Source organism: Malus domestica, chromosome 06, assembly GCF_042453785.1.
Source record: "Malus domestica chromosome 06, GDT2T_hap1".
NCBI classification, from domain to species: domain Eukaryota; kingdom Viridiplantae; phylum Streptophyta; class Magnoliopsida; order Rosales; family Rosaceae; genus Malus; species Malus domestica.
The window spans coordinates 22,845,047-22,916,421 of NC_091666.1; the positions used below are offsets into that span (position 1 = coordinate 22,845,047).

General features: G+C 38.9%; 6 protein-coding genes, 1 long non-coding RNA gene and 2 other non-coding genes across 9 annotated transcripts; 7 read left to right on the top strand and 2 right to left on the bottom strand.

Moving 5' to 3' along the window:
• The first annotated feature begins 394 nt into the window (after positions 1–394).
• LOC139197053 (uncharacterized) lies at positions 395–2,842 on the top strand. The gene is made up of 2 exons (XM_070823565.1): positions 395–654; positions 999–2,842. The coding sequence occupies exon 2, from the start codon at positions 1,022–1,024 to the stop codon at positions 2,840–2,842; it is 1,821 nt and encodes a 606-aa protein (XP_070679666.1). The 5' UTR covers positions 395–654; positions 999–1,021.
• A 4,850-nt stretch (positions 2,843–7,692) lies between these two features.
• LOC114825321 (uncharacterized) lies at positions 7,693–9,665 on the top strand. Its single transcript, XM_029103696.2, has 4 exons — positions 7,693–8,561; positions 8,658–8,718; positions 8,804–9,027; positions 9,359–9,665. The coding sequence occupies exons 2-4, from the start codon at positions 8,689–8,691 to the stop codon at positions 9,411–9,413; spliced, it is 309 nt and encodes a 102-aa protein (XP_028959529.2). The 5' UTR covers positions 7,693–8,561; positions 8,658–8,688; the 3' UTR covers positions 9,414–9,665.
• Positions 9,666–12,423: 2,758 nt separating this feature from the next.
• LOC103454620 (protein trichome birefringence-like 23) lies at positions 12,424–16,078 on the top strand. Its single transcript, XM_008394214.4, has 3 exons — positions 12,424–13,046; positions 13,420–13,694; positions 14,858–16,078. Exons 1-3 carry the CDS (start codon positions 12,716–12,718, stop codon positions 15,629–15,631), a joined length of 1,380 nt encoding a protein of 459 aa, XP_008392436.3. The 5' UTR covers positions 12,424–12,715; the 3' UTR covers positions 15,632–16,078.
• Positions 16,079–17,193: 1,115 nt separating this feature from the next.
• Positions 17,194–19,944, top strand: LOC103454621 (high mobility group B protein 6-like). The gene is made up of 7 exons (XM_008394215.4): positions 17,194–17,731; positions 18,182–18,289; positions 18,375–18,752; positions 18,830–19,066; positions 19,168–19,265; positions 19,469–19,553; positions 19,660–19,944. Exons 1-7 carry the CDS (start codon positions 17,258–17,260, stop codon positions 19,780–19,782), a joined length of 1,503 nt encoding a protein of 500 aa, XP_008392437.3. The 5' UTR covers positions 17,194–17,257; the 3' UTR covers positions 19,783–19,944.
• Positions 19,945–23,827: 3,883 nt separating this feature from the next.
• On the top strand, positions 23,828–24,902 carry LOC139196702 (uncharacterized). Its single transcript, XR_011581800.1, has 2 exons — positions 23,828–23,960; positions 24,837–24,902. It is a non-coding gene; the product is annotated as an uncharacterized lncRNA (long non-coding RNA).
• Positions 24,903–25,343: 441 nt separating this feature from the next.
• On the top strand, positions 25,344–30,375 carry LOC103454622 (probable GABA transporter 2). The gene is made up of 7 exons (XM_008394216.4): positions 25,344–25,753; positions 25,845–26,075; positions 26,528–26,625; positions 28,454–28,640; positions 29,129–29,259; positions 29,512–29,748; positions 29,851–30,375. The coding sequence occupies exons 1-7, from the start codon at positions 25,669–25,671 to the stop codon at positions 30,238–30,240; spliced, it is 1,359 nt and encodes a 452-aa protein (XP_008392438.3). The 5' UTR covers positions 25,344–25,668; the 3' UTR covers positions 30,241–30,375.
• On the bottom strand, positions 27,720–27,808 carry LOC114825711 (small nucleolar RNA Z102/R77). Its single transcript, XR_003774542.2, has one exon. It is a non-coding gene; the product is annotated as a small nucleolar RNA Z102/R77 (small nucleolar RNA).
• On the bottom strand, positions 27,952–28,037 carry LOC114825712 (small nucleolar RNA Z102/R77). Its single transcript, XR_003774543.1, has one exon. It is a non-coding gene; the product is annotated as a small nucleolar RNA Z102/R77 (small nucleolar RNA).
• A 26,202-nt stretch (positions 30,376–56,577) lies between the features above and the next one.
• On the top strand, positions 56,578–57,975 carry LOC103415066 (uncharacterized). Its single transcript, XM_008353427.4, has one exon. The coding sequence runs from the start codon at positions 56,849–56,851 to the stop codon at positions 57,800–57,802; it is 954 nt and encodes a 317-aa protein (XP_008351649.3). The 5' UTR covers positions 56,578–56,848; the 3' UTR covers positions 57,803–57,975.
• Positions 57,976–71,375: the final 13,400 nt, after the last annotated feature.

Here is a 71,375-nt window from a genome sequence, read left to right on the forward strand (position 1 = left end):
CTTTTTCAAGCCAGCTGTTTTTTTAACGCAAGAGTGACGTTCCCCGACTTTTCTCAAGTGTACGCTACAGTACTACTACTAAACGTACTCACACTGACTCAGTTTCCCGGAAAACCATCGGGAATCAGGGCCCAATTTTGCAAGTTTCGTATGTAGTCGTCCCTACCCTTTCAAACTGTTGCAGCATAAGGATGTTGCTGATGAAGATCAAAGGGATTGGATTGCATCACAGCGTAGTTCGAAAATGCATCAAAGTGATCTTAGTTTGAATGTTTGAAACTTATAAGCTATTTGTAATAAACGTGTAGTAGTGTGTCTGTTTGTCGGCTCTCTCACACGAGTGAGGCATGTGAACTTCCGACGGTTATTTCTTGTCCTATTCGATTCACAACGTACTCTCCAAGCTAACGCCACCGTTGTTCATCTGAGTGTTCTTCATTTTTCCAGAAAATTTATTACAAAACCTCTCAACTTACAGAAAACAACACAAACTATTATCTCCATTTTTTATTTTTTTCCGAGAAAATGTCAACTGTAATTATTTTTTGAAAAGCAGGAGGAAAATATTGTGCAAGTTTCAGAAGCCTCCGTGTTCTCTCGAGTCCCAACAGCCAAGTCCAAAGTCTTTGTTCATAGCTTTCGGGGTAAATTAAGGTTTGTGGATTCCGAAGCAAACCTGAATTGAGTTTTGTTGGTTTTCTGGTTTCTCGGTTTTCGTTTTCGATGCTTAATGATGTCTGAAAGGGCCTAAAGTTCAGTGCTTGACTCTTTTTTTATCCTTTCCATGTTGTTTGGTTGCTGAGAAAATAAAATGACAAGGAAAGAAAATACAATTGATTTTTGGAAATCTGAATTGTTTATTGCTGTTTCAGCTCTTACGTTGTTATGATTCCATGTTTTCATCTTTTTGTCTACTTCTTGTTGGGTATGTTTATGGTTTGTGGGAATTTTAAGGTACTAATTTTTTGTGGTTGTGGGATTTGAATTATTGTTTCCAGAGGCATTGGATTTGAGGAGAGTGATGGATTTGAAGGGAGGTAGAGGAAAAGAGAGAGTTTTCGGAGAAAGAAACGGTGAGTCGATTAGTGGTAGTTCATCAAGAACAGACAGCAAAAAGGTTATGGTTGATAATTATGGTAATAATGTTAGGGAAGGGGTTAAGGGTTTAAGATTTGAGCAAAGAGGTGCAGCTATAGAAACCGAGTTTGTTGAAAAACATACTCGAATTTCGCAGTTCCCGACTGATAATTGGATCTCTGGAGATGAGATTGAAATGAACGTGAGTAGGTGTACGTCTGTAGTTTCAAGTGTAGAAGATATTTCTGCCCACTTAAAGAATTTTGCTGGGTCGGTGAGATCAAGGGAAAGTATGGACCAGTTTCGAGGTGTAGAAAGAGATCGGTTTTATGGGTTTTACGCGAGCCCTACGGTCGGGGCTCGGCGTGGAAGAATGCCAACTTCTGCTTATCCTGACGAGGGGCCTTCAACCTACAAGGTAGACTCTTTTGATGGTACGAGTGAAGTTGAAAATTTAGAGCAGGATCGAGCGGAGCTTCTAAAGAAGTTGGATGAGCTGAAGGAGAAACTGAGCAGATATTATGATGTGGCAGATAAACCAAGGGAACCGGTTCCTACGGAGAGGAGTAGAACGCTGCCTGATCCTTATGGTAACCTGTTAACTTATACTCTTTCAATGCAGCCTTGCGCTGTGGACGAGCAGATGACAAGACCCCCTTACTTCAACCATAGCCATGGACCTGTAACTTTTACGGAGCATCATAATATGGTTATGCGGCAGAAGAACTTCGATCCTCCTCAAAGGCATCCATGGAATGCGATTCCAGAAAATGAGGATCCGTCTCAGCAACAAATGAAACGGAGGCCTCCCCATCATCCACTCCAATACCCAAGACCACCACTAAACGAAAAATTTATGGGACAGCGCATGGAATTCAATGCAAATCCACATGAAAAAGCTTCTCACTCACCCGCTTGCTCTTGTTCAGGCTGCTACAACCCAAATTGGGTAGTTCCACCCCAAGTCCCTCTTGATGATTTTGGAAATCAAAGGGTTCCAAAAGCTCCAATTAATTTGAATTCCAACCACCATGTCAATCCTGTTATATTTCTGCCACATGATTATAATCCACGACATGCTAGTCTTCCTCCGTTGCACACAAGGTGGCAAAGCGACTTTGATTCAGAACCAAGAACCGCTATGGCAATCAATAGGCGTGCACAAATCTTCCATCCTGTAGCAGGTGGTGCCCCATTCATCACATGCTTTAGGTGCTTTGAAATACTGAAACTTCCGAGAAAACTTGAGAATATGAATAAGAATCAGTCAAAACTGCAGTGTGGTTCCTGTTCAACTGTTATCTCACTTGAAATCCAGAACAAAAAGCTCTTTACTTCTAAAGATTCCAAGCGACAATCTTCTGAGTTTGGTCAAAGTTCTAATGAGGCATTAAAAGGCAGCGTTTTAAGTCCTCGTGGTAGTCCGAATGAAGGTGACACCAAATCCCCCCGTGATGATTTAGATCATTCTGATCATACCTTGCCATTCATTGACACCGAAGACAATTTACTGACAGAAGATCAGAAGCTGGACGTGGATGAATCTGAGAAGAGGCGAGGTCCTACTTCCATCCCTTCCAAGGAGGAGGAGGAGGAGGAGATATCAGATTGTGTGATCGCTCCTCTGGACATGGATGAATCTGTGAAGAGGCAAGGTCTTACTTCGACATCTTCCATCCCTTCCAAGGAGGAGGAGGAGATATCAGATTGTGTGATCGCAAATACAGATGTTTCTGGTGTTAGGAATGTCGGTACTACAAGATAGAGAATGCACAAGGTAAAGTAGAAAATGGACGCCAAGAATTTATGTGGTTCGGCAATTTATGCCTACGTCCACCAAACAAGGAATCTTCACTATATGAAAAAGATGAATACAACAAGAGTAGTCTTACCAAGCCAAAGACAAGGCTTGATGGATACAAGAAAGTATAACACACACTTTCTATCACTCTAAACTTCACTCACACAATGTGTAGTGGAACACTCTCACTCTCACTCTTGGAGTGGAACTCTAGCTTTGGACTTGATCCTTTGCTACTCACTCTTAGTTCTCTATTGGTTACATCACACCCATATTTATAGGTGAGGGCTTGGCATTCTACTAGTTTCTAGTTCCTTCTTCAAACCTCTAGTATAGAAAAATCTAGACTAGCCACATACTTGTAGCTTCTAGATCTTTCCATTTGCAACCAAGGAAGCTAGTACTCTCTAGCTTCTTCCATCAACTTAATAACATGCTAGAATTGTCTAGCAAACTCCAGCCTCATCTCTTGCTTACTAGAATAATCTAGAACATTGATCATGGGCTGGACCATATACCAACAATCTCCCCCTCCAGTCCATGAGGGAGGAATTCCGATCATGACTCCAAGTTACCTGAAGTTCATCCCAGCAGCTTTAATGCAGAATTCCAACTTTGATTTTGTGACTACCTTTGTCAACATGTCTGAAGAATTATTATCGGTATGAATCTTCTTCAGCTGCAGCAACTTGTTCTCGATAGCGTCTCTAATCCAGTGATAACGAATATCAATGTGCTTAGTGCGTGAATGATATGTAGTGTTCTTGCTCAAGTCCAGAGCACTCTGACTATCACAATAAATGCCATAATCACTTTGCTTCAAACCCAACTCTTGGAGAAACCGCTTCAGCCACAACAACTCCTTGCATGCTTCTGTAGCGGCTATGTATTCAGCCTCGGTTGTGGACAAAGCAATGCACTTTTGTAACTTGGATTGCCAAGACACGGCTCCCCCTGCAAAAGTAAACAAGTACCCAGACGTAGATTTTCTACCATCCAGGTCACCTCCCATGTCAGCATCTGTAAATCCTTCCAAGATTGGTTTGGAACCGCCAAAGCACAAGCACATCTTAGAAGTCCCCTTCAAATATCTGAGAATCCACTTAACGGCTTCCCAGTGGTCCTTCCCTGGATTAGAGAGAAACCTGCTCACCACACCTACTGCATGAGCAATATCTGGTCGTGTGCACACCATTGCATACATGATACTTCCTACTGCTGAAGAGTAGGGAACAACTGCCATTTTCTCCTTTTCTTCATATGTTTTTGGACACGACTCTTTGCTCAACTTGATATGATTGGCTAAAGGTGAGCTTACCGGTTTGGCTGCTTTCATGTTGAACCTTTCAAGCACCCGTTCAACATACTTTTCTTGTGACAGCCACAACTTCTTGGATTTTCTGTCACGAATTATCTCCATGCCCAAAATCTGCTTGGCTGGCCCTAAGTCCTTCATGTCAAAGGACTTAGATAACTCTTCTTTGAGCTTTTTAATCATAGAAGCATCTTGTCCGACAATCAACATGTCATCAACATAAAGCAATAAGATGATGAATGTACCTCCAGAAAATTGTTTGATATAGACACAAGAGTCAGCATGAGTTCTCTTGTACCCATTACTCACCATGAATGAGTTGAACTTCTTATTCCACTGTCTCGGAGCCTGCTTAAGACCATATAAACTTTTCTTGAGCTTGCACACCAAATTTTCTTTACCTTTGACTTCAAAGCCTTTGGGTTGCTCCATGTATATCTCCTCTTCTAAATTGCCGTGGAGAAATGCAGTTTTAACGTCTAACTGCTCGAGCTCAAGATCCATGCTTGCTGCCATACCAAGGATAACTCGAATGGAAGTCATCTTCACCACCGGTGAGAAAATCTCATCAAAGTCAACTCCTTTCTTTTGACCAAAACCTTTGACAACCAAACGAGCCTTGTACCTTGTCATGTTGTCGTCATTTTTCAATTTGAACACCCACTTGTTTTTCAATGCTTTTCTGCCCTTTGGAAGCTCCACCAGCTCATAGGTATTATTCTTTAATAAGGAATCCATCTCTGACTCCATTGCCTTCATCCATTTATCACTGTCGTTATGAGCTCTGGCCTCCTCATAAGTTTCGGGCTCTCCATAATTAGTCAACATGATATACTCTGATGAAGAATACTTGGTAGACGGTCTTCGACTTCTGCTGGATCTTCTGACCTGATCTTCATTCTCTTGCGGGGCTAGAGGCTCCCCCTGATTGGATTCTCCTTGAATCTGCTCTTCTTGACTAGGCTCCCCCTGATCAGCAATCTCATGGTCTGGCACATCTTGATCAGGCTCCTCTTGATCAGCATTATCTGATTCTGCAGGCACTTCATTGGCAGTTGCTTCAGGGATGTCATCGTGACTTTCTTCATCTGAAGCTAATGGATCAACTCCTCTGACTGCGCCATCTGGTTGTGCCTCTTTATCCGAATCCCCAATTGTTTGATCTTCATAAAAGACCACATCTCTACTTCGGATAAACTTCTTCTGGTATGGGTCCCATAATCTGTAACCAAAATCTTCACCGCCATAACCAAGAAAGATGCACGGTGTAGCTTTGTAGTCTAACTTCGATCTCTGCTCTTTGGGCACATGCACAAAAGCTTTGCAACCAAACATCTTCAGATGAGAGTAAGACACATCATTACCAGTCCATACTCTCTCTGGAACATCAAGACCTAATGGTACTGATGGAGATCGGTTGATCAAATAGCAGGCTGTCCTTACAGCTTCACCCCAGAACTGCTTAGATAACTTTGCAGTCCTCAACATACACCTGACTTTCTCCATGATGGTTCGGTTCATTCTTTCAGCAACACCGTTATGTTGTGGAGTTCCAGGAACTGTCTTCTCATGACGTATGCCATGTTTTACACAATACTCTCTAAACTGGTGAGATGTGTACTCGCCGCCGTTGTCGCTACGAAGGCACTTGAGAGGTTTCCCAATTTCCCTCTCCACCATGGCATGGAACTCCTGGAATGTCTGAAACACCTGGTCTTTGGATTTCAACAAATACACCCACACCCTTCGTGAAGCATCATCAATATAAGTAACAAAATATTTATTTCTTCCAAGTGACTCGACTTCCATGGGACCACACACATCTGAATAAACAAGATCTAACAAGTTTCCTTTCTTTGTAGATGGAACAGAAAAACTAACTCTTCTTTGTTTTCCGAATAAACAATGCTCACAAGAGTTTAACGACGTACCTTTGGCAAAGGGAATATGAGACTTCTTTGCCAAAACTTGTAGGCCTTTCTCGCTCATGTGGCCTAGCCTCTTATGCCACAAGTCTAGAGATGAGTCTTCCACAGCATTCAACTCACCTTTCAAAACCTTGGCATTTGACCGGTACAACGTACAACAAAGTCGTGCTCTTGCTACCACCATTAAGCCTTTAGTAAGCTTCAATTTTCCTTCGCCAATATGGTGATAATATCCTTGTCGATCAAGGGTACCGATGGATATCAGATTGAGACGTATATCAGGAATATGTCTCACATCTTTCAACATCAATTGGCAGCCGAGATTAGTTCTTAAGCAGATATCACCAATTCCAAGAATTTTGGAATAGCTTTCATTCCCCATCTTCACTATGCCAAAGTCACCTTCTTTGTATGTACTGAAGAACTCCCGTTTGGACGTAGCATGGAAGGAAGCTCCATTATCAAAGATCCATTCAATGTCTCTGTCAGAGTTGCCTATATGCAGACATTCACCAACAGACAATATTTCTGGTACATCACCACATATGACAGCGGTGGTATTGCCAGTATCATCTTTCTTCTGATTGTTTCCTTCCCTTTGCTCTCTCTTCCAAACTCGACAATTTTTCTTCATATGGCCTTCTTTGCCACAGTGGTGGCATGCACCCCTGAACCTTGACTTGGATCGGCTAGGACTCCTGCCATGACCTCTAGGCCCTCTACTCTTGCTTCTTCCGCGGTTCTCTGTGACAAATACTTGGCTGCTATCTGTGCCAGAAGTCTTTCTCCTTGTTTCTTCATTGAGCATGCTATTTTTAACATTATCAAGAGTAAGAACACCATTAGAAGCAGAGTTACTTATACTCACCACAAAGGTCTCCCAACTGTCTGGCAAGGATCCAAGTAACAAGAGCGCTTGTAGCTCGTCCTCGATCGTCATTTTCATAGTAGCCAACTGGTTGATGATATTCTGGAAATTGTTCAAGTGTTCTGCTACACTTAAACCATCCTTGTACTTCACATTGATGAGCTCTTTGATCAAGAAGGCTTTCTTGGCTGGGGTCTTCTTCTCGAACAAGGACTCAAGCTTCGTCCAAAACTCGCGAGCATTGGTTTCATTAGACACATGGTGAAAAACACTATCATCCACCCATTGTCTAATTGTGCCAATAGCCTTGCGATTCATCTTCTTCCACTCGGCATCGGACATGCTCTCGGGCTTAGCGGCATCTCCTTCAATTGGCTCATGCAAATCCTTGCAATAGAGAATGTCCTCCATCCTTGGCTTCCATGTTACCCAATTGGAGTTGGTGAGTTTGATCATAGTGCCACTTCCTTCCATCTCGTAGTACGAGCCAACCGGGCTCTGATACCACTTGTTAGGAATGTCGGTACTACAAGATAGAGAATGCACAAGGTAAAGTAGAAAATGGACGCCAAGAATTTATGTGGTTCGGCAATTTATGCCTACGTCCACCAAACAAGGAATCTTCACTATATGAAAAAGATGAATACAACAAGAGTAGTCTTACCAAGCCAAAGACAAGGCTTGATGGATACAAGAAAGTATAACACACACTTTCTATCACTCTAAACTTCACTCACACAATGTGTAGTGGAACACTCTCACTCTCACTCTTGGAGTGGAACTCTAGCTTTGGACTTGATCCTTTGCTACTCACTCTTAGTTCTCTATTGGTTACATCACACCCATATTTATAGGTGAGGGCTTGGCATTCTACTAGTTTCTAGTTCCTTCTTCAAACCTCTAGTATAGAAAAATCTAGACTAGCCACATACTTGTAGCTTCTAGATCTTTCCATTTGCAACCAAGGAAGCTAGTACTCTCTAGCTTCTTCCATCAACTTAATAACATGCTAGAATTGTCTAGCAAACTCCAGCCTCATCTCTTGCTTACTAGAATAATCTAGAACATTGATCATGGGCTGGACCATATACCAACATCTGGCTCTGCTGATTTGCCAACAAAAGAGTCCTTTTCTCCAAAGCGTCCAGGTTCGCCTCTTTTGGAGCAGTCTGATAGTTCTACACGTACAGTAAGCAGAGCCGAGAAGGGAAATGACAGTGACTGCAAGAACCAAGACAAGGCACTCTTTAGAAAGATCGCTTCTCGACAGAATTCTGTGAAAGATGGTTCAGTGGAAACCAATGTAGATGTTTCTTACAATGAATATCTCAATACCAACATTTCTCAAGACTCTGCAAAGGGAAGAAAAGAACAAGATCGCCCCAAAATCGGCAAGGGTGCACATTCCTTATTGGTGGGTCTCATAAAAAAGAGCTCTAGAGATATCTCAAAATCTAACCAAGCTGTGGAGAAAACAAGGCCTACTGTTTTTATTAACGGGCAACCTATTCCGGATCATGTTGTTAGGAAAGCTGAAAAGCTCGCTGGCCCGATTCGACCTGGAGATTATTGGTAAGTCTGCATGTCGCCTCCCAACTTTTAGTGTATGACATGTAAATTCCTCCTAGCTGAAAAAGTAACTTGTTTCATATCCGCATTTTTAACTAGGTATGATTTCAGAGCCGGATTCTGGGGTGTGATGGGCCAAGCTTGCCTCGGCATAATTCCTGTGAGAACAATAAACTTTTGATTTGTAAATATTCTTGCACACGGTTCATGTGGACTTATAATAAAGCATTCGTTTCGTTTTGCAGCCTTTTATTGAAGAATTCAATTACCCCATTCCAACAAATTGTGCTGCTGGCAATACCGGTGTCTATGTAAACGGGAGAGAGCTACATCCGAGAGATTTGGACCTGCTTGCAAGGAGAGGACTACCAACTACAAGAGAGAAATTTTATATCGTCGAAATGTCTGGGAGAGTGGTGGATGAGGACTCAGGGGAAGATTTAAAAAGCCTCGGCAAACTTGCCCCCACGTAAGTCCTTGTGCTTATATAAGTTTGATTACAGTGGCATGTTGATCACCGTCTTGTTGTGAAGATCCTACGTAAAGAAAATTGCTCGATCGATATCAAACAACTTAGCTTGATCCTTATTTGGCTATTGCCCTGTGTCTGCAAGCGTAAACTAAGATTACCGTCATTTTCTTGCTTTGCATTTGTTAATTTCTTTTCATTTATGATTATCACCATTTGGTAATATATCAACCTTCATAAATGTTTATGTATCAGCTTGTCTGATGGCTTATCATTTATTAATTTGTATTCGTATTGATTCATTCATGATCGTTGACGTTTTATTGGACAGAATTGAGAAGGCAAAGCTTGGATTTGGCATGAAGGTCCCCAGAATGGCTGTGTGAACATTCACTTTGCGATTTAAATCTTGTATGCTTCGAGTCTTTAAAGATGATAATAACGGGTCAATCACCATTTAAATTCTTGGCGTGTTCTTGGATCCTATGTGTTTGTTAGTTGTTCATACGTTTGCATCTCTGCGAGTGTAGGTGATATGTACATTGTATCACCCGGTTGTGTTCGAGGCTGGATAGATTTTATCATGTTGTATTTGTACAGTATAGTTCTTCTGTATTATCGACGTGCTTGTTCATACATTTGGATTTCGCTTTGTTGATCCTCGTTGTCCCGGCGAGATTCCTGCTACATCACACACTGCAAGGTACAGAACACATTGCACTGACGTGAACCAATGTTTGTCAAGCTTCTACCAAGTAGATTTCAAATTTTCATGTGTAAATAAGCCTCTGATATATGTACTGGTTTCTGATTCTGTAAAAGTAAGGGTGGCTTTTTAGTAAAAGTAAAAAAAATTAATAGGGAAATTTTGGATCAGATTGAAATGAAATCCTACCTTCTAGTGACTATTTGCAATCTGATACCTTGACATGCTAATACTCGCAAGATGTCGACAGAAAGCATGTCATTGACATGTTATAGACTGTTTTAGTTTCATTTTCTGTCGACAACAAGGCTGTCATGACATTCTTATCATCGTTATATATTCTCATATTATGTACGTACATATGTATTTTTTAAAAATATTTTCACTTTCTGGACACGTCGTCACAATTCATTAAATTGCACTTTTTGTACTTCAACGTATGATACACAAATTATAAATATATGCATATTTTTCATTTTTAATACACATTATTTAGTCATATTTTTAATAATACACATGAAATTCACTTATTTTATACGTATTTTTAACATATTATTGAAAAACAAAAATAAGTAAATATTAAAATTTAAGAAAAAGTTCTAATCGTTCAAAGTATCATTTTTACAAAGTTGCTAAATAATGCACGTACGTATTTTCACATAATATACCCGTTTCGTATTTTACTATGATTCTCATTAGCGTTTGTTTTATTCAAGTCAACCAAATATTAAACACATCTTAAAAATGCTATATTCTGTTGACTAAGCATGGGACATGACAGATCTTATAAGATGATCATAAGATAATCATAATAATAGTCATAAAAAGGGAAGTGGAATAATAATTGTTATTTAAACTTTTTTGAACAAATGATATTATCTACATTAAATGGATGAGCTTAACCTCATAATGAGCTAACATTAATACGGTTTAAATTCATCTGTGGTGAGAATTGAACCTAAAAGCTCTCACTTATACCATCTCCAACCCTTGGGAATAAAACTTAAAAATTTAAGCCACAAAATTTTAAGCAATAACCTAGAAACTGTTTTTCTCCTCCAATGGTTATGGCTTAAAATTTTAGTACGAGATTATTAAATAATGATTTTATCTTTTTTTTATAAATTTTTTGAAAAATAAAATTTATGTAGATTATTCTAATTGATTTTTATGAACATTTTAACTTAAAAATATTTAAATTCTAATAAATAATTAAAAATCATACAAATACATAGGTATTTATAAAGTTTTAAGTGGAATTTGATTTAAATCATTTTTTTAAAATTATTTTAGATGTTAGATTTAATTTTAGGCCCTTTTATTTTACTGTTAGATTTGATTTCATTTGATCATAGCAGTTGGATTATAAGTAAAAAAGCAAAAAATGGTTTTGAAATATGACAGTTTATGGGTACATAATAATTTAAGCCAAGCTTAATTTCTGGAGAGAATTTAGTCCAAAGATATATTTTTTCCCAAATGCTTATTTTAGCCCTATGGTTGGAGATGTTTGGAGGAGTTTTAAAGCTTATATTTTAAGCTTTATTCTATGGCTTGTAAATGGTCTTATAAGAGAAAAGAAAAACCATTAAATTGTAGTACTTAATGGCAATGCTACTTGAACTAGATATTCTATTTAAAAACCCTAAGTAATTGTGGGAAGCAAACATATCATATGCTGTTTTGTGGTCGAATCCAAATCGAAGTGGCATCACTCACGAGTACATGAATTTGACAAGAATCTTTATTCGGTTGGTAAGGTGAATATAAATAAAAAAATATATTAAGTTAGGTCGGTTGATTAAAACAATATACTCTTTTTTTATATTTAAGTTTTAATATCTTTAATAAAAATTGAAGCAATTTAAAAATCATCATATAAAATAAACTATAGTTCAAATTTAATATACATGACAATGCAATTTCAACCGTTCATCTTCTAAAATGTTTCTTTAATAAGAGCTTGTATTACCTAATTAGTTGATCAAGCAAGCCTTAAATAGGATCAAAGAGGTTGGTTGAGTGGTTCTTTCAAATACATGATATTAAACAACAATTCAGCATCAATATTATCAAAAAAGAAAACAACTATTAACACACACACATTCTCCTTTAGGAGAGATTTTTCACTATGTCGAGTGCACGACCTGATTAACAAGTGTAATACATAATTGGTTGGAAATTTGAAAAAAATAAATTCAATTAGGGTAAACATTTCAATATCAACATTTAACGAAAAATTTAACAGATTGACTAAGATTGTACAAAATTGATATGAAATAATGAGTAATGTATGAGCTTGAAATATTTTAAAGATTTTGTATGAGGTTGTAATTAACAACAAATCTGAGCATGCAAAATATAATTTACCCTACCAATTAATTGTATTATAACATTAATGTATCAAATCGTGTTCCTGACACATTGAAAAATTTCTGGTACTCTAAATCATCGGAATTGTAACTGGGACAGTTGTCGGTGAGTAACTCTCTGCTATTAATGTGTAAATTGCAAACTGACGATGGATCAGCTTTTTTCTATTGTGAAATATATTAAAGTGATTTATTCTTCAGTCTCTTCATAATTTTTAACTTCTTTTTAATGAAAATTAAACTTGTAATTACCAGCCAATTTTCTTGCCCTCCAATCATGAATCACTTTATTAAATTCATTAAAAATAATTAATTACTGGCTTTACTCACTTTATCTTCGCTCCCATAACTGCACTCTACAATAAACTTATGCATGATTAACAAATAACAGGCATCCACGGCAGCCAAAAGCCAAAAAACACACCAGGAGAAAACTCTCTTCGATCCAAAATCCAATCTAACATCTCAAAAGTTTTGATCTTTTTATATAATCCCAATCAAACAAGTAATTATTTTTCTGGGTTTTAATCCTTTTTGCTCAACATCCACTGCATTCAAAGATCTAGAGAGAGAGAGAAAGAGAGAGAGCAAGAAGCAAGCAGTGAAGGCAATGAAGCTGAATTGGATGCACTGGTTTTATCACAAGCACAAGCATTTGGTGGTGAAGTTTGGAGTTGCAATCCTTCTGATGGGTCTTGCTTTTCGTCTCTTTCTCTCCACCTCCAATGAGTTTTCGCCCAAAACAGAAGCCCCTTTTCCTGAGGAAACTGAGGATTTAGAACAGCCAATCTCTGTGGAATTTCCACAAAACGAAGATCAGGATGAGATGCCTTTTCCCGGAAAAGAAACCCATTTTCCCGAGAATACTGTGGATTCAGAGCAGCCAATTTCTAGGCTAGTTCCAGGAGATGGAGATCAGGACCAGATACCTCCACCAAATGGTATTACTTAATTCTCTTTAATGGCTGTTGTTGTTTTTCTATTTTTGTATTGTATGTATGAGAAATTTAGTTTGGAGTGAACTGCTGTCGTTGGAAAGTCTTGCTCTGTGATTGATAGTTTAGGTTACCAAGATCTGCAGTTGGGAAATTGGACTTTTGCTCCAATATGTTGGGAATTGTGGATGATTTTCGGTATAGTTTTTGGCTTTTCGTATCATTTCAATGTTTTGTTGTACTGCTAGTTATTCTGATACTATTAGTTGAAAGATCCTTTTACTCTTCCTGGAATCTCTCATTTCAGATAGTGAATTCGATTGCAATTGCATTAAGTGAGTTAGTTTTCAATGGAGATAAAGTTTGTGCGCTTGTGCAGGAAAGTGCGATCTTTTCTCTGGGGATTGGATTCCGAGTACTTCGGGTGCAGCTTACAATGAGAGCTGCCCCACAATTGAAAATCCTCAGAATTGCATAAGAAATGGGAGGCCTGATACAGGGTTTCTATACTGGAAGTGGAAGCCACGATATTGTGAAATGCCAAAATTTGATCCAGGGAGATTTCTTGAAATGATGAGGAACAAAGCATGGGCGTTGATTGGTGATTCGATATCTCGTAACCATGTCCAGTCGTTGCTGTGCATGCTCTCCACGGTATGCATTTGAATTCATAGCTCACATATAAATGTTGGCTTTGCACAAATGAACAGAATATTTAGTATTAAAACATAAAAAAGAAAATAATCCTTCATATGCTTCGGTTGGATAGATGCGTTGGAGTTGAGTTCCTTAGATACCTAATAACTAATTTTTTCATCGATGGATGAGAAGGTGTTTAAAAGAGGAAAGGTAAAAGTGCTTATGGGGCATCCTGCCTCCCGAGAAGGTTGAAGGGATAGAGAAGGAACCTTTCTTTTGAGGAATAGGTTGGAAATGCTCTACCACCCTGGCCAGAAACTAAGAAAGAGGTCGGTCAGAAAGGGCCCTTAGGTACTTGATATTTAGGATATCCTAATTGCTAAGGTCTCCATTTGTCCTAGAAACTTAACATGTTAGGATGTGGAGAATGTGTTTAATTCTCAGTCAGATACTTCCCTAGCTACCCTTCCTATTTTCGAGTAATACATTTTCATGGTTTGTCTGCCTCTTCTACTGAACTTGAATCAGTTATCATTTTGAACTGTAAAGTCAGTTAGTTTATCATTGATCAAGATAAAAAACTTTTGATGATAACAAACCTATTAGTTTCCAGTAATGTGATCCCCTTGAGAACTTTTTGGACTAATTCTAGAAAGTTTCAATAACTCGTGAATAACTTCTTTAAGCAATTTTGCTAGTGTTTGCTCTTGTCTGTTGTTCTTAGTTCACTAGAGCTTCCGTAATATTTTGGTTTTGCACCTTTCCCAGCTTACCCACTTTATAGCTGCACCAGTCATTACAACATGAAGCATAGAAGGAAATATAACTTTATACAGATATAGGGTCATAGTATACAAATATATGCCAGTGAAATTGTTCTATCTAGAAAAGTTAATTGAGGTGGTATAAAGTTGTTTCCCCACCGTCTATCCATGTATGTACGCGCACACCTGCACATACAAAGTTACCACTATAGCTGTAAAATGACAAGTGTAGATTTGTTTCTTACTTTTGTCTCTGGAATTTTGGTCCATGGTTCATCTTTTTACAGCATGCCATCTTTAATGTTTGAGATTCTGGGTTGATCGAAGAAATGGTTGATTATTAGATTGTTTAAGCCTAGAACTTAACTTCTTTGAAGAGGTTGTTTAAAATTTGATTGAAACATTGTCCTTCAGGTTGAACGAGCCGTTCAAGTGTACCATGACAAGGATTACAGGTCCAGAAGATGGCACTTCCCCTCTTACAATTTTAGCGTCTCAGTTATTTGGTCCCCATTCCTTGTCCAAGCTGCTATTTTTGAAGACTCTGATGGTGTGGCATCATCTGAAGTTGAACTGCATCTTGACAAGCTTGATAAGAAGTGGGTGGATCAGTACCACGGTTGGGACTACATGATAATTTCAACAGGGAAATGGTTTCTCAAAAGTGCTATCTACTACGAGGGCAATGAAGTTCTGGGATGCCATTACTGTCCTAAAAGGAATCTGACAGAGTTGGGGTTTGATTTCTCTTATCGCAAAGCCCTGAGATTTGTGATGAACTTTATAGTAAAGTCAGATTACAAGGGCACAATATTTTTCAGAACGTCCACACCTGATCATTTTGAGGGCGGGGAGTGGAATACTGGGGGAAACTGCAAGAAAACGGCCCCAGCTAAAGAAGGTGAGGTTGAAGTGAAGGAGGTAAATAAGATTCTGCGTGGCATTGAACTAGAAGAATTTCCGAAGGCAGCTGCTGAAGCTTCTAAACATGGGGTGAATCTCAAACTCCTTGACCTTTTCCAACTTTCTTTGTTGAGACCTGATGGACATCCAGGTCCATATAGGCAGTATCATCCATTTGAACAAGGCAGAAACGCGAAGGTTCAGACTGATTGTTTGCATTGGTGCTTACCGGGACCTATAGAATCTTGGAATGATATATTAATGGAGATGATAGTAAATGGATAAGAAACATCAGCCTACTTCGCTGCCGGAATTCTTATTTTTTTCCCCTTCTAGATCATGAGAGAGCATATAATGGATCCTGGTAAAGCTTCTTGCAGAAGTTTCTGATGAATCGTAAATTCCTTCTCTGCCTTGTCTGTACAACAAATTTTCGTTCTTCTCCGGATGAACCGGTTCATCTTTGCCAAGACTGAATCTTTACCGGCGTCTACTGGCCTGTGATTTAGATCCTCATCTGTAGTTACAAAGAAAAGAACACTGCAAAATGATCATGATGTTGTATTAACCGCACTCTCAACAAGAATTCGACTCTCGCGGCATCGCGCTCCCATCCATCGAGCAGAACTGCCTGCAACCTTGCTATAAACTTATAACTTTGTAATCTTGATTCAAAATCTGTTTTTTATTTTATTTTTTCCCGAATTTCATTTAATTTGTTATTCCCCCCCCCCCCCCCCAAAAAAAAAATCATGTTACTTTATGTGCTGTTTAAGTGTGAAAAACGAAACAATTTTTTTTTTATGCAAAGCCTGCATAATATCCAAATTGATTTGTTCCCATCCAAATACGTTCCTCATCGGGAACAATTACAAACATTGTTCAATAAGTAAGACCATCTCCTGTGGGGATGTCAAATTTTACGTGAATTTGATGGTAGGAAGAAGGCTCAATCTATATGCTAATTCTATGTGAATTGACATATGAATTTTTTGCGGTCAAATTTGACATGTGAAAACGGGCATTAAGGATTGGAGGAAGAGAAAATCTAAATATTGAAATTTTATTTTGGTTGATTTCTTTTTAAAAATGAGTCCTACATATAATTTTTTTTTTTTTTTTGTCAAAGAGATAAATAATGAGTCATACATATTTCATTTATAACAAAAAAAAACATATGGATTGGAGAAAGAGAAAATCTAATATTGTCATGTCAGTCATCAATTTAATATTTGTGCAGTATTATATGCCCTAATCTAAATTCTTTGTATGTGGCATTAAGGTGTAATGTTTTTTGTGAGATACTTGCATATTATATTAGTGGATTGTGAATTTGACACTGCTGCTTACATTAAAGCATAATCTTTTAAGATTGACATGTTGTTTAAATAATTTTATTCTAAAACTAAAACTAATACATTGAAGTATAATATTTTATATTTGATACTTGCATATTATTTATAGATAGTGAATTTGACACCGCATGGTACACAAATTCTTCTAACCAATAATTCGAATTGACATTTTGTTGTCCAAAGAATTTTACTGTGAAACTAAAACTAATATAATCACGAACGCATATGGTAGACTTATCCAAAAAAATCATTTGAAAACCTTATTGAAGAAGTAAATTTGAACAAAAACTATCCAAAATTGAAAAGTAATATCCATCTATGGTAAAGAAAACAAATTGTAATCTCTATATATGGTAAGGGCTTGTACCCATCTTCTACAAACGGTCAAGGCTTATTACCGGACGTCAAACAACAATTCAATCTCGAAAGTTAATTTGAATTTGAAAAAACTTACCGTTGGGCCGCCCCCTCCTTATATACAACCCCTCCCTCCCCCCAAACAACCACTCAATTTCAAATTCAAAATCCTCCGACCTCCTCTCTCTCTCTCTCTGCCATGGCTGACACTGCAATCGCCGAAATGCCCAACAGGAAGCCAAGGGCCAGCCGAAGGGCACTCAAGGACAAAAACCCATCTGGAAATTCAGCCAATATCCTCGCAGGAAAGGTCTCGGACGCCACTCCGAGCCCGATCCAAACACCATCGGACTCCAACCCAGCGAAGGAGAACCACGAGAGTCTCTCTCAGACTCGCACCTCCCCCAAGAAGTCGGCCAAAGCTGCGGCTTCTAAGAAACAGGCCAAGCAGAAGAAGACCCAACCGTCGTCATTTGAGAAAGAACTCGAAGAAATGCAAGAGAAGCTGCAAGCGATGAAGCTTGAGAAGGAGAAAACCGAGGAGCTCCTGAAGGAGAAGGATGAGATCTTGAAGACCAAGGAGGAAGATCTCGCAATGAAGGGCCGAGAGCAAGACAAGCTTCAGATGGAGTTAAAGAAGCTGCAGAAGATCAAGGAGTTCAAACCCACCATGGTTTGTTTTCTTGATTCCCTTTATTTTCTTCATTTGCGTCCTTATTTCTGCATGCGTTGTATTATCCTCTGTTTGGATGCTGAGAAAATATATTATGGATCTGAAGTTTGGTTGGGTGATTCTTAATTTTGGATTCTTAGATTTGTTTGGTTACTTGTTAATTGTAAAAAAAAAAGGAAAAAAAAAATCCCTGAGGGTTCTTGATTTATATGTTCTTAGGGTTTCTGTTCTCGATCCCCTTTCCTGGAATTTGTTTTGTTGCATTGGCTTGATGATTAGGGTTCACATGAAATTTGGTTGATGATTTGGGATTTTTATGCTTTTTGGTTACTGGTAAATTGCCCAAAAACGTGTTTAGGGTTCGTAATTTGTAATTTCTTGGGTGTTTGATCGAAGCGGTTCGATGATCTTGAAATGGGGTTGACATAATGGTTACTTATTTTTCATCAGGCATTCCCAATTGCTCAACCAGTGCAAGACAAGAAAAAGAAGGGTTGCCCTGAGAAGAAAAGGCCAGCTCCTGCTTACATCTTATGGTGCAAAGATCAATGGGCTGAGGTAAGTTATAGATTAGAACACTACGATTGTTCGCAGATGTATGTGAGAAACAATTTCTGACTCTGCTTTTGTGGTTTTGATGCAGATCAAGAAGGAGAACCCTGAAGCAGATTTTAAGGAAGTCTCAAACATTTTGGGGGCCAAGTGGAAGAACGTCAGTGCTGAAGAGAAGAAGCCTTACGAAGAGAGGTACCAGGCCGAGAAGGAAGCTTACCTGAAAGTGACTACAAAAGAGAAGCGTGAGGTGGAAGCAATGCATCTCTTGGAGGAGGAGAACAAGCAGAAGACAGCTATGGAGTTGCTTGAACAATACCTACAGTTCAAGCAAGAAGCCGAAATGGAGAACAAGAAAACCAAGAAGGAAAAGGATCCATTGAAACCCAAGCATCCAATGTCGGCATTTTTTCTGTTCACAAACGACAGGCGACCAGCTCTGGCTGCAGAGAACAAAACTGTCACTGAGGTATTTGAAAATCACCATCCCCACATGAAAAGCCTCATAGCATATTATAATTTGTCAATTTTGGGACTATTTTGTAGGTTGCAAAGATCACGGGTGAAGAATGGAAAAACATGACGGAGGTGCAAAAATTGCCGTATGAGGAGATGGCTAGGAAGAACAAGGAGAAGTATATGCAAGAGATGGAGGTTTACAAGCAGAATAAGGAAGAGGAAGCTTCCAATCTCAAAAAGGAAGAGGAAGAGCTGATGAAACTGCAAAAGCATGAAGCCTTGCAGCTTCTCAAGAAGAAGGAGAAGACTGAAAACATAATCAAGGTTTGCTTACTACTAAGCAAGCTGTGGTCTCCATTATTTTACTGATTTTGTTGCTATTGTATTATTAGTTGGCTGCTAATCGAATTGTAATGGATTAACAGAAAACGAAGGAGGAGCAGAAGAAGAAGAAGAAGGAAGACATGAAGAATGTTGACCCCAACAAGCCCAAGAAGCCTGCATCCTCTTACCTCTTGTTCAGGTAATGTTCCTCGTTAAATGCTGTAGTCCTGTAATGTCTTATACATGAAACCCTGTAAAGGGAAAAATCGTGGTCATGCGATGAGAGCGATAAAGAGAGTGTGTGTGTATATATATGTGTGTGTGTGTATCTTTGGTAACACAGTAGAATCTCCCGTAAAAGAGAAATAAAAACTGATTTCAGTTTTGTTTTGAATGATGCAGCAAGGAAGCAAGAAAGGCTCTGTTGGAGGAGAGACCAGGGACTAACAGCACCACCATTACTGCAATGATTTCACTGAAATGGAAGGTACGGGATTGCATTTGGGTTCGGAAGTTGCGTTTGGTAACATGTTCTCGACCCTAAATTAATTAAAACTGATCCTATTTTTTGTTTCACTTGTTGGGTTATATAGGAAATGAAGGAAGAAGAGAAAAAGGGTTGGAATGAGAAGGCAGCTGAAGCAATGGAAGCATACAAGAAGGAGGTAGAGGAATATAACAAAAGTGCTGCTGCTGCATCTACCTCTGTTAATTGATGATGATCAGACGGTGTTCAAATGTTGGTGAAACATTTGTAGGAGTTTCATGCCCATCACTTTGATGGCTAATTTGACCTTTTTCTTTCTTTAGTGTCAACTTTGATGTCAACCTTAGCATTTGCTAACTATGAATGAAAGATTTGAATGATTCAAATTCAAGAGTTGACCTGATCTGATTATTGAACAAATGTTTTTCTTAACTTCACAAAACTACATATAATCACTTCAAACAATGTCCTACAAATCAGCGGGATTGTGCACAACTTCATACAATCAATTCTCTGATGGCGGCAGAAATTGGTCACTATTTGCATAACCCCACCGCAGACGGAATCAGGGTTACATACATGGCTCTAAAACTTGATGGAATGGGGTTTTCTTCAGTGAATGATGGAAAAACTTGGCTTTGCCCAGGTTTGGATTTTAATTTGGTGATGTCATGTTGGTCTCCTATTCCTTTTAAATTAATGGTGCACTGACACGCCCTGATCCCGATGTTTGGGGGACATCGAGATTGCCATGTGCTGGCTGTCACTCGAGGATGATGCAATGAGTTAGCTTATGGGCAATGCGTCAATCTTCAAAAGAGTGGTTTTTTTTAGTCCCAATGTTCAGAGAGATTCAGGATCAGCTGGCTGCCTTCCTTCCTTGGAGTCTCTCGTGTTGACATTCAAGGCAAATATTTGGGATTTGGGGCTTCTACTAATCTTAGGTTGGAACAAAACTGCTCTGCCTTTTCTCATATAAAAGATAGGTCGTGGAAGAAACTCAAAGGTTGGAAGGATAAGCTCCTTAGTGCGGCCGGCAAGGAAATACTCATAAAAGTTGTCGATCAATCCTTGTTTATCTACACTATGAATTGCCATCTTCTTCCCCAAACACTTTGTGATGGTTTGCAACGCATATTGAGTTGGTTTTGGTGGGGTAGTAACAAAGCCAAAAGACGTATCCACTGGCTCTCCTGGGAAGCCATGTGCCCACCTAAAAATGAAGGGGGGTTGGGTTTCCGTTATTTATATTTCACCCTTGCTCTTCCTGCGGAACAAGGGTGGTGACTGTTGCAACTCCTGAATCACTAACGTCTAGGCTCTTAAAAGCGAAATACTTTCTGCATAAATCCTTCTGGGATGCCCCACTTGGCTCTTAAAAGCGAAATGCTAGAGGTATAGTTGCTGCTCGCCCGATCCTTGAACAGGGGACTCATTGGATTGTCGGTAATGGTTCATCCATTCGAATTTGGTCTGACAGATGATTTCCCTTGTTGGGTAATGACAAGAGACTAAGTTTGTAGATTTTTGTAAACCAAATAACATGGAAGTTGAAAATTGAACTATTAAGCGTCGATAAATTTGCTCATTCTTATTGGTGACACATTATTTAGTTTGAAAATTTTATCTACAAATTTAGTCTATCTGGCATTATCTTGCTTTATTTCTTATGAACCAGATAAAGGTAATTTATGATTAGTTGTCTCAACTAATAGGATCGAAGGGCATATTTGCCCTTGAATCTTAACAGAGATTTAATGGAAGGAAATTACAATTGAATCGTATTGCTAACAAAAATTACAATTGAATCGTATTGCTAACAGAAATTACAATTGAATCCATATTGCTAACAGGACCATAAGGTCATGAATAACCATTTTTTTCAACCACATGGACCAGATTAAAACTAGGGTCACACCACAGGGATAATGAAAATGATTTGGCCTTAATTTTTTGGCATAAAAGACTATTCTCTTTTAAATTGATTTGTTTCATAATTTATCTTTTTATCTACGTGGACAAATTTGATTGCCACATAGCAAAAATGTAGGTTGCATTTACCACGTCATCCTATAACGGGAAATTTAACGTATTTTTTAAATTGATATATGGCATTGGTATAAAATTTTGAGCCCTTGTATGAAATTGAAAAAATTAAAAGACACGTATGAATTTGAAATTAGACGAAAATTTGAGGGGGCAAAATGAAGTTTACCAAGATTTGGTCCTCGACTCCATCGTAAAATAATTGAAAAGACCAAAACACCCCTTAAGAGCATCCCCATGGAGGTTTTATATTTCATGAGGCTACTACATTTTAAGTCTTCTTGAGAAATTTCATCTCCAATGAGTAGGAAAATGGGGTACATCCACCACTTGGAATAGCGACTTCCTTTCTTGGGTAGCATAAAATTAGTCTACATCTAGCCCCCAAAAACAGTGGGTCTCATGAGAAAAGTAGCAACTCATGCGAGCTAAATTCTATCACTCTCATTCTACTTGCAATTACACTTATACTCTCATTTTATTCTTTTTTTTTTATTCTTTTTCCTTACATATTTTTGTTCCAAAGATCCTGTTACATTTTGTTTGTATGTTTAATGCTTAAGACATAAAATGATATAAGATATTCTACTAAAAAGACTCACTTTTTTTTATCTAAAAATTTAGATTTCCCCTTTAAAATTCATTTTTCTTTGCCTTTAACACACCATATATATTTTTTCTTGACTTAAACCCGTTTATTGGGTTTTAACAAAAAAAAAAAAAATCATTTATTTTGATTTATGACTCAAATTACAAAATTTTATCATCCTAAAATGCCCCTTATTATGTGATGAAACATTTGGTTGTGTTTGTAATTTATTATAATTGGGCCAATTAATGATTGATTTAAATTCTATGAGAATTAAAATTTCAAATTGATTTAACGTTCGTGGGCATTCCGTGTGTGAAATTTTTAAATAAGTTTTGTTTCTTTTCAAAATTGTAAGATATTAATTTACCAATTAGTGCTTGGTAAATTGTTGTGTTGCAAGTGAAAATCAGATTATTTCAGAGGGCAAAGTTGAGGTTTGCATCTTTCAACGGATGACAATGAGATAAGATAATATAATTCAACGAACGGTTCATAAGTGATAAAATTTAATTTTGTCAGAATTTGAACTTTTTTATGACACACCCCGTCCCGAAGGAGGGCATGCTGGCCGTCACGTGAGAGTGACGTAACCATTTGCACAGTACGGAAGCTTTAATTAAACAACTTCAAAGTTAATACACCCGAAGGTGAGTCCTAATTTTGTCCATTCTGTCAGAACACCGTCAAATTCCTCGTAGTCACCACACCTTTGTGATTCCTGAACCTGGAGGGGCGCAAAACAAAAATTGAGTGGGTCAGTAAAACAATTCTTTTCCAAATCCAAACATTTCTCAAAACGTTGTAACCCCTCTCCGTAAAACCTGTATACTTTCCCAGAAATGTAAAATATAAATATACATATATATTCTCAATACTTCAATTCATTAACTCAACATTTTTCAGTACAAATATGCCATGCCATATCGGAATTCAACAGTTAAGTATGAATGCATCAACAGTAATTATATCAGGTGCAAGAAGTAATCAACCGGAGGCCCTCTAATAGCCCTGTACGGTTGAACCTAGAGCTCAAAATCTATCACTCTCACTCTGCTGGAGTCACCTCTGTGACCTGTACGGCCTTCTGCACATAAGTTACGCTCTAGTGCTTCTCTCATCAATCATCTGTGCACATAATCTAAGATCACCCACCAGTCGAAATCTCACTAACACTCTTCGACTGGCCCGTCGCACCCACTCCGCGTGGACTGTGCGACCAGCATCTACTTGGATCCAAGGCGAGCGTGCGATGCGGTGAATACTATAAGCACTAAACTATGGTGCAGGATTTGAGCTCAATATACATCAACATCATCATAACAGTAATTAAATACTCACCTGATACTCACCTGTGCGTTCCCACTCATACACGTATTTTAGTAATCCTAGATGATAGTGGTAATCATAAATTTTTAGTGATGTTTCTTGAATGGTATTGGAGGCATGTTGATGCAAATGTTAGGGTGATTGCATACGTTTCACGATAAATGTTAACCGTCACTTAGTTTTGGAAATTGACGGAGATCCAACCGTTAGATGGTAATGAAATTTTAGGATGTTATCCTAGAGATATATTGTGGACCTCTGGAAGTTATGGATTTAAAATCTGAGTGGCAGATCTTCCGGATCGAACTACGTAGTGACGTATTTTATATAAGTTATATATTCTATCGATATGAATTCTGAGGTTGGATTTGATTACTATTCTAGGCGGCGATCGTCGTGACGCCTTGATGTGTGGTGCTAGGGAGTTGTTGGACGAACTCCAGGTGAGTGGGCAGTTTTGTTTTCCGTATATATATATATACTTGACGTTTTCCCAGAAATTGAATTAGAATGAAATTATGTTTTAAACGAAAGGTATATAGAATTATATGAAAACGTGAATTGAAAGGTCATGCATTAGAAGTATATGAAAAATATATATGGAAATGTAAATCGAATTGCCATGCATGAAATGATATGAAAAGCATGAATTGAGATATGATGCATATGAATGAATGGTGCGGCGGACGCACAGGTGAGTATCAGGTGAGTATTTAATTACTGTTATGATGATGTTGATGTATATTGAGCTCAAATCCTGCACCATAGTTTAGTGCTTATAGTATTCACCGCATCGCACGCTCGCCTTGGATCCAAGTAGATGCTGGTCGCACAGTCCACGCGGAGTGGGTGCGACGGGCCAATCGAAGAGTGTTAGTGAGATTTCGACTGGTGGGTGACCTTAGATTATGTGCACAGATGATTGATGAGAGAAGCACTAGAGCGTAACTTATGTGCAGAAGGCCGTACAGGTCACAGAGGTGACTCCGGCAGAGTGAGAGTGATAGATTTTGAGCTCTAGGTTCAACCGTACATGGCTATTAGAGGGCCTCCGGTTGATTACTTCTTGCACCTGATATAATTACTGTTGATGCATTCATACTTAACTGTTGAATTCCGATATGGCATGACATATTTGTACTGAAAAATGTTGAGTTAATGAATTGAAGTATTGAGAATATATATGTATATTTATATTTTACATTTCTGGGAAAGTATACAGGTTTTACGGAGAGGGGTTACAACGTTTTGAGAAATGTTTGGATTTGGAAAAGAATTGTTTTACTGACCCACTCAATTTTGGTTTTGCGCCCCTCCAGGTTCAGGAATCACAAAGGTGTGGTGACTACGAGGAATTTGACGGTGTTCTGACAGATTGGACAAAATTAGGACTCACCTTCGGGTGTATCAACTTATAAATTGTATAATTAAAGCTTCCGTACTGTGCAAATGGTTACGTCACTCTCACGTGACGGCCAGCATGCCCTCCTTCGGGACGGGGTGTGTCATTTTAGGTTTAGAGGTTCATAAAAAAAATTATCACGTAATTAAATTACTATATAAATAAATATATATAGCCTCATATAGAGCCTGAAAGAAATAACCCCTTATTGAGAGATATTTTTTTTTGAATAAACGATATTATCTACAATAAGGGAAAGGGGTGAGCTTAGCTTCACAATGGAGTAGCAATAATATGGTTCAAATTCGTCTTTAGCGAGAATCGAATCTAAGATATCTCACTTACAAGTGAAGAAAGAATATCAGAAAGATTCTTTTATAAAGCTCTATATCAACTACTTTCAGCCCCATATAAATCCTCTCATTGGAAATGCTCTAACAATACCTCAGCTGAAGGAGAAATAAGGGGCAATTCTGTAAAATAACCGGTGAGGGGGTTTCAGTTTGACTGTTTGAGAGTAACTGAATAAGTTAAAGACAGTGTCAAGGTTTCCCTCGGGTGGCAAAAGGTCTCCCCCGCGCATTTTAGCCTAGTAGACACCTGCAATCAGCTACTTCCAAGTTCCAACAACTCCACTAACCTACGCCGCCTCCTGCCCACATTAAATCGTCCCTTAACCTGCACACCCCCTGCTGCATCTCCTCCTCCTCCTCCTCCTCCTCCTCTCTCCGCGGTTCTCGAATCAAACGATGACGGGGCCTCCCGATTCCGAAACCCTCCTCGGAGCCCGCCGCGAAAGCGACGCCGGCGCTGTCTTCGTCCTCCAATCCAAAGGTCAAACACCGGCCCTCCCCACCGCCCGTTTAATCAACTGTATTTTTGAAATTCCGATTTGTATATTTACTTGGTGTGTATGCAAATACAGGGCAGTGGTGGCATGCCGGGTTCCATCTGACGACGTCGATAGTGGGACCCACAATACTGACGCTGCCGTACGCGTTCAGAGGACTGGGGTGGGGGCCGGGGTTTCTGTGCCTGACCATCATGGGCCTGGTCACCTTCTACTCTTACTACCTCATGTCGAAGGTGCTCGACCAGTGTGAGAAGGAGGGTCGCCGCCACATCCGATTCCGTGAACTCGCCGCCGACGTATTAGGTAACTACTCTACTTTTGCGTCAAGACGACGTCGTCGCTTGTTATTTACATTTTGCTTCCCTGATGAGGCACCAGGACCGTGTTCACGTCGCTGAGATCGTTTTTCGTGATTTGGGAATGTTAGCTTTGATTTTTGCATGCACGGGGCGTCTCAGACAAATAATACGGAAACTTACACATGGTTTGTTAGGGATGCCACAGTGACGATGTATCTATGGCATGTAGGTATTTGTTGGGTTTGCTAATTTTTAGTCCTAGTGCTAAACAAGTTGCATTTGATTAAGCATTGCTTTTGAGTCATATGATGCTTCTGGCACAAAAAAAAAATCCTTAATTGTTTATGAGTGTGATGCTCTGTTTCTGACCCGCTGAATAAGCACTTGTATATAAGGAATCTTGGATTATAAACTAATTAAGTGTGGGATTTTGGCTTTTTTCTTTTTTTCTTGTAGGGTCAGGATGGATGTATTATTTCGTCATATTCATTCAAACGGCTATAAACACTGGGGTTGGAATAGGAGCAATTTTGCTTTCTGGGGAATGCCTTAAGGTATATATTGCATCATCATTATCATCACTTCACATCAACGCATGCAATAATGTGTTGGTTTATCACCAAAAGATATTAGTTTGTCTATAAGAGAAGTGATTTCTGCACACTCGTTTTCTCCCTTTGCACAACTTTGGATCGAATAAATCAAAAGGGAATCAAGGGACAAAAATAAACTTGGTCTACAGAAGGAGAAAAAACGGTGTGTCGAAATCATTTCCCCGTCTTAAGGGGTAATTCTGTTTTTGTTTTTTTTTTGATTTTATGTTTAATGGGGTGTACGATGACTGATGAGTACGGCATGCACTTTTGCTCATGTATTAAAAAGAATGATATTAATAGGTGAATTACTCAACTTGAGACATTTGTTCAGTGGAAGCTATTAGCTTCCCACATGCTTCAGCTGCTTTTCGTTTGTAAAGAGTTGTGGCAGTTGCTTCACAAATTATAATTGGTAAAAATTATAGGCAACAAATTAGTCATCTCTTAATTCCCAAAATCTTATCTCTATGCTGACATTTCTTTTTATCGTTGAACATCCATATCTGCCTAGGAGATTAAGATTAGTAAACTCTTCAGCGACCAAGATTTTCATAATCTTCATTCTTCACCCACAGTTAGGAAGGTCTAAAAATGCATTCACAAAACCCACATTCAATTAGCTTCACAGCAATCAATTAGTCACATTCCTTAATATCTATGCACACCTAGCTGCATCGATCAAATCAGTACCTCGACCTTGATTTGAAATCGGGCGAAAATTTGTATTTAGATTCATTTGGATGTGCCCAGTTAAGAACATAGCTGAAGCATTTTTTGGATCATGACTTTGGTTACTTTTTTATTTTACTTGAGGGCGAGCCTTGGCGCAACAGAAAGGTTGCTCCTTTGTGACCGAAAGATCACAGGTTTGAATCATGGAAACAGTCCTTTGTGACCGAAAGATCACAGGTTTGAATCATGGAAACAGTCTCATTGCAAAGCAAGGGTAAGATTGCGTATGATAGACGTCCCCCTCCGATCCTCGAAAAGTAGGGAGCCTTGTTGGCTTGCGGTCATCCTTTACCTTTTGTTAACATGAATTTATGTTCAGAGAATGATCAGAAAGAGCTAGTGCATAGATATGCCATCACAATGGCTATCAAACCAATAGGGAAACATAATCCAAATCATCAACTTGTTCTCAATCCTATAGTTCTTTTCAATTCTCATACAGTTGGAAAGGAAAGTAGTTGGGTTTGAAGGAACAAAAGTATAAGGGTAATTGAAAATTTGGATAAAGCTTAATTTGATCAAGCAAATAGCACATTGTTGTGTTTGTCGGGAGAATGATCAGATAGAGCTAATACATAATTTTGCCATCTCACCACTTTCAAACCAATAGGGATACGAATCTAAGTCTCGTCTCAATCTCGCAGTTTCACATCAAAACCACACACAAACATAAAAACGAAAAACGATTAACAGAAAAGCACTTGCTTGTTTTAGCCTCAAGGAAGCTGAAGCAGTCTTCTGTAAGCTTGAAGCAAGTTGATCACATTTGCATGTTGAGCTGGTTCAGCACCAACAAACCAGTTACTACTGACATTTTCTAAATAAAAAAGAAAAGAACTTTCATAGTGAACTTCGATGGAACAATGTCATATGAATCAATGAATATTTTTGCATGCTTTCATTGTAAATGCTAATAAAAAACTTAAATTACGTTTTATTCAGAAACTGTTTTCTATGGTAGTTATGTTGGTTTTACTCTTTTTCAGCATTACAGTGCAGTAGTTAGATTCTATTAACCTTGCAATGTCTTATTGTCAACTTGTTTTATTGTAAGATTATGTATTCAGAGCTTTCTCCGAATGGATCTCTGAAATTGTACCACTTCATAGCCATGGTTACCGTGGTAATGATAGTCATCTCTCAGCTTCCAACTTTCCACTCCCTCAGGCACATCAACTTAGTTTCGCTGCTTCTCAGCTTGGGCTACTCATTCCTGGTGGTCGGTGCTTGTATTTATGCAGGTACTTCATCCTTCAACATCTCTTCAGCATACTCAATTATATTTTGCTTTCATGCATTACTTATACAAAGAAATTGTATACATGTATCTTTCTGGCCATCTTTCATGCAGCTTGTGCTTTTTCCCTAGTTCAAAATTATGTTCGCTAGGAAAAAAAAAAGGAGTTAATAACTTGATTCTTCCGGAGGAGTTAGAGCAACAATTTTTTTCTCTGCACCAAAACTTGCATTGGTCATTAACAATTCTCATCCCTCATGAGTCCTAATTAGGCATGCATTTTGGATTTGTATGACATGCATGTGCATAAGTGGACTTTTATTGTTAAAATGGAATTATAACAATCAAGATGTTTAATCTTCAGTAAGTAATGACAGATTTTTGTCAATAAGGGGCCACATAACCTATTCAGTTATTCGATCATGAAATTTGTTTGTCTATTATAGAAAAGAAAGTTCTAATTGTGCGGTAAACATCTCTTTTTTCCTCTAGGTACCTCTAAGAACGCCCCTGCAAGGGACTATTCCTTAGAATCTTCCACTTCAACAAGGCTCTTCAATGCCTTCACTTCCATCTCCATATTTGCTGCTATTTTCGGGAATGGAATACTACCTGAAATACAAGTAAATACTGCATCTTTAGATCTTTTTATCGGTTTTAGAATTCCAAGCTTCAAATGCTAGTTTGCACAACTGTGATGTCATCTGGTAGCCTCCTTGGAAACACGGATGTGAATTTCTAGTTTTGTTTTGCGAATATCAATTTCCATCTAACTTTAGTGTGAAAATGTGAACATAAATGACAATGCCAAACAATCTCTTGCTTGGGATATGCTTCTTCGTAAAATTTTATCATATGCCAATGGATCAATGCAGGCAACCCTGGCGCCGCCAGCTACTGGAAAGATGGTGAAGGGTCTCGTGATGTGTTACACAGTAATTTTCATTACTTTCTATTCGACTGCAGTGTCCGGATACTGGGTGTTTGGGAACAAATCTAGTTCAAATATTCTCAATAGCCTAATGCCCGATGAGGGACCTTCTCTCGCTCCTACTTGGGTTCTTGGACTTACTGTGATCTTTGTACTCCTTCAGCTTCTTGCCATTGGCCTGGTAAGCTCACAGCTTACTCTTGCCCTTTTAGGAAAATTGAGATTTTAATTTCTTAGGCTGTATAAATTTGTATTAAGGTTGTCTTTGTCTGATATGGTGCAGGTTTATTCTCAAGTTGCTTATGAGATCATGGAACAGAAATCAGCAGATGTCAAACAAGGAATGTTCTCAAAAAGGAATCTCATTCCCCGAATAATTCTTCGGTCGCTGTACATGGTACTCTGCGGATTTTTCGCAGCAATGCTTCCATTTTTCGGCGACATAAGCGGCGTGGTTGGAGCTGTCGGCTTCATCCCATTAGATTTCATCCTCCCAATGCTTCTCTACAACAAAACCTACAAGCCTGCAAAATCATCATTCACTTACTGGATGAACATATCCATAATCATCGTCTTCACAGGTGCAGGACTTTTGGGCACATTCTCCTCTGTAAGGAAACTGGTTCTTGATGCCAGCAAATTTAAGCTGTTTAGTGATGATGTGGTTGATTAAGCTCTCTAATCAAACCGCCATTGCCCGGCCCCGGCCCTGAAGAAGCTGTATCATTAGGGACCTTGTAATATTGTAATTACACATTACCGATTGATGTATTAAGTTAATGATTAGTTCTTACTCTGAACGATAGAATTATGATGGGCCCATCGTTTGAATATTTTTTTTTTTTTTTTTTAAATGCGACGAAAAAGAGACGACTTTATGTTTAAGGTACAGAAGTAAAATAGTGTTTGTTTTGTTTTCTTGATCCTTCCAGGTTGAGTCATTGACTTGAGGCTTTCAGTTTAGAAGAGGTTAATTACCTATGTGGCTTTGTGCTTAGGTGTAATGTGTCCCTTAATTTACGTGACTTTATGGACCAATGCATGGGAAATATATGTATACCGATATTAAAAAATGGGATATGATGCACAATGTGGTCACATTAGGCTTGATAATTCTTGACACGACCCGATAATCCGACACGACACGATACGAAATTAACACGTGTTCGGATCGACACGATAATGAATCGGATAACCCGATAAGCACCTGTTAAGATAACGGGTTGGTTCGGATATACACGTGGGTAACACGATATACGATAAGCAAAATATTAATTTAATAATTTTATAACCCTAAAAAAATACTATAATAAATATATATATTAATTTAACATTTTTATACCCCTAAAAACTATAATAATTATATGTATATATATATAATTAAATATTAAAAATTGGTGAGCATTGGATCGGCTTAAATATACATACCATTCAATTTCTTAAGTGTTATATGTACACAATAAATAAATTTAAATCTACTTAATAAATATATATATTACCATTGAACTTGATGGGATACAAATTCTACAAAACTAATTTCAACGATCCAACCGTCAAACTTGTTTGTATATGCTTCGAGATCGCATCACCAAAAAATCGCAAAAAAATAAACATTCAGAGATCAAGTAACTGGCCAAAACTTTTTGACGGTTATCAACAAAAAATCACGATTTAACAGTTATTTTAACTCCAATTTTGATGATTTTTTACAGCTACACTCCTTGACCCTATATGAATACAATGAATAAACTAGATCTTCAATTTAAAATATTTACACTAATGGATACTACAAAATCTTATATTATACTTAATGAAAGTATGAATAAACTCTTAAGTGTTAGTGAATCTATTGTTTTGATCGGATACGCATTCTATGAAACTAGTTTCAAAGATCCAACCGTCAAACATGTTTGTACATACTTCGAGATCGCATACGCCAAAAATTGCAAAAAACAAACATTCAGAGATAAAGTAACAGAACAAAACTTTTCGACAGTTATCAATGAAAAATCACGATTTAACTGTTATTTTAACTCTGATTTTGATGATTTTTTACAGCTACACTCCTTCTCTCTATATGAATACAATGAATGAACTCGATCTTCAATTTAAAATATTTACGCTAGTGAATACCACAAAATCTTATGTTATACTTAATGAAAGTATGAATAAACTCTTAAGTGTTAGTGAATCTATTGTTTTGATGGGATACACATTATATGAAACTAATTTCAACGATCCAACTGTCAAACTTGTTTGTATATGCCTCGAGATCGCATACGCTAAAAATTGCAAAAAACAAACATTCATAGATTAAGTAACGGGACACAACTTTTCGATGGTTATCAACGAAAAATCATGATTTTACGGTTATTTTAACTCCGATTTTGATAATTTTTTTTACAGCTACACTCCTTGACCCTATATGAATACAATGAATGAACTCAATCTTCAATTTAAAATATTTACACTAGTGGATAAATCTTATGTTACGCTTAATGAAAGTATGAATAAACTCTTAAGTGTTAGTGAATCTATTGTTTTGATCGAATACGCATTCTATGAAACTAATTCCAATGATCCAATCATCAACATATTTGTATATACTTCGAGATCGCATACGCCAAAAATTGCAAAAAACAAACATTCAGAGATCAAGTAACGGGACAAAACTTTTCGACGGTTATCAACGAAAAATCACAATTTAACGGTTATTTTAACTCCGATTTTGATGATTTTTTTACAGTTACACTCCTTGACCCTATATGAATACAATAAATGAATTCGATCTTCAATTTAAAATATTTACACTAGTGGATCTTAGTGAAAGTATAAACAAACTCTAAATGTTAGTGAATCTATCGTTTTGATAGGATACACATTCTACGAAACTAATTTCAACAATCCAACCGTCAAACTTGTTTGTATATGATTCAAGATTGCATACGACAAAAATCGCAAAAAACTAACATTCAGAGATCAAGTAACGGTACAAAACATTTTGATGGTTATCAACGAAAAATCATGATTTAACGGTTATTTGAACTCTGATTTTGATGATTTTTTATACAGCTACACTCCTTGACCCTATATGAATACAATGAATGAATTCGATCTTCAATTTAAAATATTTACACTAGTGGATACCACAAAATCTTATGTCATGATGATCGATAAAAATTGAGGATTTTGTAAAAGGAATAACATGCAAGCTTTGAGTTCTATTGGCAAGGTTTAAACTTTTGAGAAAGGCTTCACAACCTTGAAAATAAAAACTCTTCCATTTTGCATATCTTTGCACATTTAATAATTTGTAATAGACTAGTAGTGTATGAATGTTTGTTCATTAGGTTCTTATTTTCGAATGTAAATGTAGTACTTAAATGACAAATGTGTTTTAATGTTTTGAAGTAATATTTATGTGGCTATGTGTGGTATGTGCAATTTTTTTTTTAAAATATATTTTTCTTAATGGATCATAACGGGTTGGGTCACTTTACGCGTTGGGTAAAATGACCTGACCCGTTAAGGACCCGTTAAGATAATTGGTGTGACACAATACCATCCGTTAATATAACAGGTGTTACACAAAAACGACTTGAACATGACAGACAAGACCCGTTTGCCAGGCCTAGGTCACGTCATGGGTACATAATCTTCTTGCTATGATTTTGTTATTGGTCCGACTTTGTGCTTAATTCAAAAATAATAAAACGCATGAGCGTTCACACAAAAGTATTCATCCTTTTTTTAACCTAGCAAACAAATCATGTTTGTCGTGTTCGTTTCATATTTGTTATTTGAACAAATCGTATTGTATCAAATTTGTTATCTTAACGGATTCTTAACAGGTAACATTTTTTGATAAAAGACGATAAATTTCATTAAAAGCTCCAAGAAATTACAAAGGGATAACAATTACATTCCAGTTTCCTCAACTAATAAATCTGTAATGAGATCCAAAGTTATAATTGTTTCCCGAGAGAATAGCGGTATACGCTAGACAATGAGCAATGCCATTTGCTTGATGACGGACATGGATATAAGAAACTCAAATGACGTTGCCATTAATGCCTTTGTGTCTTCAATGATATTCCCAATCACAAACAGATTAGAAGAAGTGTCATGAAGAGCGGCTGGAGAGAATCGCTTTCAATAGTGAAGTTGTGAAGTCCCCTTTGCATTGCCAAAATTAAACCATCCCTGGCTACCATTGCCTCCGCTTAAAGAGGAGAAAAAAAATATGATCGTACCTTCTTATTGTTGCTGCCACAAAACCACCTCGATCATTCCTGATTATGATTCCAACTCCCCCCAATTTGAGATGATCATTCCACGCCCTGTCGATATTCACCTTCAGGAAAGATGCCTGAGGGCAAGTCCAGCGAATCGGCTGAGAAGAGGGAGCAGCAATCCACGACGGGAATGCTGACCTTCTGAATTCCGGCCACCAACCAAGGCAACAAGTCGTCACAATATCTGGAGACTCAGCTATTGAGAAATAATCTTTTTCATTAACCTTTGATAATAATACAACCTGTATATATACAAGTATATGGAAAACCATCTAACAAACTTAACTTTCTATCCAATATCTAAGTAGGATCTTTATTACCTACATTTACATTTATACCCTCAATATGCCCCTTCAAACTGACTGAGGGTGCCGAAGTGCAAGTTTGGACCGGAGAAACAGAAATCGGGATTTGGACAGAGCCTTGGTACAAATATCAGCTACCTGATCCTGGGAGCAAACAAAATGCAGAGAAAGGTCATTTGCCAAAACCTTTTCCCAGATGTAGTGATAGTCCAATTCAACATGCTTAGTGCGAGCATGGAAAATAGGATTCTTGGCAAGAGAGATAGCCGATATATTGTCACACCACAGCCGTGGTACACAGGGTAGTGGAAGACCAATATCACTAATAAGTTTGCATATCCAAGATAATTCGGCAGCAGTGTTAGCCAACGACCGATATTCAGCCTCTGTAGAGGACCGAGCCACGGTGGATTGCTTCTTAGCACTCCAACTAATGATAGAATACCCCAGAAAAATGCAGGAACCACCAGTTGAACGGCGATCTATGGAGCAGCCTGCCCAATCAGCATCGGAATAAGCAGTGATATAGGGTGGTGAAGAACTTTTAGAAAACCAAAGTCCACACTCAATGGATCCCTTGAGATAACGCAGAATGCGTTTCACAGCTTGAAGATGAGACATACGAGGACAGTGCATAAACTGGCAAACAAGATTCACTGCAAAAGAGAGCTCGGGCCGAGTCCATGTGAGATACTGAAGAGCACCAACAAGAGATCGATATTCAGTAGGATCATCCAAGAGAGGAGAAGAGTGATCAAGATTTGATGTACTCAGGGGAGTGACACAGGGTTTGGCACCATCCATTTTGGCCTTGTGTAACAGGTCCAGGATGTATTTCGACTGAGAGATGAAAATACCCTGAGAAGAACGCTTGACTTCAATGCCAAGAAAATAATGTAAAGAACCAAGATCTTTGATGGGAAAGAGAACACTGAGTTGATCAATAACATGCTTGCAGGCTAAAGAAGAAGGGCCTGTGACAAGGATGTCATCAACGTAGACAAGTAGAAACACCAAGTGAGGATCCTTCTTAACAAACAATGAATGATCCGATTGTGAGCCAACGAATCCCAAGGAGAGTAAGGCACCATGTAGTTTATCATACCAAGCTCGAGGAGCTTGTTTGAGGCCATACAACGGTTTATGAAGTCGGCAAACAGAGTCAGGTTGTGTAGAATCCTGAAATCCTGGAGGTTGTTGCATGAATACAGTTTCTGTAAGAGTACCATGCAGAAAAGCATTGCTGACATCAAGTTGGTTGAGAAACCAATCATATTGAGCAGCCAAAGTGAGTAAAAGACGAATGGTGACAGGTTTGGCAACAGGACTGAAAGTCTCTGTGTAGTCTAGCCCTTCCTGTTGATGAAAACCCTTTGCAACCAATCGGGCCTTATACCGATCTATAGATCCATCAGGCTTGCGTTTGATACGAAATACCCACTTGCAACCTACTCAATTTTGAGAAGGAGAATAGGGAACCAAGGACCAGGTACCATTATTGAGAAGAGCGTTGAACTCTTCTTGCATTGCCTGTCTCCAGTGGGAATATTTGGATGCCTGATGATAGGTAGTAGGAACAAAGTCAACACTAAGATGAGATGGCAGAGTATGTTTAGTTGCAAGCAAGGCTTTAGGTTTGAAGATGCCAGATTTGGAACGAGTTTGCATAGGATGAAAGTTGAGAGAAGAAGAGGTCAGTGGTATAGAAGGGATATGTGGGTGTTGGGATGAAATATGTGCAGAAGAGGAATTTGGTAAGGAAGGTGAATTTGGAGATATATGAAGGTTTTGGGATGGAAATGTAGATGGGGGATGAGATGAAAGTGGGAAAGGAGAGGTATGGGGTGATGATGACTGGGAAGTTTGAAAAGAATTGAATGTGAGATGAGATGGTATTGTATGTACTGGTGAGGAAGATATAGGCTGAGAGGATGCAACGGGTAAAGGATTATGGAAAGGGAAATTGTGCTCATAAAAAATGACATGCCGGGATATATAGATTCGGTGAGATAAAGGATCCAGGCATTTATACCCTCTGTGATTTAAACTGTACCCCAAGAAAACACAATGTTTGCTCTTTAGTTCTAGCTTAGAGGTAGTGTAAGGCTTCAGCCATGGAAAGCAACTACAACCAAAGACTTTGAGAGAAGCATACGCTGGAGCTTTCTTGAATAAAGATTCCCATGGAGATACAGTATGAGCAGTAGGCATCCGGTTGATGAGATAAACTGCTGTAGAAAATGCATGATCCCAATATCGATGTGGAACTTTAGATACTGTCAATAGAGTACGGGCAGTTTCAACAAGATGTCGGTGCTTGCGCTCAGCACACCCATTCTGCTCAGGGGTGTGAGGACAGCTGAGTTGGTGTGTAATACCATGGTCAAGTAAGAACTGTGAGAACTTGGAGCTTAAGAATTCTCCACCAGAATCCGAACGAATAGAGATAACTTTGACACCCAACTTATTTTCAATAAGAGACTTGAAGTGAACAAATGTAGAAAGAACATCAGATTTGAACTGCAAAGGATAAAGCCAAGAATACTTTGTATAGTCATCAACAATGATCACATATTATCGAAAACCATGTACAGAAGAAATAGGAGTTGGTCCCCAGACATCCATGTGAAGAAGCTCTAAAGGCTTGCTTGTAGTACAAGAACTAGAAACAAAAGGAAGCTTAGAGCTTTTGGTTACAGCACAATCTGAACAGAAAGTGTTATTCATAGTATGAGACATAGAAATACATGAAGTAGAAGCCAATTTATTTAAAATTTTTGTAGATGGATGGCCAAGTCTCTTGTGCCAAAGATCCTGAGAAGCCATTGTTGTAGCAGCAAACAAGTGTGGAGAACCAGGAGAAGGAGACGAAGGATGAAAAGGGTAGAATCCATCACGAACTGGTCCACTAAAAAGCATCTTCCCCGAAGAAATATCCTTCACAGTGAAGTGAAAAGGATAAAGATGCATGGAACACCAGTTGTCAAGAAGAAATTGATTCGTAGATAATAAATTTTGCTTTAAATCAGGCACATGAAGAACATTTTTCAACTGAAAACAATGGTGATCAGTATTTAAAGAAGAAGAACCAGAGTGATGAATGGGCAAACCTTTGCCATCAACAATGTAGACCTGCTCAGGACCACGATAAGGCTCAGGATTTTGCAGATTTGTGTAGTTATTTGTCATGTGAGAACTGGCGCCAGAATCAACGAGCCAAGTAGGAGCAGATGAAGTAGAATTAGTATGAGCAACCATAGCAGAGTGAGAAGAAGATCCAGTGTAGCTAGGATTCATGCGTTGGGGACAGTCAAAAGCTTCATGATCATATTGACGGCAGATTTGGCAAGAAGGACGTTTGCCAGAGAAGGACCGACCACCACGAGAAGAGCGCTGATTATTCGACCGGTAATAGGTGCGTTGAGGTTGCCTCTGAAATTGCCCCTGCCTTGGAAATTTCTAGGGTTTGAAGAACTGCCACGATTTTGAGAGTAAGTAGAAGAACGACCTTGAGAGAAAAGCTGTGAAGAATAAACCGGAGCAGTGAAAGCCTGAGGAGCCATAGGTGGTGTGGGAAGAATACCAGTAGAAGAATTAAACGCCTGGAAAGGAGCAGTGAGAGGCGATTTCTTGCGATTATTCAACTGAATTTCTTTACTCAGAAGAAGACCATGCAGTTCATCAATGGTAGTCGATCTGATACGAAATTGAACAGCATCAACAAAGGAGTCATACTCCGATGGTAGGCCATGAAGTGTGACAGAAATGAGCTCGGAATCGGCCACCGGAGCGCCAGCACTGGCAAGAGCATCTGCGATTTCCTCAATTTGTTGGAGAAATTGAGCAGCAGTAGATTCACCTTTTGTAATTGTGCGTAGACGCGATCGAAGATCATGAATGTGAGATTGAGAAGCAGCACCCAATCGTGACTCCAATTTTGCCCAAAGTTCGCGAGAAGAATTAACTCCAACAGTGTAAGGAATTAGGGTTTCAGACAATGTGGAATTGAGCCAGATGAGAATGTTTTGATCATTTTCATACCAAGAAACATAATCAGGATTGATGAGAGACGTGCGATTGCCAGAGTCATCCAATAGCATTTGAGACGGTGGAGGCGTTGAGCCATCAACAATGCCGGTGAGATTGTAGCGGCGAAAAATTGGAGCAAACAAAGCACTCCAGGTAAGGTAATTGGTAGTGGTAAGCTTAATTGGTACCATAGATCCAATATTTTGAATTGTGATGGAGGAAGTCACCGGAGGAGAGACCGTGACAGAGGACGGAGGTTGATGACCATGAGTAGTAGAGTCAGACGAAGAAGCAGGAACCGCCATTGATGCACAGAGTTAGGGTTTGGGAGATCAAGACGGCGATCGCAAGTAGAAGAAAGGAAGAAGAAAGGTCGCAAGGCGGTGAAGCGTGTTTGGATCAGGTCGTAAGACAGAAGGCGGTTGATACCATATTGAGAAATAATCTTTTTCATTAACCTTTGATAATAATACAACCTGTATATATACAAGTATATGGAAAACCATCTAACAAACTTAACTTTCTATCCAATATCTAAGTAGGATCTTTATTACCTACATTTACATTTATACCCTCAATATCAGCTGCATCGTTCCACAATCGGTTGTTCCTAGCTCCTCTGAAGCTCACAATCAGCGAGCTTTGGTGAGAACACGTGTAACAACCCGATTTTACGATTTTTTTAATTTTTAAATGTGTGAATTGTTCAAAATGCCTCTATAGGGGAGATCCTTGATTTTCATTGACCGTCATTTTGTGATGCGTATGAGCTATTATTTTATAGTATTCTTGAAGTACTCGACGATACGAATGCGTAGGCGCAAGCAGAATCGAATTCGGAGTTACGACGAAGATTTTGTAGAACTACGAATCCGAAAATACTTTTGTAAAAATTACTAATTATATATATATATTTATATATCATGATTATTATATTGTTATATTATTATTTTAATAATTTTTTGTGGATATTTTATTATTTTAATAATTTATATTTAGTCTGTGGGGCCCACACATCCCAAACTCTCCACTCTCTTCTTGCCACGTTTCCTCTCTTCCGCCACAATCTTGGACTCTTTCTAACTCTCCCAGCTCTCATTTCTCTCGCTCTCTGATCTGTCTCGTCCTCCCTCTGCAACACCGAGACCACCACCATTACCACAGTACATCGACAACTCCGACAAGTTGCATCTCCCAACCTAGACCTCCACCACCGTCTGACCCTTCGCATCTCGAACCAAGGCCAAGACTATGGAGTCCCGATATCTTGACAGTGGCTACACCACTGTTCATTTTCTTCCCTGATAAGTTCTTGGTGAACCCTCAAGATTTTCTGTGTAAGGTAAGCCTTGAAATGATGTAGGTTGACCTAGATCACAGTTTCATGTCGTTTTTGGCCTCATTATAACGTTTGACATAAAGAAACACCTTGGGAGCTTTTATCCAGTTTTCCGACGAAGGATCTGGCGGTTTTCGAGCCTTTTTAGGCCAATCCGGCCACGGCCGAGGAATCTAATGGTATATTTCGATTCCTCGTTTCTTGGGCTTTAATTTTATATATTGGATAACCAAGTTTAGTGAAGTTTTGTGGTTGATCAGAGCCAGGCTTTATTCCGGGTCAACTCGACTTGAGAGAGAAAGAGAGAGAAAAAAAAGCTAAGATCCGCGACCCGAATTCGACCTGGTTCCTTAATGGAATTAGAATATTCTTGAATTATTCCTTGTGTGGACTTTCGAAATTTTCTCGGAAACCTTCATAGGCTAATATCGACATCCCGAGTCCGTTGTTGACATCCATTTAGTGAAATTCCGAAGTTTTAACATAGTTGACTGTCGAGGCGGTTCGGTTGACTGTTGACTTTTTACGAAAAATTACTCGGGACCTTTCTTAGCGTATTTCGACTCCCTGATTCCAAATTCGCACTCTGTTTTCTCAAATTTAATTGTTTTAGTGGAATTTTACTAATGAGTTTCGATATTATGCTTAGGTGTGATTAATTACTATCGAAGACTCCGGCTTTCCTAGTTCGAATGGCTGCTTCCTCACAAGTATCAGTGAGTATTTGTTTGTTAGTATTTGTGAGTGTGTCTTTTCTTTTATTAATGAATTTTTTACGCGATTACCATAATTAAATTAATGTTTATAAGAAATGTCATATTGTTGAGAAATTATGAAATAATCCTACGGGATGCACATGTAAGCTTACTATAAGGAGATGCCTTAATTAAATTTACGGCTATGAGTAGTACTATGTTGATTAGAATTATCGAATTATCGATTTACCATTACATGATTTTAATTACATTATCTGATCATCGTGTGGTACACTGGTGTTATTACTCGCCCAGGCCAAGGCCAGGCTTCACGTGTATGTTCACATTGCATAGTATGCTCACTTTGGATCCATTGTAGGTGCCAATCCTGTCTTAGATTGCTATAGGCAATTATGACTCGTATGTGATGCACATAACACCAATCTTCATGTGATTGTAGTATTCGAGCGTAAATTATTATTACACCTAGTCATGTTCATGTCAGAATATCTCTACATGAACTTGTGTATCAACATATGTCGATGAGCACTCGATATGATATGTTTGTTTATGCAAGATTATGTGATATCAGTCGTTATGTGTTTATTTACGCAATATTACGACGTATGCCATTCTTGGAATATTGCAAGCTACGTTAAGTATTTTCATACTGTACATAGTATGTATATTTGGAAACTATACTTGTTTGATGGCGAGGGGTTATTACGTTTTTAAAAAGCTTTTTATTTTTAGGCCCACTTACCTTGTTTTTCACCCCTCCAGATTTTAATAGCAGAGCTTTTGTGTTGACGAGGATTCTTGGCAAAAGTTGGTATAGGTGAGTACCTTCGATGGTATAATTCTCATTCTAGTTTTTTTGTACTTTACTTATGTTCTGACATCACGTGGGAAATGAGTTCATTCCCGCTCACAAGCGCACTCTTACATTTAGACACTTTTATATTTAAATTTACTCACATTTCTACATAACTACACTTTATGGCTTTGTCACCGTTCTGGTGTCAACCAGCACAGCTCAATTTGGAGTCTAAATGGACATTCCGGGTTGTGGTGTTTTAACCTGAAGACGAGAGGGAATAGGAAGACACCGGTCTTCCCATATTTTCACACAATCGGCCCTACCAATTTGCCAACAGGATCCCCTGTTTATGATAGTCCTACCTCTATACACACTCTTCCAAAAAAAAAAGGAGTTCCCATCTTTTGTAACCACATCTAGTAAAGAACATTGGGGATGGTACTTGGCTTTTGGGACCCGTGCGACAATGGATGATAGCAACCTGACTTGTTTATGGTTTGATTTGAAATTTGTTATTTTCGTGTTGGGTTAATGGATCGCCTAATGTATAAACCTATCAAACAGGTCGTGCTCTCATCGTTTTATGTCAAATCCGTTATCTTAATGGGGTGACTCGATAATGATTCGACTCGTAACGGATTCTTAATAGGTGATTCGATAACGACCTGATGTGTTAATAGGTTAACCCAAAACCTATTACTTTCATATATTTTCTTGTCGAGTTAATAAGTCGTGCTAACAATTATTTGATATTATGTGCATATATATGTTGCATAAAATTAAATTACATATTTTTGTCATAAATATATGTCGTTTTGATTTTTGCCTTCTAAGGATCTTCCCCGTTAGGGTTTGTCATTTATGCTCTATTTCAGACATGATTTTTTATTTTATATTTTTTTTATTTTTTTGGAATCTTCGAATATGATTTATTTGTCAAGAAAACTAATAAAAAGAATTTCAAAACTTTAAATTTTAATAAAAAATCATCCATTAATTTTATTTAATAGTTAGGACAAACCCAACATAAAACCACCCCAATAAAATTGTCCAAGACCGAGTTTCCAATTTTACCCTGACACTGTGTTTATTTGTTTCGTTTCACTTCATACGAAAAGAGATAAAAGCTTTGTACATTTTCTACAGATCTCATATTTCTTTTCTCTATGCAATTTTCCCGTTTCATCACCCCAGTCGCCAATCTTTTTCTCCATTAAATCAATGAGATCTCACTTGATTCTATAGCTCTCTGATTGACCAGGTAATTTGCTCTTCAAACTAAATCAAGATCCAACTCTTCATTCGCCATGGAAGGAGTTTGGATCAAAACTTGAACTTTGGGCTTAAGAAAGAAGCTGGCCCAAAAGGAGGCCCGAAGGGAAAGACAGTCGAGGCCCCAGTCAAAGCCCAGAAGGCAGAAAGGGCCTTTTCTGACTTGGTGCAGCTCATGAAGACCCCTTGCTTACCTACCCAAAGGCCAAGTGGTATAGACTGACCAGCTACATAGCCCATAAAGTGCTTTATGATGGCAGTACATGTAAAAAAGCTGATAAGTCATCACCCTTCAAACCACATTCGGGCAAGGTTGCTGCTACAGGAGACCAAGCCAAGTTGTCTATATAAGAAGAAATAGAAACCAGGAATAAGGACACTCAATCAAACAAACAAATGCAAGCATAAACTCTGCTCAAAGCCAGATATGCCTTCAAAACAAAGCTGTAGTCAGCCGAAGCATTCATCCCTCTCGGGACAAGCCTTCATCCCTCACGGGATAAACCTTCACTCAAACCCTTGTAATAGCTCTGCTACATTGTTCAACCTTGCTGTAGTATCGATCCATTTTTTGTAAATCTCTCTCCCTCCCTGAAGCTTTCATACCCTTGATAAACCACAAAGATAGGAACCTGCAAGACGATCAAGCTTGCCCGACAAGGTTAAACCTTGCCCGACCTTCTTTGTTTTTGTCTTTTCATTCATTAGCCTAGCAATATGTTGTATACTTCCAGTTATATTCATGTAGTTATTTCTAGCAAAATGACTATTAAAAGGCTTTCTCAGTACTTGGATCCGATTTGAATATATCGTTAGTGTTCAAACCAGATCCAAGTCCTAAGCCCTCGGGCATGTAAATTTGATTAGTTAAAAGTCCTTGGCCTCAAGGCATAAAAAAGAACCTTATGTGGACTTAACCCATCCACGACAATCCTTGATAAACGAGAAGTCCGAAGTTACTTGGGGTGCAAGTAATCGACCTACCTCTTAGTCTTATTGCTATTACATTATAATTATCATAGAACGCTCAAGCATGGGAAGGATTCTGATAGGAAGCCTCAAGGCCTACACCTAAGGCCCCACGAAGGCACCTATTTGGATTCATCCCATTCTGCGGTCTAGAACGTGTGAGTATAAGAACGAACTCTAATGGGAAGCCTCAAGGCCTACACTTAAGGCCCCACAAAGGCACCTATTTGGGTTCATTCTACCTCTCAGACTCGGGTAATCAGAAGTGTAATAGTTATAAAGACTCATGCATTCACGAGAACAAATATGATGTGTTCGAGCACTGGTTTAGTTGTCGATAGGAAGCCTCAAGGCCTACACCTAAGGCCCCACAAAGGCACCTGTTATAACTAACATGGTTTCTCGGGTATATACATATACAACCAAAACTCGACATCTATTTCACATCTGCCATACTAAAGATGGCAGTGGCACGCCTGAGCACTTAAAAGTTAACCTTGATTGTGAGCCTCAAGGCCTACAACTAAGGCCCCACGAAGGCACCTTTCAAAGTTAACTCTGTCCTTCTCTTTCAGCCTTGCCCGACGAGTCTTGCCCGAAGAGTCTTGCCCGACGAGACTTGCCCGACAAAGCCCGACAGCGAAGCAGAAGCCCGACAGCAGCCCTCAACCGGCGCCAACCTCCCGGGGAGCTGTGTGCTCGTCGGCCAGGAAACATCCCCAACGGAAATTCCTGATGCGAACAGAAGGGAAGGCCAAGCTTCGGCCTCCTCCAACGCCTTCTCCTTCATGTCGAAAGGGTGGAGGGAAGTGAAGTACTCGGCCGACGCGGATCTTCTATTGATGAAGCACCAGCCAAACTAGTTCAAGAGACGTCGTTCGATCGCGAGCTCGAGAGCCTCTTCAAGTTCAACTTCCTGCCGTTGTTGGCGGGGATTCGATCATTGGCATTGCAGTCGACCGAGATAGCCTTCATAAAAAAGTTGCAGTCCCATGTCGAATCTTTCTTCCTATATTTTGTGAAAATGGGTTTTACTGTTTTCTTGTGGAATTTGAGTTCAATTTTGTGTTTTTGGAATGCCATTTTGGGTTTTAGGCTGATTTAAAATGGGTTTTCCAAAGTTGTATCAACGGGGAAAGGATTCGAGGTTTAAGAATATAAAAAAAGATGTGATGATGCTAATAGTTGCTTTTGCCACATTTTGTTATGAGCTTAAAAGTTTGAAATGAAGATGAAAGTGAATAATTTGATTATGATGACTTGTCAATGTCTTTGGATATTTTGTAGCATTGTCTAGTCTCAAAGGTCATACGCATATCCAGTGTTCTAACTTCTTATTTGAGTCACCTGTGCCTTATATTTTTATTATTTTGTCTCATGGGATAGCCCAGTTCCAGGATTGTAAATCTGATAATATTTTTATCATAGATTTGCTTGTCTCGACAACTTTAGATTATACTAATTTGGAAAGCTTGCAAAAAAGTCCCCGTTGGTAAAATATGGTATCTTTATTCTTGGCACATTGGGTGTTTTATGAGGGAAATTCCATATCAAAGGGCCGAAAGAGGTTAGTTGATTACTTACGGAGCTGCACTATTTCCGACATCTATTTGGTGTTTTATGAGAGAAATTCCAAAATTTATGACATTTCTCGAATAATAGTACCACATCTTAAGACACAAAAAACCATAAATCACTCTCCTCTTAGATCCTCTATAATAATGCATATTCATCTATCGGTTCAGTTTTAGAAATAGTACTTAATTTTTTGTTTGATTTCATAAATAGTGTCTATTTGTTCATCCAGTTTCATAAATAATGTTTACTTATTGGTCCAGTTTCATAAATAGTGTCTAGTTCTTGATTCAGTTTCATAAATAATGTTTAGTTCTTGGTTCAGTTTCATAAATAGTGTTTCTTTTTTTGTCTTGTTTCATAAATAATTTCCACCTATTGGTTTTGTTTTAGAAATAGTGCCTCATTTTTTATTTGGTTTCATAAACAGTGTCTATTTATTGGTCTAGTTTCATAAATAGTATCTTATTATTGGTCCAGTTTCATAAATAGTGTCTAGTTCTTGGTCCACTTTCATAAATAGTGTCTAGTTCTTGGTCCAGTTTCATAAATAGTGGCTTAGTTCTTGGTCCACTTTCATAATAGCAACTAAGTTCTTGGTCTAGTTTCATAAATAGTGTCTAGTTCTTGGTCATGTTTCATAAACAGTGCATAGCAATTGGTACAGTTTCATAAATAATATCTCTTTCTTTGTCTATTTTCATAAATAGTATCTTTTTCTTTGTCTAATTTCATAAATAGTTTCCACCTATTGGTTTAGTTTTAGAAATAATGTATCATTCTAGATTTGGTTTCATAAATAGTGTATACTTATTGGTCCAGTTTCATATATAATGTCTCCTTATTTTAAGGAGAATTAGAATGATATGCTCTAATAAAAAAAAATATATACGGTCAATAATGGTATCATTTGACAATTTGACAACATAAGCATCTAGACATCCTGCTAGTATACATATACCCCGGATTTTACTAAGTTCGTCCTTTTAAATATGGTTAAAATAACAAAAACTTGTAACTCAGTTGGTTAAAAGCATTTCACATTTACTCTCGAAATCTGGAGCTTGTCCCTCAATATCTATAATAGAAGAATGAACAAAAGATATGGTAAAAGTTATAATTCATACATGATTATGTTTACTATTTGCTATAATTACACAAGAGGTTTATGTCTTTGTAATTGTAAGATGCCGTTAGCTCTAACTCTCAAGATATTTTCCAAGGCAACAGAGTCTTTAGATGACATAAAACTTGAAGAGGTAACATGGACTCCATCCATGTTAATTTTCACAAACACACCCTTTCCATTGGTTTCAACTGGTTTACCATTAGGAGCTAATTAATTACATTGGGTGTTGATTTGTATCCTTAAGAAAATGTTTAACTTATTTTAAATTTTTATGTGATTGTTAGGCTTTAATGAGGCAATGGCATATTCATAAATAAATGCAAGTTTAATTCTAAATAATTCTAACATGTCTAACGGAAGCCAGGGGCATGGCTGGAAAAGAAAATTTTATTTTGCATGTGGGGTTTTATTGTTGGGCTGTTTTCGTTTAGTTTTTGTCATTTTTATTAAAATTTAAGTCTTTTTATTAAATAAAGTTAATAGATGGTTTTTGGTTAATAAAAAGTTTGAAGAAGCTCTTTTTATTAAAATTCCCTTATTTGGCCCTTTGTTCTGCAATGAAAATTGGTGTATATTGGAAAGGATATGATACTAAACTTCCATTTTTAAATTATACTAAATTCTTAAGAGTATCTCCAAGCTTTCTATCCCTTAATTTCCCCAATTATCTTTTTTTTTTCCGTCACTATATCATCTCCCTTTATTTTTTTTATTTCGATTCTCTCCTCCTTTCTCATTCTCTGTCTCTCTCCCTTTCAGGAGAATCTCATTGCTTCGTCACTTCACCCTTTTTTGTCCGGCAGTGTCAAAACATTTGGTAGATTTTTATGTAAAAGTGCTTTGATTGTGTATAATGGCAGACAAGATATGATACTAAACTTCCACTTTAAATTATATATGCTAAATTCTTAGAGCATCTCCAAACATTCTCTCTCTTCAATTCCCAAATTTTCTTTGTTTTTTTTCCGTCACTCTATCATCTTTCCCTTTTTTTTTCCATCCGATTCACTCATCCTTTCTCATTCTCTCTCTCTCTCTCTCTCTCTCTCTCTCTCTCTCTCTCAGAGTCGAGGGAATCTCTTGCTCCGTCACTTCACCCTTTTTTGGCTGCCACTCCGCCCTCCGTCGTTTGTCACTCTACCACTCCGCCCTTCACCATCTGCCACTTTGCTACTTTGCCGTTAGATCCACCACCACCGGTCCACCATGGTATCATATCGACTTTCACAAGTCCATTGTATATCATACAAAACCTACCATCATCGTTTCATCGTTGCAATCTACAGTAGATAAACAGTGGGACAATGTTTTCGAATAATGGATGAATGGTTAGAGCTGGCCGTGGTTGGGGGTTAGGTGTGGTCGCTAAAGTGTAGTAGGGGGTGGAGGATGGTTTCATTTGATACAGTAGACTAGTGGAGGCGGCGGGCATTAGACAATGTAGTAAGGGTAAAGATTGTCTTTTTATTTAAAAAAAAAATTGAGGGTATTATTGAATTTTAGAAAGTTGTATTAAAAGGTATATTATTCACTTTGCTTCTGATAAAAATCTGGGAGTTTTAACGAGGTCGCGGTACTGTTCACTTTAACGAAAAACTACATTTTTAACTAAAAAGTCAAACATTGTACTATTCACTTTACCCTTTATTTTGTCTTTATCGTTAAAACTCAAAGTTTTCAAGCCATTTTCATTAATTTTCCTTAAAAACATTGATTTGATAAGCGTGGTATACCTTGCTTATGCTTTTTTATTGATAACTAGTGATTGGCCCCGTAGGACAATGTCTTCGAATAATGGATGAATGGTTGGGGGTGGCCTTGGTGTGGTGGCTGGAGGTTACGTGTGGTCGCTAACGTGTTGTCAGGGGTGGAGGACGGTTGCGTTTGATATAGTGGACTAGTGGAGGTGGAGGACATTGGACAATGTAGTGACTGTTGTAAATTTTCCTAGTTTATATGTGATTGTGTAAATCCTAGATTATCTTTGATTCTAGTTATCTTTTCCTATTACAACTTCTATTCCTTGGGGATGAAGGAATTTCTTCTCTCACTTTACTACTATAAATAAAGGCACTATGTAGGAGGGATAACACACACATTCCCCTACAATTCTACAAACACATCTCAATCTCTCTACCCTTGTCGCCGACCCCCTTTAACCTTGTCAGATAAAATAGGCTATAACACGTTATCAGCATGCTTCTACTGTTGTGCTTAGGAATTTGACAAGGAGATTTTCTGCATCAAACCAGTTCATCCATATCATCACGCAATCAGGTTCTTTCAAAACAACGGTTTTTATCTCGATATTTTTACGGCCCTAATAGCATGAACATTCACCATAATACATGACCCAACTTTATGTCTTTCAAATTTTAGATTCTACATAAATTGTGTATGCATTATATTCATAATTGTTGAATTATGTGAATTTGATATTTGCCATGAATTGCATCAAATGTATGTACATGCATTAAAATTATTGAATTGCATATGCATTAAATTGAATTATATATGAATTGAATTGAAAAAAAAGAAAAAAAAGAAAAAAAAAAGAAATCAGAAATCACAATCTGGGTTTTTTGAACCCATGACCTCGCGCCTTGAACCAAGTCAGAAGCTTGGATGGCCGCACCGAGCCAAGCACCAAGTCCCCAAGCTGGAGCCGCGTGCTTCAGGTTGAAACCTAGAAACCCCGATGCCTTCCACGGCGTCTCCACCATTGCAGGTTGGCTTGCAGCCTATCCTCACACCATGGGTCACCATGTTTGATGGCCTGAAGCTCGTCCCCGACATTGATTGACTGAGATTTGATTAAATCTCATCAGATTTTTCTAAAAACCAGATTCGAATTTCTAGGGTTTTACGAAAATGTATTCTTTCAATCTCCATTCATCTTTGAGGTATTCGACGACCCATAGACTCGCCCCGAGCACCATTGTCTTAAAGCACGACCACCTGAAGCGGTGGTGTCGACTTTCTCCCTTGGTGAACGCACCCAGCTATAACTGGGGTGACTTTGGACCCAACCTAAGCCCTATTGGGCGCTATTACTTGGCCTGCTTTCTTTTCTTTTGGTTTGGCCCACACAAGACACCAGGCCGAGGGCTATGGTGTCCCCAAATGCTACGACCGACTGGATCACGTCTTCCCCTAGGCTTGGCTCATTTTTCTTTCAAGGTAGCCCGTTTGCTACCTTGGGCCTGAACCCCTATATGGGCCACTATCTCTTGGCCCTAGCTGTTTCCTTCGGCCCGTAAAAAAAAAAAAGCTTTTTTATTCTCCCCGTGGGCCTCCAACCTGCACTCGAGACACCCCAGCCTAATTTTTTGGGCCTGGGCTACACGGACCGAAATTGCTCAGCCCACCCATTGGCATTGGTCTATATTTTTGGGCCTCGAGCTTTGATTGTTTAATAACTTTTAAACAATTTGGGTTTTATATTTTTTCACCCACACTTTAAATTTGGCCCAAAGTCCAAATAATTAATTCAATTTTAATTATAGACCCAAAGTTCTATTTGCATACTTTCTTGTTGCATATTTATGTGTATATATTTGTGTTTGCATGCAGGAACATATGAACCTGAAGTTCATAAATTATTTTGAAACCTGAAGTTTCTTAAAAACATGACTTGTTTGAAAACCTGAAGTTTTCACTTAAAAACATCACCTATGAAAACCCGAAGTTTTTTTTATGCAAAATTAAACCAATACATGTCTATTAGAACCTGTATGTTCTACTCCTATGTGAATGGATTGATCTTTCTCCATTACGCTACCACATCTTGTTCATCTATTTTGTGATAGGAACATGTCGAATTTGAACAAACTTGACTTCACTGCTTTGGAAGTGTCTAGAAGGAACTATCTCAAGTGGGTTCAAGATGTGAAGCTCCACCTCATTGCAAAGAACTTGTGTCCCGCCATTGAAGAAGAGACGGACAACCCTGTTGGCGAGGCTGAAAAAGCCAACGCTATGATCTTTATCCGAAGACATATCCATGACACCTTGCAAACTGAATACCTTGCTCAAGAGGATCCACGTGCACTATGGGTCGCTTTGGCTGATCGTTTTGATCACCAAAATGACATATTCTTGCTTAAAGCAAGACATAACTGGTAGCATTTGCGCTTCCAAGACTTTAAGTCCGTGAATGAATATAATTTTGAAGTTTGTCAAGTCCGATCACTTCTCAAGTTTTGTAATGAAACTTTGATCGAAGAGGATCTCCTGGAGAAAACCTATTCGACCTTCTCTGCTTCTAATATTGTCTTGCAACAACAATATAGAGCTCGAAGTTCACTAAATTCTCAGATTTGATCTCTGTTTTACTTATTGCTGAAAAGCAGAACCAGCTGTTGATGAAGAATCATCAAGCTTGACCTACTACGACGACTGTTATGCCTGAAGCACATTATAGCACAAACCAAAGCCCAAAACACTAAAAAGGCATGGTAGGGGTGGCCAGAAGCCACCCTGCGAAGGTCAACAGAGTCAAAGGCCATCTAAGGGAGGAAACAAAGCCCAGAAACGCTCAAATCTTGCTCCTAGGGCCCCGAACTTCAAGAATAAGAACAAAGCACCTGAAACCATAGATGCGGACATGTGTTATCGCTGTGGTTCAAAGGACCATTGGTCCCGTGTTTATCGAGCTCCCCAGAAGGTTGTAGCTGAATATCATTCTCGTTGTAAAAAGTATGAATCAAACTTCGTGTAAGTGGACGAACTGGAGACTACAAGGATGGAGGTTTCTGATTTTCAAGAGGATACTACCCCTATAGAAGACTAGAATCTTAGACATAAACAATTTTAGTTAGTTAAAATTGCATAATGGGGCCAAATTCCACCTAGTGGCCAAACCCTCATTTGCTTTTGGTTGATTTTTGAACAATTTTTCTTTATGTTTGGATTATTTGTTGGTGATTTGTTTTTGGATATTAAGTTTTAATTAATTACCATCCTTGAATAAATGATATTATTTTGAATTGCTATTTGTTTTTATAACTTTTATGACCGATTCAAATTAATTTTTCATTCTAGGTATGACTAGTAGGGAAGTTAGTTGTCTAGTAGATAGTGCAACCACGCACACCGTATTGCATGAACGCATCTATTTCACTAACTTCATACCTAAGAATGCACCTCTGACAACCCTCTCAAGCCTATCAAACCTGATAGAAGGATACGGTAAGGCACTTATAATGTTGTCCAATGGTACAATATTGACCATTGTTGAGGCACTATATTCTTCACATTTTGGAAGAACGTTGTTAAGTTTCAAGGACATTAGAGATAACAATTACCACGCTGAAACCCGCGTAGAAAACAGAGTTGAATTTCTGTGCATAACTTCCTACGAATATGGCCAGAAGCGTATTTTAGAGAAGATGAAGCGTATCCCGATTGGTCTGTATACTATGGCCATATGCCCCTTAGAATGCCATTATGTGGCTGGCCCTACTACTGAGACTGCACATGAAATTACACTTTAGCATGATTATTTGGGAGATCCTGGATGAATAGTGATGCGCCGAATTGTCAAATCATCACACGAGCATCCACTAACCCGAAGTTTAGGTTTGATCCAAAGAATCGCATGTCAAACATGTTCCATGGGAAAGCTTATTACTCAGCCTTCTTATGACAAAATTCGTTCGAATTCTCCTATTTTTCTACAACGAATTCAGGGGGACATTTTTGGACCGATTCACCCTCCATGCAGACCATTTAGATACTTTATGGTTTTGGTTGACGCTTCCACAAATTGGTCACATGTGTGCTTGTTGTCCATAAGGAACGTTGCATTCTCCAAACTGTTGGCTTAGGTTATCAAACTCATGGCTCACCACCCTAATTATTCGATCAAATCTATTTGATCGGATAATGTTGGAGAATTTATATCTAAAACTTTTGATGACTATTGCATGTCGATTGGGGTTGAAGTTGAACATCCTATACCCCACGTTCAAACCCATAACGGCTTGGCAGAGGTTATCAACATTGCACGCAGCAAAGTTGGTCCGCCTAAGGCCTATTGCGACACAACCATTCATTGCCATTTAGTTGGTTACCGGATACGAACCTGACATATCCCATCTATGCATCTTTGGTTGTGCAATATATGTTGATCTCGCTGCCCTTACATATAAAAATGGGGCCTCAGCGAAGGATGGGAATCTATGTCGGATATGATTCTCCTTCGATTATTCGTTACTTAGAACCTTTGACAGGCGATCTGCTTACAGCTCATTTTGTGGATTGTCATTTCTATGAGATAGTCTTTCCATCGTTAAGGGGAGGTAAGAACGTCAACGTTCCTGAAGAACGACACGAATTATCTTGGATGACCCATATTTTGCCTTATTTAGATCCCCGCACCATTCAGACTGAAACTGAAGTGCAACACATATTAGATCTTCAAAGCATGCCAGATGCTTTCACCGATCTAGCACGTGTGCCAAGATCACATATTCCAACTACGAATGCGTTTGCAAAGATGGATGTACCAAATGTACGATGGACTTTCCTCCTGGAGGCTTGGGGTACTAATCTTGGTGATCCACATACATTAACGGCTAGCCGATCATCTGCCCTTATAAAAAAGCTTGGCAGACCCCTTAGTTCAAAGGAATCACACCCCCCGAAGAGGAAATCCACGACACAAAGTTCTGAAGAGCCTACCATGAATCCGACTATCGCTTACTCATTTTATCCAACTCATAAGGAAATTCTAGATTATGGAAATGTCCTTGAAGAGACGAATCCTCCTATCGAGAATTGTGAGATTTCGGTCTATTATGCTAGCTTAGATGATGTATGGCGTAGAAATGAGATGATTGTCGATGATGCATTAACATATGGAGTAGTAACTGGGATCATGTTGAGCAATGACATTGAACCGCATTTTATTGATGAATGTTGACGTAGAACTAATTGGTGAAACTGGAAACAAGCAATCCAAGTCGAACTCGATTTGCTTGCAAAACGTATGGTGTTTGGACCTGAAGCTTCTACTCCTCCACATGTGAAGCGTGTTGGCTACAAGTGGGTTTCGTTCGGAAGCGTAATGAGAAGAACGAAATTGTGAGTTACAAAGCTCGTCTTGTTGCACAAGGCTTCTCACAACGCCCCGGGATTGACTATGATGAAACTTATTCACCCATTATGGATGTGATTACTTTTCGTTACCTTATTCGTTTGGTAGTTTCTGAAAAACTGAGTATGCAGCTTACAGACGTAGTAATCGCGTATCTTTATAGGGATCTTGTTACAGAAATTTATATGAAAGTTCTCGAAGGACTTACATTGACTGGTCTAAATATTTCCAAACCTCGAAACACGTTCTTAATTCGGCTGAGACGTTTACTCTATGGTTTGAAACAATCTGGAAGAATATGGTATAACCGTCTGAATTAGTATTTGACTAGTTAGAGATATGTGAACAACGAACTATGCCTTTGTGTGTTCATTAAGAAGTCACATTCCGGATCAGTTTGTGTCGATGACATGAATCTCATCGGAACTTTTGAAGAGCTCGCAAGAACTACCGCGCACCTGAAGTCGGAAGTTAAGATGAAAGATCGAGGTAAGACTTGATACTGTCTCGGTCTCGAGATAGAGCATTGTTCGGATGGAATCCTAGTATATCAATCGAACTACACCCAAAAGGTGTTGTGCCGCTTTAATGAGGATATAGCAAAGCCTTCGAGTACTTCTATGGTCGTTTGATTGCTAGATGCAAAACGAGATTCTTTCTGTCCAAATGAGGATGATGAAAAGATTTTGGAACCTGAAGTTCCTTATCTAAGTGCAATAGGCACTTTATTGTATTAGCTCAATGCATTATACCTAACATCTCATTCGTTGTTAATCTTTTGGCAAGATATATTAATGCAACAACACGCAGACACTGGACTGGCGTGAAAGACATCTTTCGTTACCTCAAGCGTATTATGGATTTGAGCTTATTCTATCCTTATGGATCCTCGAGTGATGCCGTACCCCCTCTTTCTCGAGTCGATTCTCGCCTTGTTGGTTATGCCGACACAGGATACTTGTCTGATCCGCACAAGGCGCGTTCTCAAACAAGCTATGTCTTTACTATTGGAGGCACCACAATCTCTTGGAGGTAAACTAAATATACCTTAGTTGCCACTTCATCTAACCATGCTAAAATTCTCGCCTTACATGAAGCAAATCGGGAATGCTTTTGGTTAAGAGCATTTGTGGGCCATATTTGAAGCTCCTGTGATCTTTACCCCACCGTTGATGTCCCAACGACGATCTTTGAAAACAATGCAACATGCATCGAACAGCTCAAGAAGGGTTACATCAAAGGAAACAACACCAAGCACATTGCGCCGAAGTTCTTCTTTTCACATTAACAATAAGAGTATCAGAAGATTGAAGTCATGTAAATCTGTTCACAAGACAATCTGGTCGACATTTTCACCAAATCACTGCCGAAGACGACGTTTTAGAAGCTTGTTCATGGAATTGGTATGTGTAAACTTTCTAAGTTGTAACATTGCTATTTCTCTTTGGAATTGTGTCAAACTTAGGGGGAGTATCCTGAAGAATAATTGCTTGATCTTAATGTACTCTTTTTCCTTACGATTAGGAGCATTTTCCCATTGGGTTTTTGCTACCTAACTAGGTTTTAACGAGGCACTCACCTTGAGCTGGTCATATCCCTGATGACGTCCCGTAAATGTTTCTTTTGACTTTGCATTTCTCACACATTTTTCCTTAGACTATGCATTTTGTCCCTACTCGAGTTTTTGCCATAACCTTAGGGTTTTTTTTAGTGAGACTCACTTACTTATGCAAGTTCCAACCTTATTAAGGATAAACGTTGTTCCTTAGAATCAGTGCCGACGAGTCGACTTCCTCAACTTCTGCATGACGTTGAATCTACCTTGAGTATTTACACACTCAAGGGGGAGGTGTTGTAATCTTTCCTAGTTTATATGTGATGGTGTAAATCCTAGATTATATTTGATTCTAGTTATCATTTCTTATTACAACTTGTATTCCTTGGGGATAAAGGAATTTCTTCTCTCCTTTTACTACTATAAATAAAGGCACTATGTAGGAGGGATAACACGCATATTCCCCTACAATTTTACAAACACATCTCTCTCAATCTCTCTACCCTTGCCACCAGCCCCCTTTAACCTTGTCAGATAAAATAGGCTACACCAGTGAAGGTAAAAAAATGTTTTTTATTTAAAAAAAATGTGAGGGTATTATTGAATTTTAGAAAGTTTTATTAAATGATACTATTCATTCCGCCTTTTTGACAAAAAAAAAAAAACATTATTTTGAGAAGTATGGTATACTCTGCTTCTTATTTTCTACTATTAGAGGGAGCACAGTTTTTGAAAAAGAAAAAAAAAACAATCTTTTTGGGTGCCTAAATTAAATTTTTTTTATATAAAAATAATGTTATGCAAATTAAATTTGTAAACTAAATTTAATTTTGACAACTCCAAACTTGACCTTCCAGGAAATATCTATACTGATATTAAAAATGGGATATGATGCACAATCGATTAATTTAAGACTTTATGGATCAACTGTATGGGAAATATCTGTGCTGATATTAAAAATGGGATATGATGCACAATGTGGTCACGTCATGGGTACATATTCTTGCTGTAATTTTGTAGTTGGTCAAACTTCATGCTGTAATTAAAAAATATTAATTCGCATGAGTGTTTACACGCAAAAGTATTCATCTCGATGCTCCAAGCTTGATTTTTCCCTCGCTCACCATCACTTGTATCCAATACAGTATATTTTTTTTGTTTTTAACATATAACCCAATTTACCGACAACAAATATCCCTCTTTCTTATTTTTTTTAGAGTGGACAAACAGATCGTGTTCATGTCATAATCGTTATTTTAACGGATCATATCGTATCAAATCAATTATCTTATCGGGTTCTTAATAAGTAACCCAATAACGACCAGGCTCGTTAACATGTTGTCATGGAACCTGTTATTTGCGTGTAGAGTTAATGTGTCGTGCAAGAAATTGTCATGCATAATGTCTAGACCTGACAAACAGATTGTATTCGTGTCGTTCTTGTGTCATATTTGTGATTTTAACGGATGATTCTATAACAACTTGACTCGTTAATGAGTTTTTAATACGTGATTTGATAACGAACTAACTCATTTACAAGTTGATTCGAAGCCTATCATATATAGCCTCTCTATTTTGCCTGCTTTCTAAGAAACCTCCCCCGTTAAGGCTTGTGTTCTAATTGGTTTATATTGGAAATAAAAAAATAGCGGTACATGCATCGGCTTTTACTTTAAGCAAGTCGAAACAACTTTTTTTTATTTTTTTAATTTTATTTTTAAATTATCTTTAATTTCCCTTTGTTTTCTGTTTCTTGTTTCCCACATTTTGGTCATGAATGATAATTAATATAATCACGATCATAATACTAATGATATCACAAAGACTGCAATTACGAAATACAGAAAAGTCAAAGGCCAACTCAGTCTCTCCATTTCAATGATCCGAGGGCTTAATAAATTGGAAGCTTAATTGGAAAGGTTGCACACGGCAAAAGGCAGAAACTAAAAGTAATGGTCCCATGTGTTAAGGCCGTGAAGACTGCAATTTGCAAGCAGCTACCCTCCTCTCCCTCTTACTTACATGTCACCATAAAACTCACAACCAACGCGTTTGATCCTTCACCAACCATTTTCAAAACCCCAAATAATTACACATATATAAAACCTATCTCTCAAACCTTCTCCAACTTACCACCACCACCTCTTGCTTCTCTCTACTTTTCTCTCTAGATCTTTCTTTGTGATCGATTACGAAGTTATGGAGGTCGGCGCGTATAGCTCGAGCGGTAAAGAGCATTTATCATCAACCCCGCATCGAAAATCAGATCAAGAGTTCGGCTCTCGTTATGCCCTTCTAAAGAGAGCTGATGAAGAGCACAAAGTAATAACTCAATCTAAAGCAACGGAAGTTGGAGGAGCTTATGGCGTTAGTGCTAAACAGAATTTGTCCTCAAACCGGCACCGTCGCTCACAACAAGAGTTTGGCTCTCGTCCTGCCCCTCAACTGAATCAAAAGAGAGTTGATGATCAAGAGCATAAAGCAATAAACCAATCTAAAGTAATGGACGGAGGAGAAGCTTATAGTATTGGTGCTAAAGAGCACTTAAGCTCAAACCCACGTCGACGCTCACAGCAAGAGTTTGACTCTCGTCCTGCTCTTCATTTAAATCAGAAGAAAGTTCAAGACCCCAAAGCATATGAATCCAAAGTTGTAGCAGCGAATAAGCCTAAGCCTGTGTGGGATTGTGGCAGCTCACTGTACGACTCGTTCGAGCTCGACTCGTTCAAACGCCAACTCGACTCGGCCATATCATGCAGAACCATGTCAATGCCTCATTTGTCCGACCGCCGAGCTCCTCCTCCTCCGCCACAACCAGCCACCACAGCCTCCACCAAGAAACCCTCATCAAATAAGCTCTCTCGTTCGATTCAAAAGCTCCTGCGCTCTGTGTTCAAGCCTAATAATAAACCAAGTAATAATAACAATTCTGGTGTCGTTCTTAGAGCCCAAGATCATCAGCAAGCAAATATCAAGGATGGATTTTACGTTGTCTACGACACAACAGGTGCACTTACGACAATTCAAGAAGTGGTTCCTCACGAGTTTGATTTCGGTGGCCTCTCCCCCGAGATTGGGACGTTGGTCAGAAGAACTGGATCGGAGCGATTTACAGCTTCTAGTACTGCTAATATTGGTATTTCATGTGCTTAATTAATATTTTTATTAAATATAGCTGTAGAATATGAATAATACGAATTTTTACACACACACACACACACACACACTTATATATATCCTATGTTTGTGTCGGTATGTAATACGTCTTTACCTTTTTATGTACATAGTATGTTATAGATCATTTTTTAAATTATTTTTACCAATTATGTGATGTGTCATTAAGAAATAAGCACCTTAATTAATACGTAAATAATAATCCAATCATCAACAATTAAGTTATATGTTTGCAAAATTTGATCTAAATAATTGATCTCCCAAACATTACACTTTTTAATATAGTATAGTATTTTTTTTTTCATGGATATGTAGATATATAGTATATTGGTTCATTAGTTTGGTTCATTAATTTGGTTCTCATGTTAATATATAGTGTGCTAAGACCCATGCTATTATTTATCATATCGCTTAGGGGTTTAGCAACTTTGACGATTTCATTAATGGTTACCCTAATCTGGTCAATATGTGTGCCTTGGTCAATTAACTCTCTCAAACTTTTATTTGGGTGTTATAATCAGCCTGTTACGTGATAAAATTAAATGAAAGAAGATCATTTTCGGATCTATTTTGTGAGGATCTCCTAGCCGTTCATTGTACATCATGCATCTAGTTTTCATCAGGCATTATTTGTGTTTAATTTTAAATAAAAAAATCAAATAATTTCTGACCATATAATACATAATGAATGCCTAAGATGTAAGGATCCCTAGGATCCCTACAATTTGGATTCGGATGGAATCCAAATCCAAATTAATTTACATCTTATAATATATAAGAGTGACAACACGGTAGATATTACTGAAATAATATATATATATATATATATATATATATATATATATATGAATACATACACGTGAATTAGTTGGTGATACCACACAAATATTTGTTCAACTTCTAGATTTTTGTTCAACCTAAACCCTAAACTTTTAGGTTGCGCACTCTAAACTTTTGCTTTTGTACAATAGCTATTTTCTTAAATTGATGACACAACCTCGAATAATCCGGGTTTGGTCTGCCTGTTAATTTAGCAACGTTCATATTTTAACAATATAACATACTTTAGCTTGTTAATTTAGTCCGGCTTTGGTTTCTAAGATCCTGCAATGAAGCTGCTTAATTAGGATATTGCTTCTACATCTAGAAACTGAATGTGCCATTATTTTTGGGTCTAAAGGGCTGTACATTCTGGTTTAAAATAATGCTCATTATTGCTAAACTAGATTAGTACAATGGAGAATGAATTGTATAGAATGGGTTCACTATCATCATAACGTCTTGATCTAAGAATTAAATTATGTATAAATTTCTCTATGTGTAGCATTGCATTTTAGTCCAAGACGTCACAACACATAGAACTATTTCATGCAAGTTGCTTCCCACTTCCACGACACCACTAGGATGCATGGTTTAAAAAGGACAAAAATGGTATACGTACATAATCCATGAGATGTTACAGATAGGGCTAGGTATATTGGAAATTAACGATATAGAGATTAGAGATGGGCAATGCTTAAGGCGTGCAGGTAATTGCGGTTATTTACTCATAACCATTTAAACCCTTACCCACATAACCATTTACGCGTTTGGTAATTGCATAAACGGGTATGAGATAACCGTTTATAAATGGTTAACCGTACCCATAACCGCTTACTCATTTAATCGTAACCGCATAGCCATTTATTCATTTACCCGTTTTTAACCCGTTTACCCATTTTTTACCATTTACCCTTTTTTAACTGTTTACTCTTTTTTTAACATGTTGAATAAAAAATAAATTTGTCATAATTTTCCTTTTCTGATAGTTAAACACTGTTATAGAAACATTTAACATACATTTCTGTATTTCAATTTTTAAGTACTCATACCATTCCAAAAATTAAAATAATAATTTACGGAAGATAATTTTAGCTGTTATCAATGAAAGTAATATAATATAATATTTTCACCATGTCTAACAGACCCATCACCAGTTTCTTTTTCTTTGTCGTTAATAGAGGATATGTTCTAAAATGTGAACATAAAGATGAAGCACCAATATTGGAGCCAGATGCTAGCCTAGTTTTCCAATGGTTAGGGACAACTTTCACCTCCCCACAAAACTTTTTTTTTTTTTTTCCCTTCAAATGTGTTTTTCTCTTCCTACCACGGTCATCATCCAAGCTAGATTCACTTTGGTCCAAATCTAATCAAGATTAATGGTTCTCGCTTTGAGTCTCTATCTTTTTTTTCTTTTTTTCTTTTCTTGAACAAACGATATTATTATACTAAGGGGGGTGAGTTTAGCCTCACAATTGGTTAGTAATAATGTGGTTCAAATTCATCTTCGAGTCTCCATCTTACTTACTACAAACAACCACACATTAACCAAACGATATAAGCAAATCATATTTGGTCACAGTGTGTATTATGGGGAGGATTTCTGAAGAACCTTGTCCAACTGTTGGCTGATTTAAAACCTCGGTTTTTCAGATTTCCAGGTAAATCTGGAATTACAACTTAATTTTTGACTGCTGCTAAGCTTGAGCTTTTCACATGTAACTCTCGGTTGAAATATATGGAAGCTGAAATATGCAAGCCGGGTGAGGCCATGTTGCCCTCACAGTTTTTTATAAAAAATACTTGAACGAACATTAGGCTGCTTGTTTTATTACAAACAACACATATTTACAAGAGAGAGACCCACGGACAAAACAAACACAACCACAAAGTATGGACCTCCAAAGTACAACACAACCAAGCCAAATAGTAAAACAGAAAAAACCCGAAGAGCCTGGATCCTCTACCACTGCAACCTCTGCCATTGTTGCCATAAGAAGAACCACCAAACTCGAACCAGTGACCTGAAATCAAGCCAAATCGAGCCCCCCCCAAAAGGGATAAAAAGAAGACTGCAACAACCTCCAAAGAACACATCGAAGATCGGCACCACAAACTAAAGGAAGCTCGTGAGAAACAACCCACGAACGACAACGGCAACAAGGCCAAGTTGAGGCAAGAAGGTGGTGAGAACACCTGAGCATTGAGAAAATCCGAAGCTCTACATATCTTCCTCCTAAATGGAAATCGCGAAGATTCGCGTTCACAGTAGTGATTTGTGAAACCCAATCTAGGTGTGAGACCAATGGAGGAGAGAGCCAAGTGGAAAGGATAGGATGTGGAGGATCAGAAAGAAAGGAGGTGGAGAGAAAATGAAAGGAAGAAGGGGGAGCTGGTGAAATGAAATCATAGGCACCAGAGAGGAGAGGAGAAGGTGGAAACAACAAAAAGGTAGAGGAAAAAACAAGCAAGAAAAAAAGAAAAGAAAACGAGAACCAGAGGAGCAAGAGACTACCACCAACCCTAGCCATAGCTAGGAGCAGTGGCAGCAAGGAGAAGAATAGATAAGGGGGAAGGAGGAGAAAACAGAAGAAGAGGAAAAGTGGCAACCGACTCCAATAATTATTATTATTATTTTTTTGTATATTTACTTATTTTGTGACGGCGGGTAATACCCATATATAATCACCATTTATATTACGAGTAAACAGTTATACTCAGTTTATTTATTTAAACGGTTACGTATAATCGTAACTAGGAATTTTAAATGAGAGAGTAACTGTATTACCAATACCCCTAGGTTTTGTCATCACTAATAGAGATACACGGTCAAAATGCGTTTATCTAATGTCTCATTCAATCCAAAGCGGTTCGAATACAACACTTGTTTTGGGGACCTAATGAGATGCTGAATGGTTGTGATGACACTTCAAAAAAAAAAAAAATAATAAATAAATAAATAAATAAATATATATATATATAAAAGGCTGTAGGTACATTCATATTTAGAAGTATGTTACTGGAAATCATAATGTAATTATTATAAATAATGCACTAGAAATTGTGGTTGATGCCAAAATTTGAGTTCAGATCAGCTCAATCATTTGTAATTTGATAGTCTACTCATGTTGAGGAGCCAAAAATATTCAAGAAAATTATGGAGGCGACATGTGGATTTTTGGATTAAAAAGACAAAATTACCCTTGAGGCACACTGGGATTTCCTCGTGCCTTGCAATGGACAATAACGGCTCAATTGAGATCAAGGGTGATCAAAATGGTATTTATTCAAAACTCTCTCATCAATCCCCATCAAATCCTCACCCACAAGGTAACTCCCAATTATTCTTTTCAAATTAATTGATTAATTACCAACTTAATTGCAATATATTATTTGATATAATATCTTGCAATTAGGGTCAAAATTCTACCATAAGTGGTCGGTCCTTATTTCTCCAAATAGGGCCGGCCATACCCCTATATATAGCCCCTAATTTCTCAAAAAACCTAAGTCCAATTCTCTCCCAAAAATTCTCTAAACACTTTCTCTCAAATTCTAACTTTAGCATCGGAGATTCTTCGGCCAAAACCCTCCCCCCCCCCCCCAATTCATCGTCGGTGCGTGAGGCTCTTGGCCTTAATCTTAAGTGTTATTATTTTGTAGGTGCATTTTCCTCAAAGGAGAATAAGGGTAAATTTTGCATCCACAAATTGGTGCTTTCATTGAGAGTCTTGATTCACACACTCGAAAAAGACAAAGACTCTCGCATTTAAGGTTTCTCATTTTTTGTTCATTCGTAGATTTTTCGTACATTTTCATTTCTAGAATTTTTTATACAAAAATTCTTTGAATAAACGTAAAAGAAAAGTATAATGACAAGAAATTTGGAAACCATGGCGAATGGAACTTCCAATGTTCAAGAATTGGGACCACGGTGATCCACAAGGCTTAACGTGATAACAAGCGGAGCGGCACCACGACAGCAGCCACCGTGGTAACTCATGGTGAGATCCGAGCCCATGGTGGAAGCCTCACCTTGTAGCCACAAGACCAGGCCTATGCCACCTGGCAGCAATGAGCCCAAGCCTGCTCCATAAGGGAGTCTTGCTCAGCCCAGCGTAAGGATGCCCAAGTTGCAGTTCCAATTGCCAAGGCAATAACCTAGACCTTGTAGGTTCAAGGCCAGTGCGAGCCCAATGTGCCCTAAGGCCAACCCCAGGACGAGCTGGCCCGAGCCGTGGCCAGCATGAACCTAGCTAACATTTGAGCCGGGCCCAGGCCCAGCACCCACATGCACTGCACACAGGGTAGCCCATTTTCGTGGTTTCTGAAGCAACCCAAACTAGTCCAAGACCGGTTTAACCATCCCAGCTTCATATTTCTGAGCTAACAATTGAACTGGGGGCATTTTCACCCTATTTTTCGGTGGATTTGACATTTTCCAACTCAAATCTCGCTCCCGGAGTCCATTAGACTTCCGTTACTCAAGAAGATGCACTCTGTCCATGCTCTTCCAACCCAAATGGTGAACAACACTTGTCTCGACAAGTCATAGAGTTGACAAGCGCCTTCTCTTAGTAGACAACCTTGGTGGATCAGCTCATATAGCGCATCGAGATGCAACGTGCCCCAGATAAGGTGTTCCGAAGTAGAATAATGGCAGACGAAGAACCTTTCCAGTAGCGTCCTGGCAAGCAGCCGCTCGACCAACCGTCGACCTAGCGTTCCAGCAGTGTACTTGGACAAGATAGCTGTGCAACCTCATGAAAAAAGGAAAAGTTAACAGAAACTTGGACAAGATAGCTATGCAGCCTAGAAAGAACGCAAACATGGATGAAAAGCCACCAACTAAGATGATTCGGATTAATTGTATCTTCCCCGAATCTGAGCACTTAGGGGCCACCAACAATTCTAAAAATAGAAAAATCTAGCAGGGCCTAGTAGTCTCGCAAGTCCAGGCAGTCAACTCCCAAACCCAGACCTATTGTTGGTTTCCCCGAGCAGGATGTTGAATGCGTTGTTTTCCTACACGACTACACACTAGTGGTATCGGTCCAATTAGCCCATGTCATAGTCGACAGAATGGTGGTTGACAGTTGAAGTGCAGTCAATCTACTTCAGCTCTCAGTAATTAAGAATATGAGCCTCGAAAGCACAATAGTACGCCGAGCGGATGTACTCACCGGATTCAACGGATACACCTCGACTGCCATCGGCAACATCATACTTGAAGTGAGAACACTACCAGTTGTCTCAAAGCAGACGTTCATGATAGTAAGTGTCCCGTCTTCTTACAATGGGATTCTAGGGCGACCTTGGTTGATAAAGCTGGATGCCATTACCTCCGTCAAGTATAAAAAAATATGATTCCATATCCCTGGATGAGGAGTCGGAGAAATCAAGTCTGACCAGGCCACATCTCGATGATGCACTATGTAAGTACTAAAGGAATCAAGGAAGAAGACCTTTATCACCATAGTGGCTATCAAGGTTCAAAGGGACGACGAAGCTGCCAAATAATAATTAGAGTATACGGATAAAAAAGATGAGGTCCAAATCAACACGCTAACAGATGAGATAGGATGAAAACCCAAAGAGGACGCCGAACACGTCATTCTTGATCCTCAGCAACCGGAGAAGACTACTAGAATCAGCTCACGTTTGACCCCGAAGGAAAACGAGTAACTCACGGTTTTCCTTAGGGAAAATTATGACATCTTCGCATGGTCACCTTCCGACATGCATGGCATCGACCCTAAGATAACTTACCACAAGCTACACGTCAACCCCATTACGCTAACCGGTGATCCAAAAGAGAAGACATTTCGCACCTGAGTGAGTGGTGATCATCGAAGCGGAAATGGACAAGCTATTAGAAGCCAGATTCATAGAATAGGTAGCAAACTCAGCATAGTTCACCAACGTCATGCTAGTAATGAAGAAAGAGAAGGGCAAATTGAGGGTTTGCGTATACTACACCAACCTTAACAAAGCATGCCCGAAAGATGCTTACCTAATTCCATGAATTGATATACTAATAAATTCAACTTCTGGGAACTAGTTGCTTAGTTTCTTGGATGCATACTCCAACTACAACCAAATAGCCATGTACGAGCCTGATAAGGAGAAAACCGCATTTGTGATCGAGCTTGGCATCTACTGCTACAAGGTCATGCCTTTTAGCTTCAAGAATATGAGAGGCACTTACCAAAGATTGGTAAACATGATGTTTAAAAAGCAAATTAGAGTAACCATAGAGGTCTATGTCGACAACATCATGGTGAAGGGCAAGCAGCGATCAGACCACATCGACAACTTGGCGAAAACTTTCGACATCCTTAGAAAGTACAAGATAAAGCTCAATCTCTCCAAATTCATATTTGGAGTATCTTCAGGAAGATTCTTAGGGTACCGAGTAACCCAACAATGAATAGAAGCACATCCCAAGCAAATCCGAGCAATCCTAGAGATGAAATCTCCAACTACCTTAAAAGAGATCCAAAGCTTGATCGGACGAGCAGCCACCTTTAACCATTTTCTCTTGCGGTCCACTGATCGATGCAAGCTTTTCTCAAAGCAATAAAAAAGGTACAATGAGACAAATGGGATGATGAGTGCAAAAGAGCTTTCCAAGACCTGAAGAAGTATCTCACATCGCCTTCCTTACTATCCAAGCCAGAAGTAGAGGATAACTTATACATTTACTTGGCAGTCTTAGAAGTAGCAGTGAGCTTTGCCCTCATACAAGAAGAGATGAGGGCCCAACTACCGGTATTCTACACTTATAAAGCTCTTCTCGATGTGGAAACTAGATATCTGAAAATAAAGAAATTAATTTTGGCATTAGTTGTTGATTTCAAGCTCACATAGTCGTCGTCATGACTCAATATCCTCTACGATCAATCCTTTATGGTCTAGACGATTCTCAACGAGTGATGAAATGGACGTTGGAACTTGGCTAATGCAGTTTAGTTTTCCGACCTGCACGGCAATAAAGGCCTAAGCCTTGGCATATTTCATAGTATAATTCATGCCTAGCCTAGACAATGCAATAGAGGGGCCTAACGATGCCCCGGAGACAGCTGAGCCCTCCCTAGCCGTTCATGCTCATCCCAATGGAGACTTCTGGCATTTGCATGTCGACGACGTATCCAACTACAAGGGCTCAGAAATAGGCGTGGTCTTTGTCACCCAGATGGTTTAATGCTTGAGCAGGCAATCACTTTAGGCTTCAAAGCATCCAACAATGAAGCGGAGTACAATGCCCCATTAGCAGGCCTCCGAAACGGTGAAAGACTTGGAAGTGAAAAAGTTTGCAAGGATGGCGTAATACCTAGAGAAGGTATAAAAGCAACTTGAGGAGTTTCAGACTTACACCCTTACTCAAGTTTCGTGGGCAGATAATTCTCATGCAAACGCACTAGCCGGCTTAGTCTCCACTCTCGACCACCAACTCAAACGTTTTATTCCGGTGGAGTATTTAGACAAGCCAAGCATAGAGGTGGAGCCAAGCCGAGGTGTCATAGGTTAGTATAACTTCAAACTGGCAGAGTCCTATTATAGACTACCTGGTCAATGGCACACTCCTTGTGGAAAGATTGGAGTTTAGAAAGCTCCAAACCAAGGTAGCATACTACTACATATGGAACGACATTTTCGTCCAAAGATCCTTCACTGGACCATATTTCCGCTACCTAGTGCCTTCCAACAACCTCAAGGTTCTAAGTTCAATCCACGAAGACGTTTGTGGAAATCACTCTAAAGGTCGATCCTTAGCATAAAAGGCTCTTAATGCAGGCTACTATTAACCTACCATGCATCAAGACGTTAAGTAATTAGTACAAAAGTTCGACAGCTGCCAAAGCTATAAGCCAGTACCAGCACTACCTGTTAGCGAACTACACCTGCAGATGAGTCATTGATCGTTTATGCAGTGTGCAATTGACTTGGTAAGGCCAATGTTGCCCAGTGCTGGGGTTAAAGGCATAATGATCGTAGCAATTGACTATTTCACCAAGTATGTGGAAGCGAAGCCTATGACAACCACAATACAGACGAACCTACAGCGCTTCATATGGAGGAACATCATTTGCCGATTTGGTATCCCTCAATTTATCGTCACCAACAATGGCCCGCAGTTTGTGGGCAAAGATTTGGCGAAGTTCTTCCAAAAATATGGCATCAAGTAACACATGTCTATGCCAAGGTATCCCCAAGGCAACAGGCAAGTCGAAACATCCAACAAGACGATCCTCAACTGCCTCAAGAAGTCCCTCTCAGACAAGAAGGAAAAATGGCCAGACGAACTTCTTGGATGTCTATTGGCGTATAACACAACCAAATGACGAGCAATCGGTGAGACTATTTTCTCTTTGGCATTTGGTTTGAAAGCAATCATTCTTCCCAATGTCATTGTGCTAGGCATCAACACTCTACTACCAAGCATCAAGTAGAATGGAAAGGAGATGGCCACAAGCTTAGATTTGACAGAGGAGAAATGCAAGAAGGTCACCACCTGCATCTCAACCTATATGCGACAGCTCATCTCCAACTACAACAAAAGGGCTAAGATCCGGCAGTTCCAGCCTGGAGATCTAGTCCTAAGGAAAGCCTTCATCACTGCCCAGAGAGAAGGCTCCAAAAATATGGAGCCCATCTAGGAAGGTTCATACAAGATTAGCAGAGTAGGAGGCAAAGGTAGCTACACCCTCGCCGCCGTAAACAACAAAGAAATAAAAAAACAGTGGAACATCTACAATTTGATGAAGTACCATGCGTGACCTCTTACTATATTAGAGCCAGAAGACTCAAGCGGCTAAATGGGCACCACCTCGCAAGCCGATGACTATCCAATTATTATGAAATTCCTATTTTACAGCTAAGTTTTAATTCGTTTCACTCGTTTTTTAATGAGGAATTCATAAGTAATTTACAACTTGGCTCGACTGCATGCTTACAACAACTGATCACTCTTGCACTTCAAAAAAAGACTGCGCGTTTCTTAGGAACTCATCACAAAAGCTACACCCTTTTAGGGACCAACCATGCTTTTTAGTGCAAGAGGGTAAACTAATTCCCAGACACCTACATGGGTCTACTCTCCAATGCAGGAGGATAAACTTTACACTTCGAATATCCAGACGTAGATGAGTCGAGCTGCCCTGGTATAACTAGGTCCACAATGGCTTACGCCAGGATTCCTAGAAATAGCCACAATGGTCTTTTTCAAAGCTTAGCTAACTAAAGGATTTTGGGTCTCTTAGCCTAATCAGTGGGGAACCAAGCCTCAGAGACATATGAGGCACATTACGCAGCACGATGGCTACCCTGGAACCCTAAAGCTATTACCGATTGCACTAAGGTAGCCTACGATTTCTAGAAGACTACATACGGCTTGCCCTTTGAGCAATAAGCAGCGTTAAACTTATACAACCATAAGTTTTTGTGCCAGGTTAAACAAGTTAGCACACATATATGAAGCTTCATCCATTGCCGACATGCTACGCAGTCAATAAGCTTCATTTCTGCCAAAGCGCGGAATAATCTACACTAATTCCTAAAATGTTGTGATACTTGCTACGCAACCCACAAAATTGGTTACATAAAGTATATTGTGATGTAGGCTACACAGCTCAAAGGATTGAAGAAAGCCAAGGTTAATAGCCAAGTGGTCATACAGACTCGTTTGCTTTTGTAAGTAAGGTGTCCGGCTGCCGACCCTATGGCTAACAACTTTGCAAAAGTTCTACATCAACACCCATGGCTGCATAGGCTACGCGGGCCTGTCTGCTTATAAAAAAGTAGCATGTCTGCTGCTGGTCTAGAAATTAAAGGTTGGCCATGAACAAAAGAAGCAAAAATGAAGAAAAACAAAGGAAGTTTATTAAATTTTCTAGCAAATTTGATAAATAAATAGCAAAGGCCTAAGAAATTCAAGTAAAGCAAAAAGCAACACAGAAAACAAAGAAAATCCTAAAGACTACCTAAAAGACTGCTTTCAGCAGCTTGGACATCCCACGACTACTCGGCCGCCACACCTTCAGCAGCCGCAACGATCTTAGCTGTGGCATCATCCGACGCTTCACCCTCGGCTACCTTTGCCACGACACCAACTTCTCCGACTACTTCACCAATGGAAGCCTCGAAAGTAAAGGCGAGCAAGTCTTTGGGAGAAATGTAGAAGGTCTCGAAGTTTTTCCCAGGAAACTTAAAGTTAGACGACCTCCCAAAGAGATGGTCTACATAGCTTAGCTTGTAGTAATCAGCCTGACTCTGAACAAGCGAAGTCTCAAGCCCATCTATCTTACCCTTCAGCTGCTTGTTCTCCTTGAGCAGACCAACGTGGATGCGCTGCAACTCATCCACTTCTTTCTTTAGACTTTTGTTAATATTCAGTGCACCTTGGAGTTCTAACACTTAGGGTTCAAACCTATCAACGACCTTCTTGAAATGGATCACTTGATTATAAGCAGCAATTAGCTCTTCATCCTTTGCATAAGTATCAAAACGAAGTTCAGAGACAGCACGCTCAAGATCTTGAATCTGAGGTATGTAATATCCAATCTCCTTCTCTGCACTTTCATACATAACATGGATCGCGTCAAGCCTAGTCTTCAAATCAACGATCTCTTTGCGAACAGTCTCAAGCTACAGAGAAGTGGGGGTAGAAATGTTAGACCCTTCAAAGCAATGAGCTCAAACTCTAACCTCTTGATCTTCTCGGCCAAAGAGTGAGCTTTGGCTGCCATAGTCTTTGCCATCCCCTTGGCAGCCTTGGTATCTTTTTGGTCAAGGAGCATAGACACAGCTGCCAGAATCGCCCTTTTTTGCATCATAGCAAGCAGAGCAGTCATTCTAAATTCGGCTGTATACTTTGCAAAGGAACTTGGGTAGACAACCCCTTTAACGCCACCTATAAACTTGGCACACGCGTCTATGTCTTCAAGCAGATCTGATTTCAAGATCGCACAAATCTCAGTAGTCTCCCTAGAAACAAACTTCGTGGATTTGTCACAACTGTCAACGCAAGCAGTCCCTTGTTTCTCAGTAGGCGAATTAGTCTCAGCAGCGAGGGAAGTGGTTTTTGGCGTCACTCTAGTAGCAAAGTCCATCTTATCGCTCTTTATAGTAGCAAGTCCTTCCAAATGTGAACCAGACTTAGCCCTTGACGAACGTTTTGGCATAAATTTCGGCACTGAGGGCACAATGGAACCTCTACGATGAGCAATCCTGTCAGCAATCGTACTAGCCACTTTTGGCATGGCACGCATTACTGGCTCAGATCTAGCAGCCTCATGTTTCTTCCCCTTGTAAGAAGTTAAGTCAATCACAAGCTTATCAGCAGCAGGTGGATCTTCACGAGCTGCAGAGGAAGTCTTTGGCTTTTTCTCAGCTAGCATTACTTGAGCAGGTGGGGAAGATCTCTTTTTTTAACCTTTATTCGTAGCAGGCTACACGACGGCAATCGGAAGAGCCAACGCTTCCACCTTGGTTCACTTTATCTTCTCTCTCAAGGGTAGCCTACCTTTCTCCTGATGAAGAGGACTAAGTAACCAACGCCACTCACGGTACTCATAAGGGATACCTAGTGCAATATGCACCTTCTTCATATCTAGAGAAGTCTTAGGAGTTGAGTTGAATTCCAAATCTACAAGAGTAGAGGAGGACAATCATTAAATCAGAAAGCAACTCAGCAAAAGTATAAAGCAGCCTACTTACCGGAGATGAAAACCGTCGAAACACGCAACTCGGGGGAAGAATCAGACTCCCACTTTCCACTTATCTCCAAAGTCTCCTTAGCCCAATCATGATATCCCTTGCTCGAATGATCAAAGAGCATATGGCAGGATGGTAGCTATCCAACTCCCTCGATATGGCCTACGTTAAAGAAGTACCATAATTCATTGATAGTTAGATCCAATTCAAATAATTGACTTAGTTTGAGAAACCCTACCATCACACGGGCCGCATTCGGAGAACATTGAGCGGGGTCATACTTCATAGAACAAAGCACCTCTTGGAAGAAACGGGGCATGGGAAAAGTGAATCCCATCACAAAGTAGTAGGGGTGAAATTTGATAGCTCTCCGAGCCCCCTACATGGTTCATGACTGTTACCTTCCTTGATACACTTCAAGCGTACCCCGACGGAATGACATGCTTATATGCCTCAAAGAGGTCTCTAAACGAGTCATCGGAGCTAATCTTGAAATGAGCAGCCTTGAAGTAGCCCACCTTACTCAAAGACCCGCCTTGACGATACAATGGCAGCACACCATTTTCACCCTTATGGCTTGAGGAAGACATGCTCGATGAACTTCTACAAAGACGTGAGGAAAAATTCGTTAGACAATTGCACAAAAAAAAATAAAAAATAAAAAGTCGGCGTGACAAGCCCTACGGCCCAAGGATCAAGCCTAACGGCCTATAAGGCATTTCTTTCTCTCTCAAGCACACGAGCCCAAGCCCAAAAAAAAAAATCAAGACCCAAGCCATAGGAGCCCAGTAACCGAGCCAGGCTTTACTACCTGGCCTAATTCCCTCTAGGCCAACAAGCCTCACGGCCCAAATCGACTGGAAGGGCTGGTGCCCCCGCACCTCCCTCTCTTTCACACTCTTTTGCATGGGCCAAAGCCTAAGTCTATCTCACCAACTAGCCATCGCCGCACTAAGCCGTGGCTCTCTCCAACCAATTTTTCACACATCCTCGACCCCCGTCGAGCCAAATTTCA

Coding starts and splice junctions, on each gene's coding strand:
- LOC103454620 (XM_008394214.4), top strand. CDS start 12,716: ATGAAGCTGAATTGGATGCACTGGTTTTATCACAAGCACAAGCATTTG. Junction 13,047..13,419: donor CCAGATACCTCCACCAAATG/GTATTACTTAAT, acceptor GCGCTTGTGCAG/GAAAGTGCGATCTTTTCTCT. Junction 13,695..14,857: donor TGCTGTGCATGCTCTCCACG/GTATGCATTTGA, acceptor ATTGTCCTTCAG/GTTGAACGAGCCGTTCAAGT.
- LOC103415066 (XM_008353427.4), top strand. CDS start 56,849: ATGGAGGTCGGCGCGTATAGCTCGAGCGGTAAAGAGCATTTATCATCA.
- LOC139197053 (XM_070823565.1), top strand. CDS start 1,022: ATGGATTTGAAGGGAGGTAGAGGAAAAGAGAGAGTTTTCGGAGAAAGA.
- LOC114825321 (XM_029103696.2), top strand. CDS start 8,689: ATGGGCCAAGCTTGCCTCGGCATAATTCCT. Junction 8,719..8,803: donor CTTGCCTCGGCATAATTCCT/GTGAGAACAATA, acceptor TTCGTTTTGCAG/CCTTTTATTGAAGAATTCAA. Junction 9,028..9,358: donor CTCGGCAAACTTGCCCCCAC/GTAAGTCCTTGT, acceptor TTTATTGGACAG/AATTGAGAAGGCAAAGCTTG.
- LOC103454622 (XM_008394216.4), top strand. CDS start 25,669: ATGACGGGGCCTCCCGATTCCGAAACCCTCCTCGGAGCCCGCCGCGAA. Junction 25,754..25,844: donor CTTCGTCCTCCAATCCAAAG/GTCAAACACCGG, acceptor ATGCAAATACAG/GGCAGTGGTGGCATGCCGGG. Junction 29,260..29,511: donor GAATACTACCTGAAATACAA/GTAAATACTGCA, acceptor GGATCAATGCAG/GCAACCCTGGCGCCGCCAGC.
- LOC103454621 (XM_008394215.4), top strand. CDS start 17,258: ATGGCTGACACTGCAATCGCCGAAATGCCCAACAGGAAGCCAAGGGCC. Junction 18,753..18,829: donor AGAACAAAACTGTCACTGAG/GTATTTGAAAAT, acceptor ACTATTTTGTAG/GTTGCAAAGATCACGGGTGA. Junction 19,067..19,167: donor AGACTGAAAACATAATCAAG/GTTTGCTTACTA, acceptor ATGGATTAACAG/AAAACGAAGGAGGAGCAGAA.